General features: G+C 38.8%; 5 protein-coding genes across 8 annotated transcripts; 1 reads left to right on the forward strand and 4 right to left on the reverse strand.

Moving 5' to 3' along the window:
• Positions 1-1,483: 1,483 nt before the first annotated feature.
• Positions 1,484-3,116, reverse strand: LOC122650283 (dephospho-CoA kinase-like). Its single transcript, XM_043843659.1, has 3 exons — positions 2,836-3,116; positions 2,564-2,709; positions 1,484-2,156 (listed from the first exon to the last, which is right to left on the reverse strand). Exons 1-3 carry the CDS (start codon positions 2,941-2,943, stop codon positions 1,697-1,699), a joined length of 714 nt encoding a protein of 237 aa, XP_043699594.1. The 5' UTR covers positions 2,944-3,116; the 3' UTR covers positions 1,484-1,696.
• Positions 3,117-4,016: 900 nt separating this feature from the next.
• On the forward strand, positions 4,017-14,718 carry LOC122650280. 4 transcript variants are annotated; one of them, XM_043843653.1, is made up of 8 exons: positions 4,017-4,032; positions 5,188-5,279; positions 5,427-5,495; positions 5,619-5,789; positions 6,063-6,233; positions 6,357-6,566; positions 13,508-13,596; positions 14,047-14,718. In XM_043843653.1, exons 2-8 carry the CDS (start codon positions 5,195-5,197, stop codon positions 14,710-14,712), a joined length of 1,461 nt encoding a protein of 486 aa, XP_043699588.1. In that variant the 5' UTR covers positions 4,017-4,032; positions 5,188-5,194; the 3' UTR covers positions 14,713-14,718. The 4 variants fall into 4 exon arrangements, with proteins under 4 accessions (XP_043699588.1, XP_043699587.1, XP_043699586.1 ...); XM_043843652.1 differs by lacking the exon at positions 4,017-4,032 and adding an exon at positions 4,858-4,876 and having other exon boundaries at positions 5,179-5,279; XM_043843651.1 differs by lacking the exon at positions 4,017-4,032 and having other exon boundaries at positions 5,072-5,279.
• A 1,343-nt stretch (positions 14,719-16,061) lies between these two features.
• On the reverse strand, positions 16,062-22,181 carry LOC122650285 (ER lumen protein-retaining receptor A). Its single transcript, XM_043843660.1, has 6 exons — positions 21,992-22,181; positions 21,581-21,846; positions 18,845-18,960; positions 16,926-16,999; positions 16,776-16,839; positions 16,062-16,414 (listed from the first exon to the last, which is right to left on the reverse strand). The coding sequence occupies exons 1-6, from the start codon at positions 22,080-22,082 to the stop codon at positions 16,378-16,380; spliced, it is 648 nt and encodes a 215-aa protein (XP_043699595.1). The 5' UTR covers positions 22,083-22,181; the 3' UTR covers positions 16,062-16,377.
• Positions 22,182-23,931: 1,750 nt separating this feature from the next.
• Positions 23,932-28,225, reverse strand: LOC122650279 (ATP-dependent zinc metalloprotease FTSH 2, chloroplastic). Its single transcript, XM_043843650.1, has 4 exons — positions 26,979-28,225; positions 26,569-26,882; positions 24,544-24,784; positions 23,932-24,361 (listed from the first exon to the last, which is right to left on the reverse strand). The coding sequence occupies exons 1-4, from the start codon at positions 28,164-28,166 to the stop codon at positions 24,020-24,022; spliced, it is 2,085 nt and encodes a 694-aa protein (XP_043699585.1). The 5' UTR covers positions 28,167-28,225; the 3' UTR covers positions 23,932-24,019.
• A 1,545-nt stretch (positions 28,226-29,770) lies between these two features.
• LOC122650278 (ribosome biogenesis protein BMS1 homolog) lies at positions 29,771-50,967 on the reverse strand. Its single transcript, XM_043843649.1, has 18 exons — positions 50,634-50,967; positions 50,367-50,513; positions 50,114-50,204; positions 49,853-49,971; positions 49,010-49,200; positions 43,306-43,516; positions 42,790-43,030; positions 42,057-42,529; positions 40,866-40,959; positions 40,344-40,543; positions 39,850-40,193; positions 38,708-38,804; positions 38,406-38,624; positions 36,607-36,846; positions 31,517-31,726; positions 30,995-31,264; positions 30,693-30,896; positions 29,771-30,074 (listed from the first exon to the last, which is right to left on the reverse strand). The coding sequence occupies exons 1-18, from the start codon at positions 50,766-50,768 to the stop codon at positions 29,907-29,909; spliced, it is 3,654 nt and encodes a 1,217-aa protein (XP_043699584.1). The 5' UTR covers positions 50,769-50,967; the 3' UTR covers positions 29,771-29,906.
• Positions 50,968-58,298: the final 7,331 nt, after the last annotated feature.

Here is a 58,298-nt window from a genome sequence, read left to right on the forward strand (position 1 = left end):
GGAAAGTTGCTGTTCAAAGTTTTATTAAAATTACCAAATTGTCATCAAATGGAGATGAATATATAATACAAAATAGCATCATTTGTAGTTTTAGCTACTTCCTCTACTCATTTTAAGCTGAAATTGTACCAATGAGATCCTTATCTAGTCCTCTATCACATGGACTAACCCATGTGCTCTCAAGTGATAAATAGTGAAGCGTTATACTTCATTAGGCATACTGATGCCTAGAAAGACCCTTCTTTAAATATTGAAACCTACAGGCATTTTCTTCATAGATTTTGAGACTTTGGGTACCTTTTGAGGGACTTTCCGGCATCTTAAAGGCTGAAACTTGACCAACGAGGTCTGTATGAGGTCCTCTCTGACCACCACCCTTGTTTGCTAATTTTAGAGTCTAGATGCAAAATTTTGTATTGGCTCACAAAATTCTGACATAGGCATGAGTGCATGACCACTTCAAATCTCCAAATCAAGAATCAAGGAGGGCAATGTACCTCAGTGAAACTTAAGTGGAGGAAAAATGAAGCTACTCTTTTATGCTAGAGTTTTAGTCCCAAACCAGATAATGCCTCATCATCTGACTCGTATCCAATTGTGATTTCATTATCAGATAAATCTGAGACATGCAATTCACCTCACTGCAAATCCTCTTAAAATTCAATTTATCAAGTCTACCATGACTGATGCAAAACAAAAGAAGCATTTATTGAATTACTAATACTGAACTACGAATCTGCTCAAAGGTCATAAGATGATAACAGGTGCACTGTGTAATTGAAGGAGTAAACTGAAGGTGTAGTAATCTCAGTTGAAAGTGAATTTGCTGATCGAGAGGTGCCTCTGATTTTATGCCGAGGAAAGTACAGGTGCATTGTGTGATTGAATGAATGCCTAGTAATTTTATTTCCTTGGTTTCCACATAGCATTAAATGAATGCCTTGTTATCTTAGTTCCTTGGTTCAGTCAGACATCACTGAGAGAGATGATCAAAGAGTTCGTCAATCTGTCATGTCAACATCTTTGGCTAATAACAGAATTCTTATGTCACCATGCTTGTTTATTTTTCTGGACACAAAAAACTTCCTACTTTTACATTGAATGACCACATTTTATTAAGTTATGAATGGTGAGATCAACTACAGAAAGGGCATCCAAGTTGGCACATGAAATTATTGTTAACACAAGTTTAGGTCCCTTTTCATTTTAGATATTCTTCTTGTTGAAGCTGCTATAGATCTTTTTTCATAGAGAAGCTTATGGATAAACCGATTACAAACAAATATAATGAGTCAAACATCATGGCTTGCTGTTTGGTCAGGAAATGATGCCCATGCATAGACAGATACTTGGTTTTTAGCATATTTGTGCTGGTGAACATTTAACCGCTTATGGATATTAGGATTTCCCCCAAGCCCCTTAACTGAAAACCTACAATTTCCCATAAGATTTAGAGATACAGTGTCAATGGAAGAAATTTCTGTGTTTCTCAAATACAAAACATATTTGATGGCATAAACCTGAAATGTGTTTTCAACATCCCTACTGACCACCTTTTCCAACTTGAGAATAATAGTCAGTGAACACATTACAGGAGACATTAACAGGTTTCAAACAAATATATAAGTCAAATAATGATGTTTTTCATACTTCCATTTTATTCCACCTAAGCACTAATTATACAAGAGGATTGTCACTATTGCTTTGTCCCATCATTGTTAAATAGGTTCCTGCAAGCAACAACAGCCACAACTACAGAAACAAGAGTCAACAATGCACCATGTCCGGAAAGCGCAAATTCAGTCCATGTTAAGGGCCCAGTGACCTGAGCAAAAACCTGCGAAAACTGTTGCTTCATTTCTTCATGCGACCCTGAATTATCTATCACTATGTTCGCTTGTGTCTTTTTCCAATCCAGAGACATCTGGGCATTGATCCTGTTTCTAGCCTGCTGCTCAGATATTCCATCTCTAGTCATGAGTCGTTGGAGCTGTGTCTCAGGATCAACCCATACCACGATAATGGGCTTTGACCACCGATCCATCCTCTTAGCCTCAAACAGCAGAGGGATGTCAAGAACTATGACCTTACATCCCTTGATCCATAACTTAAAGACCTCCCAGAAGATGCCATAGGAAATGAATGGAGCCAACAACCTGAGAGCAGGTAACAGGAACTGAATTAAGGATGACTGCTTATTCTCAAAGCTGCTCTTTCTTATTATTTCTTTCCTCCCCCTTACTGGTGGGGGGGGGGGGGTTGGTTTACACTGAAGGCATAAACATGTTCTCTTCATTGTTCATTACAGTTGTATTGCTCCTTCAGTGGAACACCATGACTATTAAAGCAAGACCAACACTGACTCTTTACCAAGTTAAGTCATAGGCATGCTTCTCCCTATAAACACATATGGATAATGAATTGGAAGAGATATTTTAAAATGTTCTTAAAGAGAAGGTACTGATATTAAGTTACAGTAATTGGAATCAAATTGTACAAGGAAAGAAGCCAATTGGAGCACCATGGCTCGGTAAAGTGCAGTGAAAAGTTTATTATTGCATACCGATTAAGAAGTTGACGCTTGTCAGGATCAGAGAATACAATTTGCCCTAAATGTGCCCTGTCAACTTCTCCATTCTCTTGTAAAATGTCTGGCCCAAATGCTGCCACAACCCTTTTCCAACCACCGGTACCTTTCTTCAGCACATCCTGTGAACAACCCAGATTTATGATGTACCCTTCAGTCCAGATTTGGGTGAATTGTGTATCTATATATTACTGAGTGTGTGTGTGTAGAGAGAGAGAGAGAGAGAAAGAGAGTAAAGGAATACATACACGAGCTACAAGGTCTGCATCTACAATAGGAATTCCTTTCGCCTTAAAAAGATTAGAGACAGTACTCTTCCCTGAAGCAATCCCCCCAGTTAGACCCACAATCCTCATTTCCTATTTCTATTTCCTGGAGGAAGAAGTAAACGGCACCAGTCGTCCAGACGTTGAGTCCCAGGACAGTGATGGGGCTGGTGTCTTCTCTTCTGACAGGATTTGCTCACCACAAGCAGTAACTCATCTATCTTCTTTGATCTTCTTCAACTTTCTATTGACTAAACTAAAAGAAAAATAAAATTTAAATAATTCAATAAACGAAGAATGACATTGATCTACATGAGAAAGATTTGAATGCCAGGGTGGGAATCTGACACAAGAAATTGACTCCCTCTAAGTGGTTAAACCCCAAACTTCTGCGACAAGGGGTTGAATCCAATCCTTATTTTGCGTCCCATTCAAAAAATTAGCCTTCTCTTTACCTTGAATTTTTGTTGCAAAACCATCAATGACAAAAAGAAACCCTAAGAATAAATAAATCAAGGGTCAACTCCCCCCCCAAAAAAATAGTAAACGAGTAAGGACTTACCAAGAAGATAGTTCAGAGACTCGTTGGCTACCGTTGCAATCAACTGAGATTCTGGGAACGAAGACTTGCCACTGCTATCAACTTGGAACAGAGACGGATAAAAGGAAGGAGGAAGGGGGCTCAAAACACTTACATGGAGACTCGCCGGCCTCCGCCGATATCACTTGGGAATGAAGACGGGAAGAAGAAGGGAGCTATAAATACCCAATATTCAGGAGATCCTCCAAAACCAGAAAAACCTAGAAGAAGTTGTTCTTCACTCCCGATTTGGGGATTTTGGGTCTGCGGTGTAGTTTTAGTTTTGGTTTTGGTTTTGGTTTTGATTTTTGATTTAAAGTTTTTTAACCATTTTATACGTCTTAATTCGGAAGTCTTCGTTAAAAACAAATTTCGGAAGTCTTTAAAATACACGAATTTATACGTACATGCACATGTATAATACACATATTTATAACTATTTATGTTTAAAATCAGGCTCGTCCATCTTCAATGGTTATTTGCCAATAAATTGTTCTTTCTGTCTGGTTCCATGATGGAGAGAATAGCAGGGTTTCATAATTGCTAGGCCTTGGTTATTACATGTCCTATGATCCGTTTTAAGTTTGTTGAATTGAAGATACAATCAGTTGTGATCATCTTGTCTAAGGATCCCCCCACCATCAAAAGAATAAAAAAGAATAAATATCATCCACCTCCCCTCTGAGTATCTATAATATCAAACCCCTCTTCTAGGTTGTGAATAATGACAATGCCTTCCACTACTTTTGAAAGATCCTATCATGATGATGTGGCATTTACACATATTAAGCTCAACTCCAATAGGATTTGCCTAGTGATGAAGTACAATATTTTTAAAATTCAAAATTTCACTCCTATCGAATGCCCCACATGTGCATTCTCATTGAGCTCTGCGTTGATTCAGGAGCCACACAACCTGACAACGATGAGGGTGTATAAACAAATATATACATATAAAGATCACTACTTGGTGGTGTTTCTTACGCCCTCTCACAAGGCACCGTGAGATTATGTCTCTGCCCCTGGATAGATACCAGGGGTGCTCACCCATTGACCCAAACGCACAAATAGAGATCTCTTACCCATATATATATTTTTTTAATATAGTTAGGTCACAAGGAGAGTAGAATCACAACATTGCATGTGCTTGTTGGAGTGAAGATTTTTGTTTTCTGACCAATGGACCACTGTTCAACAAAAAACCAGTCTTAAATCTTAATCGGATGTTTGAATCATGATATGAATGTCTTAAGACAGCCCGTGTGATTTTCTTATATTTTCTTGGGTTTTCCGGTCGAAGCCCGTGGACCGTACAACATCGTCGAAAGTGAAAACTAAAAGGGGTTACAGCCTTTACAGCCTTTACACATCATACTGTAACTGTAAGAGGGGAAGTGGAGATTTATTGTTTTCTCACTCGCCATCGCTTTTTATCGGGAGAAGGTCGTAATGGTCTAACGGAATCACATTATTTCAAAAGCGCCCTTTTCTTTGGTTCCTGCCCATCAGATTCCATGGGAAAGCCATTTCTTTTAGTTTGAGAAAAAGATCATTTCTTCAAAGTAAACAATTAACAAAGACCAATCTATCATTCTGATTCTCAGTCTACCAAGCTATCACTTCTTCAGCTACTGGACAAAGCAAAGAAGCCAAATGAACCCATATGCTGTGCTTGAATTTTATCTCATTTAGCGTTCATTTTAGTCTACTGAGGTCCTTGGAAATAAACCCTTTCGAAATCTGCTTATTGGAGTGAGAGTCATGAGAAATTCTTGGTTTTTCATGATTTTCTTAGTACTCTTCAGTTTCTATATCGTTCAGTTTCGAGCTGAAGCTGCTCCGGCAGGTTATTCTCAAGCCACTCCCCCTCCCCCTTCCTTTTCTCACATCTTTCTTGATCTATTTTGCTAATCGACAAGCTACTTTTCTGCCATTGTATATTCTTCTGTTTTGTTTTGTTTTGTTTAGTTCTCTGTTTTATTTTTTTCTTCAGGACCCTTGATAAAACACTTGTCTTCCTTTCTCAAATGGACGAGGTCTTCCCCAAAAACGCCCCAAACAGGTAATTGGGAAGAGAGATTGGTGATATCCGCTGAACCCAGATGACTGGTTTGCTTATATTTTAATGGGTACTTGCCAAACTGAGTATGTGTGTGTTTGTTTGTCTCTTTTGTGGTTGTTTCAACAGATGGAAATGTTGTTCAGTTTGAGAATGGGTATTTGGTTGAGACTGTCGTGGAGGGAAACGAACTGGGGGTCGTGCCGTATTCCATCCGGGTTTCCCATGATGGCGAACTCTTTGCTGTGGACGCCGAAAATAGTAACATTGTTCGGATAACTCCGCCTCTATCACAGTGTAGACCTGCTATTCTTTCTGCCTTCACAGTTTTACTTAAAATTTTCTTACTCTTTCCATGGTGATTGCTTATAATTCTGAGCACTTAGAACTTCATTATGTGTTATAGGCGTCAGATTGTGTCTTCTTATTATTCTTTTCATCAACCCTTTTCAGTCTACTGCCCAACAGTTTTCACTTAATGGATCAGTTGGATATTCATTTTATAGATGCATGACTGCCTGACATACATTCGTTTTATAGCATTTTAGATTTGGGGGGTTTGTTTTGCAGATAGCAGGGCAAGATTGGTTGCTGGATCATTTAAAGGTTACTCGGGGCATGTGGACGGGAAACCAAGTGATGCTCGTTTTAATCATCCAAAAGGTGTTACCATGGATGACAAAGGGAATGTATATGTTGCAGATACCTCAAATCTAGCTATCAGGAAGATAGGAGAAGCAGGTTTTTGTGGCTCTTTAATGATAACTAGTTTAAATATGTTCATGAAGGAAAGCAGTGGATTTTCTAGTCTTGGGGGTGTTGTCCTCTATAGAACGGTTATGGAAGTTTGGTAACTGTTTGCAGGTGTTAAAACAATTGCTGGGGGAAAATCAAATGTCGCAGGGTATAGGGATGGCCCCAGTGAAGATGCAAAATTCTCCAGTGATTTTGATGTGGTGTATGATGGGCGTACCTGTTCCTTGTTGGTTGTTGATAGAGGAAATGCTGCTATTCGACAAATCTCTCTCCAACAAGAGGATTGTGATTACCAGTACAACTCCATTTCTGCTACAGGTTTGGACCTTGGAATTTTTGTCATTAGTTAGTTCCCTAATTATGTGCTGAAAGGAACATGAACTCCCTCTTATTCAGATTAACAAAAGATACAAGAAACATATCCACGGTTGTACAAAATATATTGCTTTTCACAAGGGTAATACTTATATGTGTTTCTTCATCAGCTATAAATCTATAATGTCATCTAAAAGATATGCATAATTGCAGTGCTTATATTCAAAGTTAAATGAGCAGACTAGCAAGGTGTGACTTGATATTTTGAGTGCCTTGCAAGCTTCACATGCTAATTAGACTCTTGCAAAATTTTACAGGACAATCGTGAGATCCAATCGTTATTGAAAACAAGATGTTGGACAATCAATAGATATATCCGTATAGTGAGTTTTTTTTTTTTTTGATATTGAGATGTCTTGAGTAACAAAGTGGGAAAAATAGAATAAAAAAAGTGCTTCTAGTTAAATCTAGGTGTACCTCCAAAAGGTGATGAAATAAGGAAGAGCAGGTTGAGATGGATAAAGAAAGTTGTCGTCAGTCATCCGTATTGTTGAGAAGTGTTGTCTTGTAAAGTGGGAGGGACCAAAAAGTGTACGGTTAATGGGAGATGGTTCAAGGCAGACAGATCAAGGGAAGATATGACCTTGGGTGGAATGGATTTATGGAATTCGATTTGTGTAGCCAGAACTGCTTGGAACATCAAAGACATTAATGTTAATTAAAAGATATTTATAGGCTGATGATCTGATGTTGATGTTCCTATATAGTGTCTTAGTGTATTTATAGCAAGTAATAGAACGGTCCTTGTAGGCAGCATTTGACCATATTTACCAATTGGTGAGGCTAAGATATTCCTCTATATCATTCACCTGTGCATGTGAATGTGAGTACTGCTTGTTTCAAGATTCATTGGGGGGGGGGGGGGTTCTTGATTGGTCTAATTCTATTCAAATTATGCCCTCGACAATGATGAGTTGAATGCAAGGTAACTCTGAAAGGGCGAATTGAAAACCACATTTTCTGATTGTCATGAATAAGCTAGTGTTGGGATTATGAAGAGTAGCTTCTTACAGTGTTGGACTGTTGGTCATGAACCCAAGGTTTCTCCAAATATTGAAGCTAGGCATCTACTGTGCTCTTTTTAGCTTTTTCTTGACTCTTCAAATTAGTTATACTCATAAAACTGCAATCCAAATCTCTGTTTTGAGGGGCACATTTCATCACAATTGAAAGACGACAGTGTTCTAAGAAAAATGAATATTGAGCTTATCATGTTTGAGTTCACTCTCACCTTACTGATTCACACCTCTGCCTCAAGGCCTAAACAGAGCCAGTTATTGCTAGTGCTATGACTATATGTAATATAGCAATGATAATTGCTATATTAATACAATATAATATAATTATGATATAACTTCACGAGCTAGTTATATGCAACATTGAAGCTATATCAATGCAATATGATATAATTATGCTAGTAATGACCAAGTATGGGAAAACCAACATATGATAAACAAATCAGAGGATATAATACAAACATATTCATATAAAAAAAAATAGACATAAATCAACATAAACTCGTGAAGTCTCAACAAGGCGTGCAGTCGCCTTGGACCCAAGAAAGAGCCTGGATGCCTGGACGATGCCTTGACAACTATGCTGATTACATTTTGTTGATGATTTACAAATATTCGGCATATGTTATTTTGTTTTTATATTTAAGATGCCTTTGTTATGATACTGTAACATTGTAATTCTAACCAAGAGCCACCAATTCTTGATTGATAATCGTTTTACCTTTTTAACATATACTGTACTTCCTAATATTTTTCCAGAATGAACTTGGTGTTGAATGGATTGGTTGACATTCAGGTGAGATAAGACTTGAGAAAAAAAATTTCTTGTTTGAGTTTTCATAAATTTGAGAACACTTCAGAGATCCCTCCACCAACTCACTGTTTGCATGCTTCTCTCCATCAGTTGAGTCGGTGGAAGGCTACTTGACCTAGCCTTCAGAGAAGAATCAAGTCAAAGAAGGGTGCTGTACGATCAGCTCACAAGCCTATTACTAAGACCTGTTATTATGCTTTGACGTGGTAGTGCATTTTCTTGCTGGGCATGCTGATCCTAGGATTTTCAAGTCCTATCCCACTTTGGAATTTTTTAACAGTTTACCTGGGTGGATTGGATTACATTCAGGTGAGGTAAGACCTGAGATCCTTTTCATAAATCTGTTATCAGCTTGGTTGCCACACCCCCCGACCTTTTCCGTTGTTCCCTTTATTTAATAACTTTAGAGATCCTTCCATACTCAAGTAGAGACTGAGTAATGCAATCTGCTTAACCTAAAAAGTAGGTTCAGATGCAAACCACAGGTAAGGAATGTAGGACACAATCTTAGGACCAGAATAGTGAGATTTTTAATAACTAGAGATGGACCGATCTGATGGCCTTGAAAACCTGGTTGAGTAGCACTATAGAGGAGAGGAATAATCCTTCAAAGTTTGGCTTCAACAGATGAATCTGGAGATATGGCAGTGATCAGCAAGGTTCCAAGTTTCGGTTTTGAACATGTTTCAACCAGGCTCGAAACCAAAAATATTTCGTGAAAACGCAAAATTTTGGTTGAAACATGGAAGGTTTCGGTGGATGGTTTCAAGGCCCAAATGGCCAAATTAGGTCTAAAAACTTCGAGGGAACACTATTTTAGGCCCTTTAAACATTGTGGAACCCTTATATTGTAAAAAAACACAGCTAAAATGGTAGTTTGACTTCGGACCCTTGGTTGGTAGTATACGCTATATGCAAGAAAATCATTTTTTTTTCATAAAATTTAAAAAATATTTTAAAAACAGTAAATTAAATCCGACTCCGTGAAGACTGAAGATATAGATTTGCCTATGATGTCTAGCATATAAAAATTTGAATGCCTACCACCAAGTATTTATCCAATTTTTTTGCAAAATTTCATTTTTGGAAAAAATGATGAACCTTCAAAAAGTTCCACAAATGCAGCAAATCGTTACTTTGAATCTTGCACATAAGTTGTTTCACGCTTGTATGGGAGTGATTTGGCAAAAAATAATAAAAAACCAAGTTTCCACAAACCATAGAATCGAAACCAGCGAAACCAACGAAATTTTAACCCATTTTGTTCAAAACTATACATTTTATATGAAAGGTTTGTATTGTTTCCGAAACCACTTATCTCATCGAAATTTCGAGTGAAACATTGCACTTTTTATTTATTGCATGGAATTTCTTTTTGACATCTTACAAATTGAATGGCGAAACCTTGAACATTGGTGATCAGAAAATAGTAACTTCCATTAGTAATTGACAAGAAATAGTAAGTATGCTCAGAATTTAGAAAACAGTCAACGGAGAAACATTCAAGAAATGGAAACTGAGTTTAGAAGCCTGCAGAACAGTGTTAACAAATTAGAAACTCTACTATATATAACATGGAAACTGAAATTTAGTAACTGGACTGAGAATCTATTGGCACTGACGTAGGTGACTTCAGTTAAAAGAACTAATCCCCATCTGTTGAATCACCACAACGGGGCTGAAGCTGCATCACCACAGTCCAAGGACAACTTCACACTAACCCAAAGAGCCAAAACCCAAATTTCTCAATAACTCAAATCATTGGAAGTAGCGTAATCCCTACTCTTTTTATTTATAACTTCAATGAAATAAGCAAAACAGAAAACCCCTATGTATGGTAGGGAGAATCCCTTACAACTTAAGTCTTCTTCAAAATAGAAATTATTCTAGAACTTTAACAAAATAGAAAGTACGGCTGGAATGTAGGACATCAGTAGTAAAATAGTAAAATAAAGAATACAATTTACTAAAAATAGAAACTAACATGAATCCCGTGTAGGCCTTAATCCCAAATATTTGGGCTTATAGAAGTGACCCATTACAATAGTAAACAAAAAAAACTAGGCATATGGACCCATATAACCCATGGACAACAACAATAACATAGCCTTATCCCAACTAAATGGGGTTGACCACATGGATCCTTGCTCTCCAATCTGCTCTATTCGAAGTCATACATGAAACGAGGCCTAAGCTAACCCATTGGACACTCAAAATTAAACATATTGATCCATTCTTGGTCTAGTCCAGTGACCTGGTTTGCTGCTGGTCTTCTATTTTTTTTTGAACTGCATCACTGGGAGTAAGATTTTCAAGTACCATCTAACCTTTGGAGTTTTTAACAGTTTACCGGGGGTGTGGATCAAGTCTGCTGTTATCCAGGAGCTTTTGTCTTTCCTTCTTTCTCTCATTAACATTAAGTGAGCCCACTTTTTGCTGGCATTTACCACATCTTGTAGGATAAGAGATTTTGGAGCATTCATTGATGGGGAAGGTGATGAGGAAGGGGGTTGTTGAGATGAGTTTTCCTTAATCGTAGAAAAGGGGAACCTTATTTTTTGGGTAACACACTCTGTAGAATTACTTAGTGGTTGGATTAGTTCTTAATCTCTTATGCATGAATACAGCCGAGGTACTGTGTCAAACATACCCTAAGCATCTGATGATTTATGCAAGACTTACTACTGGATCTATAAGAAATGGAGGAAAACAAATAAGGGATATTAGTAGCTCCAACCAGTTAAATTATCAGAGAGAAAAGGTTAGGGTACAGGAAAAGAAATGGCGACCGTATAGCTATTTCCTTTGTTTTTTCTTTTCTTGCTGCTTGCTAGGTGTCTTAGAAAAGGATCCATGTAGCCATCCCCATTTAGTTGGGATAAGGCTGAGTCGAGTTGAGTTGAGGTGTCTCAGCACTCCTAAGTACTGGCCAAATGTCTAAAACTAGTCAAAATAGGTGGTGTTAGTTTTTGGTACTTCAGCTGTGAGGAAGTTTGGAGATGAAATCTCATCCTGAGAATCAGGGCATATAGATTAAGGGAAGCAGAGGTAAGAGGGAGAACGTACTAGTAGTCGTGACAATCACACAAATGAGGGCTTTCCTTTTGTGACTATGCTAGCCTATCTTCAGGTAATCTAGAAAGCCGACATGTATCTTCAGGTAATCTAGAAAGCCGACATGGTTATTCATTCTACCTAGAATCTAGATCTTCATTTCACATATGACTATATGAGCTCTATAGCATTGCAGTCTTTGGATGTTGGTGGCTCTGTTACCTGGACGCTTCAAATTATGAGCTGTATCCGTGTCCGGCACTTCATGTAAGCCAATAAGAATGCAAGAAATGGGCTGTTAGCAGTACCCAAGTTATGCCTTTTGCCTTGTACCGTTAACATAGGTCGGTGGTTTTATTAAGTTTGTCACTTTAGTCATTTATGATCTGAATATTAGTTTTATTAAGTTTGGCTACTTGTAATGCCTCTATATTTTATACTGAAAAGCAAAAGAGGGAGTTTTGGGGGATCGATCGGGCTCTTTCTTGCAATCTTTGCAAACTGATTTTTCCTCCTTTTTTGTGTGTGTGTATGGAGGGGGGGGGGGTTGGTGGTGTTGGTAAGGGAGATTTTTATTGAATTTCCTTGCAGCTGTTCTTTCATTAAAGCATTGTTGATTGTCACTTTTGCGCTTTGTGAAATTAAAAAGTACCTTCTTTATGAGGCAGCTTTGCAGATAAGATTGTTCTGATCCTTTGGCCTGTTGTTCTCAAGGAATTCAAAGATTCTAGATACTTTGATTTGTGACAGGTGGATATGCAAAAAATTCATGGATCTTTGAAATGCAGAACCTTAAATTCAATAAAAGTCTACGGTGTAGTTTATACCTCATATTCTAACCTGAAATTTGGATTACTGCAAAGTTTAGTTGGTACACCTCCTCTCAATTACCAGAAAGACATTCTTTCCCTCCAATCAAGTAATGGTTTAAAAACAGTGTGCCAGTGTGGTGCAGTTAGCATCTGAACCATGCTAATTGAACAGAACTATTTTTACTGGTAGTCTTTTGAGACCCTCTGTTGAATTTTTTTTCTTCCTTTAAGTGGAACTTTTTGCTTGTAGTTGGACTTCTAAGCTCATAATTATGTCTTGGCGTCAAGAGGAATTGTGATTATATTCAAACCTAGTTGGTTGCCTACAGGAAAAACACGATCAAGGTGTACATATACTGACATGGCTATGCATCAGGTTTTTAAGGTCGCTTGCTTACAGCTTGTGTCCATTTCTGTCACTGCCACTTGTTTGTCCTTTATATAGCCTAAAAATGTTCTCTCTATTTGTAAATGGTGTTCCTGAATACGTAAGCACTTCCATCTTTTCTACCATGGTCCTATTTCCTCCTTGGTAGCAAGTAAATAAAGACGAACTGTCTAAAGAATTAGATAAGAGTGAGAATGATGTTGAATGCATGACTCGTGTTACTCTTCTTTAGTTCCATGGTCAGGTCATGATGAATAACAACAACTGAAGAAGTCGAAGAAAGAATAAGACTTGTGGAAACAAAAAATAGCTGGATCAGAAATTGCAATTGTTGGACATGGCATGTGCTTACATGTAGGAGCCCACTTATTCGTACTTGCTCTCTATGATTTCACATTTGTCATGAGGATCAGAATACCAGAAACAAATCTTTAATTCTCCTGTGGAGTGTGATTGCAAGTTAAGTGCTCATTATTTCATTTTCTCCTTGATTGATCATGACATGAGTTATGTTTGATTAGTAAATTGATCTTTCTTACCATCTCTGGCCCAAGCATTGTAGCAGAGTTAGTTCATGTGCTATAGTATTATGCAAATACAATGTACACAATATGAAGATCGGCTGCTTGAGCTTTTGTCCCTAACTTCTATATCCTCGGTGCTCTTTATCATGGAAAGCTTATCACTAAAAACAATCATTTAAAACCAAATCAATTATCAACTGAAACTCTGATTGTCTAGTCCTGCTGCCGGTCTAAATTAAATGCTAATTGATATTTCACTTTGATCCTTACTAGCAGATGTTATGCTTGTTATTGGTGCTGTATTGGTTGGATATCTATCATGCATGCTTCATCAGGGATTTGGACTTTCCGTCTTGTCAAGATCGGTAAGTTTCACATTTTGCTATTTCTTTAGTACTGTCTTTATCAATTTCTTCTAAAATTGAGATTTCTAATATTTGCAAATTTATTTCTAATAAATATCACTACAGCCAAAATCTTGGTAAAGTATTGTCGTCATATGGTTTGGGACTGTTTGGACCACAAGTCTGTTTGTCAACCATCTTTACTGATCTTTTTTTGTTGGGGGTGGTGGGTAATGGGTTAAATGATCTTTATTGTTTTTACTACTGGCAACTAGCAACTCTGAATTTCACTAAATTTGGCTTGCCTTTATACTGGATGTGTATGAAATATGCTTTTAAGAAACCATTGAAACTATGAACATTTTCATGGTAGCTCAAGATGCAAGCTGTTTAAACAGAAATATACATTTTAATTGGTTACTCTCCCTGTATCTTCACTCAAACGTTTAGATCTTGCATCTATTAATGCAGCAACAAACCTCAGAGAGTGATCTAAAAGATGAAGTCACCTCCGAGAAACCCAGTCTTATTGTGGAGAGCCTGAAAGAAGAGCCAGATGCCGGATGGCCATCTTTTGGAGGTCTTATAATTGATTTGTTTAAACTTGCAGTGGTAGCACTGGGTAGCATCTTTCTTTATTTCATACCTGTCAGTCTCAGGTTCAGGAAGTCCAAGAATAATCTTACTCCACTTAAAGATACTCTTGTAATGCCTGAGGATAGAGCTGAACCTCCATTAGTACAAAAGCAGAGAAGTGCTACGCCTCTTTCTGAAACACGGCATTCCCCTTCTCCAAATGCAAGCGGTGATGGTTATACACAACATAAGCTCCAAAAGAGTAAATCAGCAGCTCCAAGGGATCCTTCTTTATCAAGCAAGCATCGGTCTTCAAAGCGACAAGAATATGCAGAATTCTATGGATCGGCTGAGGTTCCTCCATATAGCCAGATTGGTTCTAAGAGCCTGAAAGAAAGAAGCAGGCACCGTCATCGTGATAGAAGCGGGGAGGTGGTTTTTGGAGCTACAGGAACAGAACCGAAACCTGTGGAGATTAAGTCAGTTGACTATGCTGATCCAAAGTTTGACCATTTCAATATCAGGAGCAAGTATGGGTCTGATGATGCATTCCATTTCTGAGTGAGCTGAAATTCATAGGTTTTGATTGAAGCTTAGTTTTGTACCTGTTTTTCTTTCTTTAGGCAGTATGTAGTATGTACCATGCAATTGTATCTTCTTTTTGGATTTTAAACTTTTGATGGGGAAAGTACTGAGACTTCTGATACACCATACACCTACATCTTTAATACTCGTGAAGGTACATTGAAATGTCCCGATAGGATCTATTGAAACTTAGGAGTTTGAGGCTGAGTTGAGCAATGCTATGTTTGCAGATTTTGATCTTTTACCTCATTTTCATTCTCTGATTTTTTTTTTATCTTTTCTTTTGTCAAATCATGGATTCGCAGTGTGAGTTTTGGATAAAAGCAAATCAAATCGTTTAAATGGGAACCGATGAACTTGGTATTAAAATTTGAAATCAAACGTGGTATAATCTTTCTTTTCACTTTGATTTTTTGCACCTATAACAATTGGCAGTTGATATTGGTTTTCTGCCTTCACTTTGTTTTCTATTTCTGAAATATTGGTTGAAAGTAGAAAGTAGACATTTGTCGGATCAAATGTACTACTATAATCAATTGAAAGCTTTTGCTTAAGAATTAAGATACCCCATTTGATATGGACTGGAAATCTTCTATTTCAAAAGTTGGAGATTAGGCTTTGGCCACGTAAAGGGAAGAAAACCGATTAGGAACCGATTATAATCAGTTTCGGTTTGGCCACTTGGTACTGATTAATATTCGGCTCATTCTCGGGTAGTTCATTATATCTTGAAGCAAACCGAATTGAACAACTTGAAACCGAACCGATTTAATGCCAAGACTTAGCCTAAATGGAATTAGGTGAGGTGACAATCTTGACTATGTGGATATCTAGATAGTGGTCAAGATTGGTCACATGTCAAATATCTGATAGATTCAACCATAAACTCTATTATGTATTGGCATATTCTTTTGTATTTTAAATGAGTTTGAGTTTACCTCAATGGGTATTTCTATGTAAATCGGTATATAAGAACTAATTTCTATCATGTGACAGGTGTGATGGTGCTGAAAATTTGTGGACAGTAAACCCCAAGGTCCATGCTCACATGCCAAGTTTCAGCTGAAACAAGCTTTTTTAAGTTCAAGGAAAAACCAACTCACAAGGGAGCAGCACAACAAGCCAAACTAACCACCACCAAACCCAAACCAACACAACACCCACCCCCCCCCCCCCCACCAAGAGAGAGAATGGACAAAAAAAAATAACTTTCATAATATGTTAATTTGAAATCCATGATGGAATTACTCAGTCCTCACAAACACTAATTAATGATGTTAACTAAATCCCATTTTCACGAAGTGTTGCAGATCCATCACAGTACCTATGCAATGTAATGAAGTTTAAGGGACAGCCATGTTACACACTTCAAAGCTATCCCCTCCATATGAAGAGGGGTGTTTTGGTACATCTACAAATTAGTGTGAGGTGCATCAACCAATCTACTACTATTTCCTTGGTACAAATGATGCTTTTATCCTCGTCTGAACTTAACCTGTATCCTTCCCTGCTATGTGCAGTCTCCAGAAAACGATACAACCACAACACCTCAGAAACCCAAAAGTTAGCCCACAAGCTTCCAAACCATCACATATCTGTCATCATCAGTAACGTGTAACACAGTTGGCATTCTCAATTGATTCAAGCAGGAAGCTGAAGCTTTGCGTTGTTCTTCCAGCTGCAAAACAATTGAATGGAAGTTAATTCTCACTTTTGATCCCAACTTCAAGAATTCTTATTCAAGTGGAATCGGCAACAGAATTGGTCATTGTCGATTCCGATTTGGCCAGGAATCAGCCTGAACCCTAGAAATCAAGTACAAATCGGCTTGGAATAATATTCTGATTCCTCAAGAATTGGCACTCTAATTTCGATTCCTAAAACCAGTCAGAAGTGAGAAGGGGCACAAGTTCAACAGCAGCCCACTATTTTATGCCCAATGTGGCAGAATCTGTAAAATATTTCCCCTTCTGCGCCTTTTACATAAAGACAAATGGAGCCTAAAGCACAATGAAATATTTTGCGTATTGATTATTTACCTCAAAAAGTAATAATAGAAAAAATCAGCATAAAGAGCTGTCTGGACAAGACCAGATATGACGGCTGCAATCCAATTCATAAGAGAAGAGTAAGAATGTGCATCATTAGTTGTATCAAACATATTAAACTATATGTATTATATAGCTTACATAGCCATCGAGTGAAATGTGGCTCTGTGAAGTAACGGTAGATCCAATTAAGGATGTAGAATGCACGATAAGCCCTGCAACAAAAAAAAAAAAATAAAACACACTTGGATTAAACTCAAGAAAAAAAGACTTCTATTCAAATATATTACCAGGACACAACTGGGGATCAGATCTAGGTGAAATAGAAATGATCCACAGAGCAGGCTTTATTTTCAGTCCAATGGCACCATTTGTAGTCCTTTCACTCCTCTAAGATAGATAGGCCGAAGTCATTCTACACAATGCTGCACTAGGGGAGATAACCTGTTCGAAAGGTCTAGGCTTGACAGGGATTTTAGCACAGGACATATCTTTGTGATGAACTTCCTTTTATTATTAAATGTAGTCTTTTATTGATAAAGGAAAAGAAATGCATAGAATAAAAAGAAATGCATAGAATAAACACCCAAATAAGCCTGAAGGACCCTATGACTGAAGCAGAAAAAAGGAGGGAAAGAAGAACAAATAGGTACATTGAATCAAAATCTCACTGAACAACAAAGGCCAGGAGACTCACTGTTAGCAAGCAAACAAGAAGATTATCCAATCTCGGCAGCCACTAGAATGAGGTTTTTTTTGGCCTTGGCATGAGCCTTTGCTAAAAATATGCATAACTTTGCAATAGGTGTGATAACTGGCTTCCAAGTGTTTACCAAAAAAAAAAAAAGAGATAACAGGCTTCCAAGTTTCAACTTTGGTACTCCAGTCCAAGTAAAGATTAAACAACTTAAGCATGTCCATTCGTAACCAAGATACTAAACGAGTATGGGAGAGTATAACCAAAGTTTGAACGTCTACACAAATGATTCGGACATGAAAGTGCTCTTTGTAAAGCATAAACAATGAAATGGAACCATAGTAACTCTTTAGTCGTGCATATGTAAAACACAAGTAGAAATGTGTTTCATCAAAGCACGAGTGTTGAGACATACCCTCTGATGCACACAGGCACAACATGTACCATATACGAAAAAGTACAAATGTAAAATATATGAATAGAGTGCCAGACATGCAAATGGAGTAAATATACGTATAACCATTCAATATGTCAGAAACGTGTCCTACTAAATACTAATAGATGAGAGAATATCACATCATGTGGAACTTCTCAGCATCCTACCCTAAAAATTTAGAAAGCTTACAAAAAGTGGGTGGTATAAGAAACTACTGGAATCTCTGAACCGGCAGGGACCACAGAATCGATCTCCCAATGGAGTGGAAGGTTTCCTCATTACAGCCTTGCACTGTCTAAAGCCATAACGGATCAGTAACTCGTGCTAACAACGACATTAAGGTAGAAGGAGAAGCACTTGGAAATTTGAGTACAAATTAACGATCAGTTGAAGTCCTGGTTAAAATTTTGACTGAGCAAAGCACAATACCCCCCACCCACCCCAATCTCCCACTGACACCCATGGCTTGAAACAACGACATCCATGACTGCCCAATTAGCTCTAATTTCTGCATATGTACTGGAGACAAACTTCCACCTAATAATTTATCAACCCAAAAAATTAATCACTGACCAGCTTTTTCTATCTGAGGAAAAATCATAAAATTAACTTTTAAAATCAATTCCAAATATAAGTATTTAAGAACCAAACAACAAAACGAAATCCTACCTAATAGAATCTATATTCATCCTACAAATCTAGACCTGTGCACCCTAGAACTAACACCCCAAACAATAGAAATCAACGAAAATACAAACTCCAGGATGATAACTGAATCTCAAAATGATGATTATTTAATTATAACCACTAGATAACAACAGTAATACATTAATAGTTTCAGAAAAAGATATTATTCACTGAAAGCAATTATAATATTTTTATAAATTCAATTCTACCATACAAACAAGATAAAGGCAAATGCATTACCCAAGGAAGAAGACATATTGGCCCGTTAAATTGTCCACATTTCCACTTCTCTGCAGCAAAACCAGCTGCGGAAGAATTGCAACTGCTTCCAAATATATAGAGAATGCCCAGAAGATCTGCGACAGAATCATAACTTACATGATGGGTTAAACATTCTATATAAATTTAGTTTTTGTAAAAAGACATGAGGCAAGGACTAATGGGTACAAAATTAAAACCAGAGTGGTGAAATGATTAAGAAGCTGGTCCACACACACACACAGAATTCAAATTCGAAACATCTACAAGCATCTCCAGATCGCATGAACAAAAATCTGGTCTCTTAGGGTACAAATAAATGTCCGACATGAAATAACAGAATTTTGACATCAGTTTCTGCTTCTATGGAAGAAAATTCAAAAGACTTAAGGAATTGGCAGTCCTTCAATCTGTAGTTATGTACAAAAGAAATAGAATTCTATTAACCTCAATTATGGTTCAATTTTGGTATGAATCATCAACCAGTATTTTATGCATTTTCACCTCTTTTCTTTGCCCATAACTCATAAAGAATGGTTCTGACCTAATGAATGGCCAAACTTGTAAAATTACAGTTGAGCTCTAAAAGTGTCAAAATTAAATAATTTCTCTCCAAAGCATGCACTGGGGAGATATTTGTAAAATAACAATGGCCTTCACCCGCCCAAGTGGCCAAGTTGACAAACCTCCCTCCCATCCTGTCTTCAGTCCTTTTAGCGACTCCATCCATCCCAAATCTCCAAATGGTACAGACAGTCATGTAAGAAACCAAAAGGATACATTGGATTAGTTTCAGTCTATTCGGTTTTGGGTACTACTACACTTGATCCAAGTTTGATTACAATCACATGGCTGGTTTGGTTTGAGACCCTAACTTTCTAATTCTGTCCTTTGTTACTAATTTGGTTTGTGAGTTTTTGAGACTAGTAACCTAGTCTTACATTAGAAGACACCCTTTTAGGCACAAGTATAGCAATAAAAAGAGGGTAATTCTAACCATCTCCCAAAGAGGTGACCACTAGATTAGTGACACCCTCAGTGCCTCGGTTAAACATTACCTCCATATCCTACGGTGTATTTGAGTGATCCTGTAGTAACATTAGCTGTTGAAAGGTCAGCCAAATCCAATTGCTAATGCACTACTTGTCTAGCAAATCCCACATATATGATTCTCAAATTACCCAGTCTGAGCAGTTAGTATCCCTTCCCTCCAACCTCTTATTTTGAGAGTTGTCCCCAATTCTCCTTAAACCAATTTACTCTTCCCCTAGGTTATACAGGGTATTATTTTAGTCTGTTTTGCATTTCCATTTTCTTATTGATTTCTTTTCCCCTTCACCAGTGATTCACCTCTCTAATCATACTAGATGCAGAAAATGCCTCATAATAACTGACAACACCATTAAAGCAGCCACTTGTGTAGGGCCAATCAAATGTTTCATTGGTTGTTTCACCATTTGCAGGATATTGCAAGTTCTATGCACAAGTTTTCTCAGTTCTTTCTAATTCACATGAATAGAAGCCTTTCTTTTCTTGAGTTGCAGAAATATGCAATAGGATAAAGAAGACCGATTGAGAAACTTGCATGGAGCTGGCTATTCACTCACTTTTTTCTGCTAATGTGCAGCTGCGAGGAGCCAACTGGTTGTTGGACCAACCTACGGTGTGTTCCGGCGAAGCGCCGGGTTGTTGGTAAGGAGCGTGAGTGGGCGGCAATCAAATGTTTCATTGTCTGTTTCACCATTTGCGGAATATTCAGAGCCAAAAAAGAATCGGTAGCAGGTGACAGGGCATCACGCCCCAAGTACTAGATAACATGAAAATTTATAAAGTCTGGGGATTAATTATACTGGTTTTCATTTTCTAAAGGACAAGTGATCAGATGAAGAACATCACTTAGACAACATCTGAGACACCTGAGCAAAATTAAGTGAACGAAAAAATAATGGATAAGTAAAGTAAATTCAAATCTAAGAGACTGTAAGTGGCACTTCAAAATTCATTCAGAACTGTGGAGCCTGGAGACATCATAAGCTAGTTCCCTTCTATTACTTATACACAAATTGACTTGAATAATAAAATTAACAAAATTCTAGGTTACAGCAACTCCGTCCCCTCTCTCTCTCTCTCTCTCTCTCTCTCTCTCTCACCCCCCCCAGCACACACACACACACACACACACACATAAAAAAAATTCTTATACATTTTTCGTGAAAAATCTGAAGAGATCATATAAATCCAAATTCACAATCATGAGCTGTAAACCCTAAGAACACAATAACCTCAAAATCCAAACTTACCAATCCAAGGATAATAACATAACAAGTTCCCGAAACATGAACTCCGAAGCAACTATTAAGTGCAAACAACTTGTTTTTTCAGAAACTGACATAAGGAACAGATTCATTCATGCGTCCTTAAAAGGTTTACACATGGCGTTGACCTAGTAAAAAGAACTTGTAGGCTGAAAACTTGAAATGCAGCAAACTCATTACAAACGTTTCTGCATGTTTGTTAGAGAGCGGGAGAAAATAAAAATAAAAATAAAACGAAATTAATTAGAGATGAGCCAAACCCCACCCACCTACGATACAATTATACGACAATTAATTAGAGATGAGACAAGGAAAGGAAGAAGAAAGATTAATCTAAGTTTTAATCCACTCAGCCACTTAAATTTCAAATGAGGAAGTAATCAATAGGAACAGAGGAAAATACCTCTTGTAATGTGAACTTCTCGTGAACGAGAAGCCCTAATATAAAGCACCCCAAAACAAGAAAATAATGGCGGAAGGTGTCCAGCTCTTTGTCATAAGACCGCTTAACGACACGATGACTCCGCATACACCACACGATAGCAAGAGAACTCGCTATGAATACCAGCTTCATCACAGTATTATAAAGAGAAATAAAATCCGTGAAGAGATCTAAGTACCGAGCCAGAAATACTATCGCGTAAAGCTCCTGCGTTTTGAGCGAAATCCCTAATCTCCAGAAGAATGTTAAAAAAGCTCAGCTCCACCATTACAACCAAGACAATCTCAATACAATTAAATACTGGAAGAAGAACCCACTCAACAGGCCAAAGCGGAAGAAGAAGAAATGAAGAAGTCGTGTTACATTTGTTACCTGAACATGATTTAGTGGCATAGATTTTAAGCAGCAGTATCACAATACTGACCAAATGCATCACATCGCCTACAAATCGAAAGATATTCATGGCTGAAAGGAACGAACCGAGCCGTTTGGTTGCCCTAGATTCCTGGACTCAAAGAAGGAATGAATGCGAGGGAGGGACCAGAACGAGCGAGCGACAGAGAGAGACGGAGAAGGGTGAACACGTTACACATCTTTTTTTTTTATTTTTTATTAGGAGAAGGTTCTCTGAGCAAATGGGCATGGATTCATGGAGGAGTGCACGAAGGAAGTATAGTTTTTATATATGAGGGTAGTAAGGTAATTTCATATGAAAAGGAGATAAAGGTCCAAAAACAAAAAAGGTTTGGTTTTAGGTTCGGATCAGTCTCAGTGTGTAAGCAGGGATTTAGTATCGTATTCGGTATCGGATCGGATGGATTTCCCCCTGATTTTCATTAAAAATTAGATTTTATTATTTTTTTTAATTTTATAAATTCTATTTGCACTTAGGAAAATGTGGGGACGATGTAAACGGTCTAGTCGGGCTAAATATAATTGGTTTAACAGTTTGCGAACAATTTAAATTCAACGGTTAAATAGTTTAAAATCAAATCGAACCATTTATTAAACGGTTTGATAGTTTCAATTCAAACGGATTGATTTGGTTTCAATAAACAGTTTCGGGTTTACATTTAACACCTTCAGGTACCCTCCCTTAACCTTCTTCCTTTTAAGGGATAAGGTGCTCAACAGAGTTCGCTCTAAACTTGAGTTATGGAAAGCCCCAGTCCTATCCCATGTTGGATGACCTATTTTAATTCAATTAGTTCTTAATTCTGTGCCAAATTACTGAATGTCTGTCTTCCATTTTCCTCAATGGGTTTGTTCTCAGCGGATTGGGCTCCTCTCCTTGTAGGGGTGCGTCCAATGAGGCATTCAACGGTCGCACACATCCCAATGCTGAATGGGCAAATTTCGGGAGGTGTGCAGCCCAGCCCAGCCATTGAATATCTCATTGGGTGATGCCCTTCAAGTATAAGAACCAAATACGTTCTCAGCTTGATGCTATTTAGTGTTCATTGGTTATTGCAAGAGTTGATTGCCTATCTTTGGGAAAATTTGAAGTCAACCAAAATTTTTAGGGAGGTTAGGATTCAGGAGGGAGTTCTAGTCATAATCAGGCCCTTTTAGCTAAGCTTGTTCGGCAAATTTTGTGTAATCCTATTGCGCTATGGGTTAGAGTACTTAAGGCCAATTATTTTCTAAACCCCTCTTATTTGATGATGTTGTTGTTAGGAAAAAAAATCTCGTGTGGAATGGGTTGCACCATTTTCGATTATACTATATCAATTTAGATTTCAGTTTGTTTTATTAAGTTTTGATGTTCCAGAGAATGAGGTTTGCTCCTCCTAGTTGAAGGGTACAAGCAATTAAAGGTGTGGCTTGAATCTAAAGATCTTAACGACTGATTGGTGCATGGAACTTCTAAAGAATGGTTGCTGTTCTATTGGAAATATCTGTTTTAAAGTCTAAGTTAACTATTTCTTTTGTTTGTAAGGATTGGTATTAATTTGATGTCCGTAGCTACTATTTGGTGTACAATTGAGGAGCGATTTTGATTATTCTGCAGACTCAACTGCTGTTCAATCTCAGAAAGACAAAAACATAGCTCCTCACTGACTGGGCAAACTTCAGTTCAATTAGATCAACCACCATGTTTCATGAAGCATCTGGCTAAAAATTGACCAACTAGGCAGTTCAATAGAAAGAAAAGGCAGGCATAAATCAGTATATGAGGTAACGGTTCACAAAATAAAAGCAAAACAAAGACTAATTCATAATACTTCCAAAAATCATTGAATTTTTTGCACTTCAAATGTGATCAAACCTTAACCAGCCAAATATTGTACAGATTATAATACATTATATAGACAGTAACCTTGATGAGCTTCGTCATTCAAATGCATGTCACTGTGAACTAATGGAAATGTGTAATGGCAATTACAAAACTAATTATATTTATACGGTAACAGGAGTCGGAACTCCAGGAGAGACCCTATTTTCAGCAGGAATTTCCACAAACTCTGAAAGAATTGCTCGGAATTCGTCCCCACTCATTGTTTCCTTCTCAAGGAGAACCTCCACAATCTTGTCCATAGCCTCACGGTTGTTCCGTATGTGACCCAAAGCAATTTCATATGCACTGTCCGAGAGTCGCTTGATAGCAGCATCAATGTCTTCAGCAAGTTTCTCTGACATTGAATTCCTTGCCATCATTCTCATTATAACATCTGCATTTTGTCCTGATGAGTCCATCAGTGACCAGGGCCCAATTTCAGACATCCCAAATGTGGTTACCATCTGCAAATAAAACCACCATCCATGTCAAGTGAACACGATCAAACCAACTAGAAATAGCCAGATCAAATACCTGCATAGCTTGGAGAGCTCAATGGCAAGTAGTAATTGACTGTGTGTTTGCAACTTCAGATAAGAGGACATTATCAACACACACACACACACATCACAAGTTGTTCACTAACCTGCTTGGCCAAACCAGTAATCTGCTGCAAGTCTCCAGCTGCACCTGTGGTCACCTCAGGCTCACCAAAGATCACTTCCTCAGCTGCTCTCCCGCCAAGTCCACCAACAATTCTTGCAAATAATTGCTGCTTAGAGATCAGGGTTGGATCATCTGTAGGGATGAACCATGTAAGTCCCCGTGCTTGGCCACGTGGGATTAGTGTGACCTTTTGAACAGGATCATGTCCCGGCGTCAAAGTTCTACAGAAACCCCCCAAAAAAAGGACTCATAAGTTAATATTAGTTATGTAAAAGTACAAGTTCTTATCTGAACAGAGACCCAGCTACAAGCACAAATAATTTGAATTTCCCTAAGAACCTGAAGAAGCACCTTCAAGTTCAATTAAGCTTGATAAGCAGTTTTTCATCCTCGTGAAGAGACCTCAACCTTCATACCTAATTTAATGACAGCAATTCAATGGTAATTATGGATACAAATTACTTGTACAATTTGCATCATATAATCTTTGTATAGGTTATTTTTCTGCCTGCCCAAGGGAGCAGCACCAATGACACAAGTGGTCTCAAGAATGAAACACAAGCAAAGGGGGGGAATGTAGGAGACCTAATGCCAGTAGGAGTACAATTTGCACTTGGTCCTTGAGAATGACGCGACTGCCCAGCCAAAGCGTGGGAATGTAGGATACCTAATCCACACTTTTGTTTTAATGACCACCAGACGAGGTGACAACATGCAGTTAACTTCAAAGGGTATGATAACGTAACTTCCCACCAGTCTCTTGACATATAACTTATCATACCTAAGGTCTGTGCCTTCGTGTGTGCGAGTTATTTGTCATGCAAAATTTTCAATGCAATAGGGATGAAATTGCTTCAAATAATATGCCGACGTAATGTTGGGTAGGAACCACCGCAAACACCAGTGGAGATCAAATATGCCTTCAGTCATTAATACTAAATTTAACGAAAAAACGAGACGAATGATAGAACCCATAACTTGCCCACTCCTGACTTCACACCACAATTGTTGAAGTAATGGCGATGATTCCATATATGCAACATGTAATTCTTTCACTCCTCTTCTGACTCTTCTCCTTTCAACTTTTATTTCATTTCACTCTTCTTTCGTTAATAGTATTCTATTAATATAACTTTTTTACTCCTTATTCACTAGACTTAGCTGCCACACCTGCTGCATCTTCATAACACTCTGTGGAGACTCGACAAGATTTCTCTCCTAAAGCCCTTAAAGCCAGAACATGTTTACTTTCCTACCATCCCCCTTTGAAACCCTGAAAGTGAGTAGAGAGAGATAGAATGGAATTTGTTTTTCCTCTTTTGGGGGCATTGTACGAACCAAGTCATGTACATCAACTGATTGATGCAGGATCTTTTCCAACACAAAGACAATTTATAATCCAAGAACTCACAAAGACAATTTATAATCTAAGAACTCGAAGTCACCCTAAATACTAATAAATCAGATATTTATATTATTTGCATGTCATAATCATGATCCAAGCAATTTATCAAGTACTAACAAATGTCATGGATCGAACTTGTTGATAGAACATGGAATTCATGAATTCTAGAACCACCATAAGACTAGAGTGCTAAAGATACTTATTCAACAACAAAGAGGACTGGGTTGTCGCATTGTCTACAGAAAACACCCACCTGAAGTAATAGCAAAGTAGATGTCAAAGACATTTATTTGTTTCACTGTTATACAATAATGGTGATTCTATGGTTGAATTACTAGTCGTGAATCGTGATGCATAAATTTCAAACTTAAACACAGAAAGCAAAAAATAACCACCAAGTCATATTAAGTGCTAAAATTGTAATCTATAAAGTAAAGGAAATAGCATGCAACCAGAGTCAACCCTAGTGATTCACAAGTTGACAGTACTACCGGAGCTCCCAATTAGAGCAGTCACTAGTCAGTGAACTATGATACAGAAGAATTTCAGAAAATAGTAATAAGTAATAATCATGACAGAAGAAGGTTGACCACTTCTTACCCACAAATGGCATGGCCAACTTCATGGTATGCCACCAAGCTTTTGCTCTTCCCATCTGTCATAACTGTTCCCTCCATTCCAGCCACAATTCTATCAATAGAGTCATCAATCTCTTTAGATGATATCACACTCTTTCCCCGACGACCAGCTAATATAGCAGCCTCATTTAAGAGGTTTGCAAGATCTGCTCCACTAAAACCAGGTGTTCTCATGGCTATAACATCAAGAGAAATATCTCCATCAAACTTCTTATTGCTGGCATGTACATTTAAGATTTCTGTCCGTCCACGAACATCTGGAACATCAACAGACACCTAATACAGAGATAAACAGAAGTTTGAGTGCTTCCAAATGTAACAATTAGTATCAATAGAAGTAAAGGGCCAGAGCAAAAATATATGCATGCTTACCTGTCTGTCAAAGCGTCCAGGCCTCAGTAAGGCAGAGTCAAGAATGTCAGCACGGTTAGTTGCCGCAATCACAATGATACCAGTGTTGCCCTCAAAACCATCCATTTCAGTCAAAAGCTGATTAAGGGTCTGCTCCCTTTCATCATTACCACCCCCAATTCCAGTTCCTCTTTGCCGACCAACTGCATCAATTTCATCCACAAAGACAATGCAAGGAGCATTTTCCTTGGCCTTTTTGAAGAGATCACGAACTCGAGAAGCACCAACACCAACAAACATCTCAACAAATTCAGACCCTGAAATGGAGAAAAAAGGGACACCCGCTTCACCAGCAATAGCTTTGGCAAGCAAAGTCTTTCCAGTTCCTGGAGGACCAATAAGAAGAACACCTTTAGGAATGCGTGCACCAACAGCAGTGAACCTCTCTGGCTTCTTCAGAAACTCCACTACTTCCATAAAATCCTGCTTTGCTTCATCTACTCCAGCAACATCATCGAATGTCACGCCAGTGTTTGGTTCCATTTGGAACTTGGCTTTGGATTGGCCAAAGGCAAGAGGGAAGCCAGGGCCTCCAGGCCCACCCATTCCTCCAGATGAACGCCTTGACAGAAGGAACAAACCTCCGATAAGGATAAGTGGGAAGGCCAAATTCCCAATCAAGTTGAATAAAAGGGAACCAGAATCTTCCTGAGCGTTATGTGCAGCAAAATCAATATTCTTCTCTCTGAATTTCTGAAGGAGCTCCTGGCTGAGTCCAGGAAGCTGCACTCGCACTCGCTGCACACGGTTACCCAACTCGGGCGAAACAGCCTCAACAATGGCAATGGTACCATTCTCAAAAAGATCTACTTTCTTCACCCTATCCTTATCTAAATACTCCAAGAACCTCGAGTAAGACATCCGTGAGGATGATACACCTTGGTCGTCTGCATAAGCATTCCTAGCACCCAGCAAAGTGGTTAAACTTAATCCAGCATTTCCAAGCAAGACTTTAAGAAAGCCTCTCCTTCCTTCAATCTGCCTCTTATCCAAAGATGCTCTTACCAGGATTGATCTGGATGCCTTGACCAACGAGGGAAAACCAGGCAAAAGAGACAAACGCCTTCCATAGATCTTTTTGGTCAGACTAAATTTAGTGCTTCCATTAGATAAACTGTTCGCAACAATGCATGTTGACAGCGCAGCCATCTAAGTCGTATTTCCCGGAAGCTTGTAACCCACGAATCTGCAATACTAAGGAATAAATAAACAAAACAAAGGTTGTTGTTAACAAGTATAACAACTGCAGAGAACTGAGTTGCAAAGGGAAGAAACTGAACCATATAGAGACGCAAAATTATTAATAGACAGGTAATTGAGTGGGTATTCCAATTGGGTCAAAAGCTAAAACAAAAAACAAGCAAGGAGCTAGTAAACAAAAGATTAATCCGTGCTGCTGTGCTTCAAGCCACTATTGACCGATACAGTCTAGGGTTTCTTAAATTTGAGTTTCTTCGTATGAAATCATACACAGTGATTAAGGTGACCCAATAATTAGATTTCCAGAACAACAAACAGATAAACGGATAAACAAAGAAAGCTAAAACTTAGGGACAACCAAGTAGCTAACATTTCAGTCCGGCTTCACTTATATGAGTAGAAATCTGGAGAGACAAACTGAACAAAGAGTTGAACATCTATAACAGCAAGAACTAACGAAAAGCGTACCTTTTGGGAGAGAGCAAAACGAGGGATTCCCTTCGCGGGAGTAAAAATGGAATTAGGCATTTAGGGATTGGAGGAGGATATACTTTTGAGAGGGAGTGGTTGTGCTTGTGGTTCCGAATTGCATACGTGTCCAACTCTCAATGGCTATTTGACTCATGTGTTCCAGGCCCGGTTCATATTATCGGCTCTTGCGATGCAACGTTGCAAACTCTGGCCCGAACAGTAGAAGGCCACAGGTCCACCAGATATTAGAAAGGGAAGGGAAAAAGAGAGGGCTGCCCAGTGAGGAACTCTCAAGTCTCAATTCTCAATTGGACAAACGGCCCTTAAAAATCTTTACGCCTAAATTCCTAATAACATCTTGGCTGGCCACGCCGTGCGTATGTGTGTGTGTGTGTTGGGGGGGGGGGGGGGAATTCACCCCACAGTGCACACGGTCGGTGCTGCACCGCACGATGCGCACAGCACCCCCAGTAGTACTGGGGGCAATGTCCGTGGGTGGGTCTCTGCGCCAAAGAACCGGCATCGAAACGAATCCTACCACACAGTGGTTTGTGAACAGTTTGGATTTTCCAAAGCAAAGGAATTCAAAGAATCCCTCGTTACTCGTCAGATCAATAACTTATAATCTCATCTAGAGCCAAGATCATACAATAAAAAATCCCCGACTGAGAAAGTATTTACAGATGGATTTGAAATAATGTTTCGAAATATTGGTCTGCAGTTAATTGATTTAAATTTCATCCTTCACAAGGTTCATGTTACCAAATCAATGGACCATCATTAAATTGCCCATTGTAACAACCCTCAGTGATAATACAGGAAAAGCCTCTCTACTATTATTAATACACAGTTGCCTCATTGCGAATCAGGCAGACTTGGCGTTCCCCCGGTGAACGAGTCTTCAGAATAAATATTTTCTCTGGATATCAACATGAATGCCCCTGATTGATGTCCCAGGGCAACACTGGCTGGCTAAATAACAAATCACCCCAAGGGAATATAGGCAGCTTCGCTGCATCCACCAACATCAACTAATTTAACTCAACACTTGCTAGTTACTGACGATGAACTTCAGTATTGTAGCTCTTCCACAGGGAGAATGTGAGGTAACCTGACAGAAAATGAAACCTTGATTTGCCCCTGGAAGGGGAAACTGGCAAATGTAGGGCTTCTATGCAGCTACAAAATGTTTCTTTGACTGTCAGGGTTTGAATCACATCAGATTTCAGCATTTCTCCCAGCTCTCCTCTTCTTTTGTTTTTCTTCCTCCCGATACCTTCCTCGCCGTTCTTCTCTTTGCCGCTTCCTAGACAGCTCTTCATTTTTCGCCTTCTCTGCTTCATGTGATTTCCTCTTTTCCTCTTCCTTCAGCTTTCGCTTTTTCATCTACATAAAGGCATAAATCGACAAACTCAGACAGGAACTTTGAACTCCAAATATAAACAGCCATCTGTGACTGTAAAATATTTACAGCATTGGTCAATAAATGGTTGACCAATGTAGCCAACCCCATTCAGTTGGGATAGGGCTGAGTTGTTATTTGGTCAATAAATGATATATTCCAGAAAGGTACAACGATGGGGCCAACCAACCAGCTGTGAAAAAAGAAGGCTAGCAGGCATATTAACCAAAAAAAGAAGCAAATAAGATAGTTGAAACTGAATGGCAGGGCATACTACACAGTACACACCAAATAATCAATCTAAACAATTCAATTGGTGGGCAACCACTCATATAGATCATTAGCCCAGCCCAGATCATCACAAAACTACAAAGACATCTTATTCACTGAGGATCAAACTTAGAAAGCTCGCCCACACAGAATGAAAGCCCCATCCCATGCCCCCACCTAGAAGCTGGCTTTTATGTTGGTTTATACCATGATAGAAGGCCATGTTGAGGAGGTTGGACTGGGCCCATCCCATGCACCTATCTAAGACACTTTGTAAAACTGCAGCTCACAGCCATGCAGAGTGAGGTTGGACTGAGTCCAGAAGCACGTACCTTTTCATTTCTTATCAGCTGAAGGTGTTGGACAAGAGCATGTACTTTGCGCTCATGTGGTTCCATAACCACAGCCCGTCGGCTTTCAAGAAGCGGTGTCTTCCTACTAGACCTGTCCTTAGGCTTTGAAGCAAATGGGAGAGCCGCTTGAAGAGATTTTGGGATCACCAATGGATTGAATTTCCTTTGCTTGCGTTCAATCGGCTGTTTATCAAGGGAAAACTGGAATATCAGAAACAGTGTAGGGAAAGAATAAATTGGAAGGGCAACCTAATCTGCTGTGCCTAACATTGAATGTTCACCTTGTACAATGAGTCCTTGTTGACAGGAACAGGAAGATTTTGTTCTTTCCTTAGTTCAGCAACTGTTTTCATGCCTCTCCAGACCTGATCACAAGACTGCAGAGCATTTGTCAAAGGGTTGAAGAAGTGGGGAACCTCAACTTGAGTCCATGCACGCAAGAAAACAATATCACTCATCAGAATTCTGTCTTCAAAAGTGCATCTTGCAATCCCTTCCCTAGGTTGCCCTCCCTTCTTTTTTGGTTTGTTGCCAATCTCTTCTTTTGCAGCCTGCCAATGAAAATTCAGTTAACAATCAAACAGAACTAACCCATTATGAGGAGACTGTAAATTGACATGCTCTTTATCAGCCAGTGTCTGTCTTTCAGAAAATTTATTTTGAAAGGAAATTTTGATCAACTTAAAGATGCCAGAACAACCAATTATCATAACAAAGATACCAAAACATAAATGCCTAGATTATATACATCAATCACGAAACACAAGCATAAAATAACAGATTTATCATACTGCATACATTACCTTCTTAACCTGTCCTCGTATCCCACTCACAGTTCTGATAGCTGCACCTTCAAACCTTGCCACTTCAAGATCTGATGTGAACATGTCCCTGATAAGTGCCGTCTTTTTGAAGATCTTGCAGGGGTAGCCAACAAGCTTAATTTTCTTCGCTATCCGTGCTGCATGGTTGAACTCTAGAACGACTGCAGTTGCTGTAATCCTAAATGAAGCCTGCCAAACCAAATGAAAGCCATTTACTTCTAAAAACTCACACAAAGTAGAAATGGAAACAAAGTTTATCAGGCCACTCAGATTTACTCCAAATAAATAGTATTCCTAAACTATCCTAATTCAAACAGCCACAGTATCAAGAGACGTATATAATCTCCTACGGGAAGGTATGGCCAATTTAACTTGATCTCTAAAGTGATACATAAAATTGAATAAAAATCACTATTCCTAATCTGGACAAACCTTGACAATGAGATCTTGGAGATAATATGAATCAATTCATGGGCTCCAATTCATAACACGCATTTCAAATTTATTGATGAAATCTCATATGCATAATGATGTTCACGGTTCGGACATTGTGTGCATTGAATAGTCCTCAGATATTGCAGGTTGTATGCTTGTAAAAAGAGTTGCTGAGGGTGTAACTGCCTAATGAGAAAGATACAGACGTATTTGTGACTCCTCACCCAGTTGGTGTGGTAAAATTCCACTTTGATGGGTAGGAACCTGGGGCCTTCAAGGGTGGGAGGAGTGATAGGTGCAGTTCAGGTGATATTGCAAGGGTGCTTTCGGGTGGAGAGGTGACTCGATGCTTACTCAGTTGCTTTCCGTACAAATGGGGTTGAAATATGCCATAAGGGAGGGATTTTCTGATTTATTGGTTTAGAGGAACTCTACAATGGATATTGCTCAAATCAATTCCCAGAGGACCAATCTTGATTGCCAATATCAAAAGGAAAATAGAGTATTGGGCTTCACATGTGAACCACTGCTTCCAACGGAAGGCAAGGTCAACGAATGAGTTGGCAGATCTTCTAGCTAAGCAAGGAGTGGTTAGTCCAAGACGGTATGAGGTAAGGGATTATCTGTTGTACTTTTTTTTGTTGTTTCTGTTTGGGACCTTTGTAGGGTTGCTTGCTTTGTCTCTTTGTTTTAGTTATGGCTGTCTTTGATGAATAATGCAGAATCAATCTCGAACGAATAAAACTAGCAAAATATCATTCGTGACAGGATCGAATGAGAATATTTGTCGGGTCAGAATTCCTTGAACTGGATTTAGCCACAGGCCATAGCTCTGATACCAAATAATGGAGACTCAATCTCGAACCAGTAAAACTAGTGAGATATCATTCGCAACAGAATCGCATATAGGGACAAACCAAAATAAGAACATAATTCTCTAACACTTTTTTTTTTTAAATATGAGCGAAGAAAAAGAAGGATATGAACTAGGCCTCCCACCTAGAATCCAACTAGCATCTCCCCAGTCCAAAACAAGGCATCTCACAGCTATTGGCATAAAACCAGAAGTTTCATTTAACTTTTTTAACTTCTTCAAAAATGCTTACACTCAGCTCTTATTATAGAGAGGTTGGGAGGTTTTTAGACCCTCATTGGAACTTCCACCTAAATTTAATGGCCTGTACATTTCCCAGAACTTACATTGGGGCTCTTTTCAAGATAATTAATGAGCCATTCATTTTCAAGTTCACTCACAACTAACAATGAAACTAACCTATAACCCATTAGGCTAGTTATTTAACCCATTAGACTAGGATTTGAGCTTGTTCCAGCGAGAATACTTGTGCTGGAACCTCTCTTAACTTACATCAATGAAGGCAATTGTTCTCTCTTCTCTAATCTGTACCAATAAGTTTTGTTGATAAATAAGAGAGGAATAGATGATAATGAAATAAATAAGAGTATTTTCTGTTCTCAAAAAGAAATAAGGGATATCATGAAGTATTTCTTAAAGGGTGCTCTCAAGACTTTCTTAATAACCTTTTGCAGGTGGAACTTATGCCATCCTTGAAGTATATGTGAGCTCAAACAGGAAACTAACAACTAACAAGCACTAGGGAAATGCTTCCACTGCTTTTGAAATTCAAAATGCACAGATTGAAGCATGGTTCAAAATCTCGCGATATTTCGCCGAAATATCGCTTAATTTCGTATATCTCGAGCTTACCGAGATGCGAAATCAGGTCGAAATGAAAAAATACCATATTTCGTGATATCTCGTGAGATATTGACGATATCTCGTGAGATATCGACAATATCTCGATATCTCGTGAGATATCGACGAAATATGGTATTTTGGCTTAAAGTGTCACGTGAAGGGGGCTTTAATACAATATTTCGCAAATTTCGGTCCATATTTCGACCGAGAGCTGCATTTGCTAAGGAATTTCAGTCTTTTGCCTATTCTTCCACTCTTCCAAGCTCTCATCCAACACTCTAGCCATTGTTCAAGCACATTGTTGTCGGATTTTTGGTAAACTCATCGGAGGGTCATCTAAGCTCATCATCCAAGCTTTTTTCCACTATTTAAGGTAAATTCTATTCCTCTAAAACTATTTTTTGAAAAGACTATGTACAAATTTTGTTGGATGGTGATGATATTAATATATGTTAGACAGGAGGCCGATCTATAGCCTCACGGTTGTGAAATTTTTTTCCATATGTATTTTTTTTTTTTTTTTCTGGTTTTAAAAATTCATTTTCCTACAATTAAAACAGGAAATAATTAGGGTAATATGACTTAGATGGTAATGAATTAAATATATGTTAGACACCAATGGCCGATCTACGGCTTCACGGTGTCGGATTTATTTTTCTGCTCTTAAATAATTATTTTAATTTTCGCACATACCACTCCATTGGCATCGGATTATGGTGCATCACAACCTTACGATGGATATAGATATGGATCATCATCATATGGGCGTTTAGTGGGGTAGGGGACTATGACTACGTCCAGTCCAGGGACATCTTGGATCATCTTTTGTAAATAACATCTTTGCATACCCTAGCGGACCTAACTACCAACCTCACCGACCATACATCGCCAATGCCATCGCCTCTTGCGCGCGGCGCCAACATCATATCACGGTGGATCATCTTCTTCTTCACGGATGGATCGATTGGTAACCCTAGTTTATATCCTAGGATAGGTTACCTACGTATGTTGATGATTCCATTTACGTGACACTTGTGGATGACTACACTCGTTTCTTCTCCGATTCTATACCGTGGTCCACATATGTCCTTCAAACAGAGAGCAATGGACGTCGACTCGGTGAGGCATGAGTGGGATTGATCCGGGAGGCACAAGAACTACTATTAGCGTTTAGCACTTGTAATTTGTAACTTAAGTTGTGATTTCATTGATCTATGAACTTGTGAGTTGTGACTTGCGAGTTGCGAGTCTTGTGACTTACTAACTTTGACACTTAGTGTATTGCCTTTAAGGCTTTAAGCGAGTTATTGAATATTATGGAGTTTATGAGAATCATGGCACTCATCAATGTGTATTGGCTTTAACTTGATATGTGATGAAGTTAAATACTATTATTAAATATTAACTGCCTAATCTATGTGTATTTAACTATTTATACATTAGGGTCGGTGACCGTATGTCAATCAAGGGTGCAAGCCCAAAACACCAATTTGAATTCACATTTTTACAATTTTATGGTTTAAATGTGTTTATTAAGCTTAAATAAGGCTCTCCATGAAGTTTCAGGCCTAGATATGGCCAAAAACCCCGAGATGGACCCCGAAATATTGCAGAAAAATGCAATATTTCGGTCATATTTCGCGATATCTCGGATATTTCGGATATCTCGGTAAGCCCGAGATACCGATATATCGCGAGATATAGTACTATGGATTGAAGTAACCTCCATGTTAAAAGGTGAACCATAGGTTGACCTCAAACACTTACTGAGGTGATCTACCAACAGAATCAGTGCAGCACATCTTGGTTGCACAAATATTCCTTAGGCATCATTCTCTTCAACAACACAGGCTGCAGCCCAAATTTGCAGTGTAAATGCGCCAAATTCACAGGCACCTCATTAAGCCTCGTACATGCGCTGCAATAACTACAGAAGGAATTGTATCTCTCAACAAGCCTCAAAAAAGTAATGAAAATTATCATGTCTCCTTTCTTCGTCAGTAGTTCAATGATCAAGCATTTCAAATAACCAGAAGCAGAGGAGTCAAGACAAACTTAATTCCCAAACAAGTATAAATCTATATCAAAGACAGCATTTCCTATGTCAAGGCTAATAAAAATGTGGAAGCCCTGACTAAACATTCGAGGCTACTAAAAATGAGGAAACAAGGCCTCAGAAAACAGAACATTAGACTAAAATAATTTGGGATCCCTAGGATTTTCATGATGGAAAGAAAAAAATAGTACTTATTGGCCAGAGAAATTATTGGAAAATCTCCTCCACCCCCCCCCCCCTTCTCTACTGTGAAGACCTTGAGGAAGTCTTCAAAAAAAAAAAAAAGTAAACCGAAAAACTTATCTGTGAAGGAAATAGAAAAGTATGCTTATTCATAAGAGTGTACCCAATATATGTTGCAAACTCAAAATCATAATAAACATATTAATGCCAATACCAATGACAATACTTTCAAGGATTTCAGTTCGTCCAGCCATCTTCTCGCTTCGACCAAAACCTTCTCAGGGTCTGCCTGAGGCGGCCTGGCCTCTTTTGCTAATTGGTCTGCTTCTTTATTGAGCTTTCGCGGAAGGAACCCTTCAGATAGCCTGACTGACCTTTTTAAGGATTGTTAGTGCGGAACCCCGTTACGGCGAAGAAGGGTTTCGCCGAGGCTGGCACACAACACTAAGTTCTTCAATCTAAGCTTAAGCTAAGCTAAGTTAGTACACTCACTTGCCTATTCTTATTATATGATTGATAAAAGAAAAGGGGTGTTTTCTTTTCTTTGCTGACAGTAATCAATCCTATTCTTGCGCTAGAAAAAATTATATACAAAAACTCGAATCTCGGGGGTATTAGAATGCCGATGAAAAGTAGATAAGTCGAACAACCACAAAACCAAGGAGGAAAACATAATACCTGATTGTTTGACACATTCTGGACTGCAACCACTCCAGTGTTGGGAGGTGCAAGAGGACCCCAAAACATTGCAAGGCAGTGCATGTGTTCAGGAGTATACTTGAGCATACGATGTCGCCCATTCTGGTCCTCAATGGCATAAACATGTACAGTCTGGAAACGCCTCCAACCAATTGAGACAATGATTGGGTCTCTAGTCTTCAATACCTTCCTGTGCCATCTATGCCGCTTTAGCCTAACCTGGAAGCAGAGAACGCAAAAACCACTGTAATAAAATAACCAATGCAACAGCATGAGGTAGTATTAGAAAGTCCACTGAAGCAAAACAAACTAACAAAGGCTAAATCTTTCATCATAGAGTTTCTGAAAAATATGGGAAAAGTGAAAGAACTGAAATGTCTACCAACATGTGCAAAAATCAGAAGGATGGGGTGGTAATATACTATTCCAAAATCAAGAAAACTGGACTAGGAATAAAAGCCATTGTCAATTTGCTCTGATCGACTGATCTCAAACCCAAACATGAATAAAACCGTGAAGCCAAATTTCTGTTAAACAACAACCACTCTAAATTGACCCCCTCCCCTCTCACACTATATAACTGTGCACAGTTCAAAATAGCAGTATCCCCATGCGTAATATACCTGTTTCATTTCACATTAAACCTCTTTCCCCCCCTACCACCCCAATAGCAGTACCCCCACGCATAATATACATGTTTCATTTCTCATTAAACCTCTCTCTCTCCCCAACTAAACATCCCAACCCCCCCCCCCAAAAAAAAAAAAAAGAGAGAGAGAGAGAGACCTACATTACCGTACACTTCTAAATGGGACCAGCATCTAATCCTTCACTTTAAGCATGGATGCAGGGAAGCATGGTACAAGGTGGAAGCTACCACTTTTGCTTCCCGCACCTCATAGTCTCTTACATTCTAAATCATTATTTTGTTCAATGTAGACGCTTCTCACATTTTGCTTCCATTCCATTTCACTCTGATATTATCTCCCTTATTCCCTAAAACTTGTATTACCTCAACACGCACATCTGACATTTCAATTTCACAAATAATGGCAGGAAGCTCAGTACAAGGTGGGGAAGCTACCAATTCCTGCTTATTGTGTTCAAGTATTTCATTTAAGCATCATCCCCATAACTTGTGTCCACTGGCATGCATGTCCAGTACTTCACTCATAAGAATAGTTGCAAGAAGCTTGGTTCAAGGTGGCAGCTACTGCTCATAGATTCGACTAAAACCCTGTACTAACTTCACCCTCGTTTTATGGACACACCCGTTATAATGAAATCAAAGAAAATAAAAGGCCTAACTTATAACATAACCACCCAAAGCTTGTTTTCGGTCCATGGAACTGCCACCAGCACCTTGTAGACTTTCTAGGCTTACATCTAAGCCTACATACGGGATCATATTGATCCAACCAGTCTAATGCAATTGCATCAGAATTCGAGGTTGCTACAGTCTAAGACCTACAATGTTGGGGATATCAATGGCTGACTGGCCTGTGAGACCTAAAACCCTGAACCCACCTGTTATTTCTTTAGAAATACAGAAAACAGTGTCAGTTGCAGCAAGATTATAATTCTTTTACATATTTTTTTTATAAATAAATAATCAAGAAGTTTTAGAATTCATTTTTCATCTTTATAATTTCTCCAGTAAGTTGGCATTTTACCACCAACTTTCACCCATGCATGTGCAAATAGCACATTTAATTTTATCATTTCTGATCAATGAACTTTTTTCCATACAATAAGCACAGCTAATAGCACAAACAAACCTGCATGTATCCGACATTTTCCTCCCCAAGACCAATGCCTCCAACCAGAATAGGATGACTGGGGTCAAAATGCTCAACCATCTCAAAAGGGACATTGTGGACCTCCAACCTCAGGTAAGTTCCTGTTCTGAAGCCCTCTATCTCTAATCGAGCAGCATCATCAAGATCATTGAGTTCGGCTATATTGATCTGTTTTCGGAGTTCAGCCTCTTCCTTCAACTGCAAAATCCATCACTGAGCTCATAAGCATCTCGAACTCAAGAAAAAAAAAATGCAAGGTTGAAACAAAGAAACTAGTATACTTTGTCAAAGTATCCACCATCATTTGCTTCACTTCGGTGCAGCTTAGAACCACTCTTTTCATCAGCTTCCTCATCTGGTGGCTCTGATACATCATATGTAGACTCATGTCAAGGTTGCACAAGCTGTGAGAGAAGATTTAAAACTACAATCACAAAATAATCTACACCCTGAGACCATGGTGGCATTTTTGAGATCAAAGTGCAGGAAAATGTTTAAGCACCAAATGTTTACAATTTCAGCCACCAACAAATAATGCAGGCCCAGTCCAAAAATTGGACCTATTTTAATATCTATGGAGTATGGACTTCTAATTCTTTGTGTTGTACTAGTAATGGGCTCAATTATAAGGCCCAAAAGCGGAGGCCTAAAGGGATGTACGAAAATAGATATTTAATTAGTGGTGGGATCCATTAGGCAATATAGTTGGCCTTAGTTTAGTCATTAAAGGGTAATATTTTAGTTAGTTGTGTGGGGCCCAAGTTATCTAGAAGACTTAGGCTTCAACAATTCTAATGAGTTGAGTATTTTAGAGTCCCTATTATTTAAGTTAGTCTAGCTACCAAAGAGTTTAAGATTTAGGAAACTTTCTTTTGTTTTCTTAGAAAATTGTACCCACCCAACCCCACCCCCACCCCCCCAAAAAAAAAATTTAATAATAATAATGATGGTTAAAGGAATAAGATTCAGAATTTGAATTTCAACTGTGTAGCCAAAAAGGCTCTCTTTTCTGTCTTTCTCCCCTATCCCTCTATTCTCTCTCTCTTCCTTTTCTTCAGTTACTATTCACGGGTATTATTCAGTCCCAGAACAGCCCCTATCTCCTCTTCTTTCTCTCTTTCTTTCCAAATGCAGGCTACTGAAACCAGCAAATCAGAAAGCCTTTTTCAACTCTATTTTATCTGGAAAATAGTTCAGATCTGGGACTGTAGAGCAGCTGATATAAATATCTAATCTTTAAATCCTAATCTGGAATCTAGGGTGGTTGGCTGCATCAGTAAAATTTCGAAAACAGACAGCAGTGCAGCTGATCTAATCTTTGAATCTTAATCTGAAATCTAGGTTGGTCGGCTGCATCTATAAAACTTCAAAAACATTATTAGAATACAGAATAAAAGAAAAAACTACTAAAGGAAAAGGATATTGAGCATCAAATTTTGCACGAAGCGCAAGTTTTTTAAGTCTCCTCTCCTCATTTGCTTGATCATCATTATTTTGGCTTCTAGAACCGTTGTCTGTCTGATGGCCTTCATTCTTCTCTCCTGTTTCTAAATCTTCAAAGTCACCATAGACATCATCATCATCATCTTCACTGTCATCACCTGAGGCTTGACCTCTGCGAGCAGCCTTTGACCAATCACCAGTAACAAACCGATCACGAATACTTTCAATAATTACTTCATTTTTCCAGTTTTTGAGTTTTCCATGATTTGAGAATTTGGAGCAGTCCTCTCCATTCACATCGTAACTGTCCAACCCTTCACTTTTCTGTAGTTCATAACAGAGCAAAAAAAAATTGCAGAAGACATAAGTTTTGCTCCATCAAAGTCCGACATATGAACTAGCTCTAGGAAGGCCAAAAGATTCATCCATAAGACTGAAGAAAATTGAAAAATATGAGTAGCTTTTAGAAAGTACCTTGTTAGCCTCTCCTTTTGGCCTGAAGAAGTCATCATCCTCGCTGTCTTCATCCTCACTACTAGCCTGCTCTTCATGAATAGATGTTGCTGACTTCAATGTAGACTTCCCATAAACAAGTTGCATGAGATTGGTACTCTGTCTCATGGCAGTTCTTTCTTTCAAAGATTCTCTCCACTTTGAAGCATTTCCTGTCTCTTCTACAAGGATAATGAGAAAATAAAAAGGAAGAAATAAGGACATTTTCAGAACAAACAGATATTCATGGAGTATAATGCACATTAGAAGTGTAACAGTTTCCCAAAAAGCAAAAACAAAAAGGATAACTTTCTTCATTAGAATTTGCAATAACCAGTCCTAACTCTTTCCTGGTTCAATTGATTCTATTGACGAAACTACAAAAGCATATGATCCATTAGCAGCTAGTAAGTTGTAACTAATGGTTAGAGATAAAAGAGAGTGACTATTTCCCCAACATCCATATAAGAGTACGGACATGTAATTAATGAAGTGAAATTCTACCGTCAGTTTGGGGGTCCTCCTCATCTTCCACAGCAAAATCTGAACTAGCAGATGACTTGCTATCCATATCATCTTCCTCATCCTCATCAGAATCCTATCATTAAGAGAACATTGTGACCATTGATTATATGCCACAACAAAAAACTGCTTTATAATTTAGTCTTTTATTGCAAAAATATACATCGTAGCGAGTATTAACCTTTTAGAACATAAATAATAGGAATAAAAAATATTAACTGAACATATACATAAAAGTTTAACAAATTTCTTTTTCAGGTGTGGACAGATGTAGTTTCATTAAGAATGTAGTCACATGCCTAAGTTTGGAAATCCCACGTTGGCAAATGGCAAGTAGAGTTCTTAACAGGAGTGCATACACAGCAAAATTCCAGAATTTAAAGACAAAGTAACTAGATGTTATGAAACTTATTTTAAAAGGTAACATTAGCAAGGTGTTACCTTTACAAAGAAATAATGGCATTTCATTTAATCGTATGGATACGTTACACAACAAATTCAGTAACTTGCTTCTATAGGAATGAGAAGATCCAATATGCCAAACCATGAACCGGATAGCAGAGAGAGTTAGACTGAACACTCATTAGCATCTTCGACAGAAATCTCTACCATTCTGCTATTAAGCCAATACAGATCAGATGAAGGGCTCAAAAGACAGCTTTTTATGACTGCAGTCAAGATAATGAAATAGTTCTATAACCAATCATTAACTAGCAGAAATCATGCATGATGCATGAAAAAAAGAAAGGTGTACCCATTGCACGAGGCTCCTGCCACTGCAGGGTCTGGGGAGGGTCATAATGTACGCAGCCTTACCCCTGCTTTCACAGAGAGGTTTGTTTCCAGACTCGAACCCGTGACCACTTGGTCACAATGGAGCAACCATTACCGTTGCACCAAAGCCCGCCCTATGATGCATGCACAACATATTCATAAATATTACAAAATATTAAGAGAGTGAGTAACAGAAAGAGACGGTTCTTAGAATACTCTCCAAGGGTATTGTTCACCTCAGACCCCACAAATTACACAAAAGAAACATTATAATCCACAACTAGTAACACACAAAAATCACAGGCAAACGGCTATTTTTTCTTTTTCATTGTGGGGGTGGGAGGAATGGGACGGGAATTGGGAATTGTAACCAACACATAAGGCATATCCAACGATTACCTTCAGATCGCCATCATGAACATCGCGTGCTGAGACAGCTTTTCTCCTCAGCCTTCCATTGTGAAACTCAATTTTTTCTTCAAAATCACAATTTGGAGTAGGTTGCCGCTCTTTATCTCCATCTTCTTCCCACTCATCGTCACCTTCTTCATCAGAATCATCATCCTCATTTTCTGCAACTACATGTTTTTCCCCTGACTTATCTTGCTCTGAAGATTCAGATTTACTGTCAGTATCAATTGTTTCATCTTCCCCTGATTCAGTTTTCTCAGAAGCAAATGAGCCATCCATATGCACCATATCCTCAACACAATCTTCAGAATAAGATGCTCTTGCATCACCCTTATCTTCCGCTGAAACAGGAGGTTTCCTACCAAAAAGTGTAATGAAGCTCTTTTCTAATTTTTCATCAACTGAATATTTCGTGTTCTGAAGTGACTTCACTAATACTTCACCTACATCACGGTCTTTTCCTGAAAAGATCAGAAAACAAGCATTTTAGCAAGGAGGAGATACCAGTATACCACAAGATGAGATTCTGGCTTTGTCTCACTTTACAATCCCAATGGCTTATCTTCACTAGACATTATTACCGAATTTGTCCAGATCAATCGACCGATCAAAAAATTTAAAGAAAGAAATGACAACAATGAGGAAAGTAAACAAATGGAAAACGGTCCAATAGAGTTACTGAATTATCTGGGGAATGCAGTTATATGAAAACTAGGGAAACCTTTTCGTGTTGTCCCTGCATTCTCATCATCTACTTTAGAAAACTGGACCAGGTGGTCATTTATGTTTATGTAGACAGCATCCTTATCATATAGAAGATCACCAAGACCAGACATAGGTGCATAGAAAAGTTTCTCCTTATCACGTAGTCCCTTCTTTTTGGCAGCAGATGGCAAAGGGCAAGGATCAGGTAGGACTGTCACACCAGCTAAATTGTAATCTCCAACGCCAGCAATATGCACCTAGTTTACACAATGCAAGTCAGTTCCTTTTTCCACCCTCAAATATATTCATATGAACAGTTTTGGGATGAAGTAGAAAGCATACAGAAACTCAAACAGGCGGAGCAAGATTAGAAACCAACCCATAACCAACCATGACCAATGAACGGCCTAGTGACAAACACACAGAACGGTGGGGATTTAAGAGGGGAGAGAGAGAGAGAGGCTCAAATGCAGCAACTTAGCCCACTCACCCACACGGCCATGCACACACACACAGGGCCAAAATGCTGTACCTTTGTGCCCTGCTTCATATTACAACCTCGCAAGTAACCATATAATGTGACATTTCTGTCACATTTTCTGTTCATCTGCACTCTTTCTGGAGGAGTAACATCTTCAAAACGATCTACTAATACATAAGGATGTGAAGTTCTCCAAGACAACGGGCGAAATTTCATAACAGATATAAATCTTCCAAGATTGTGAATTTCACGTTTTGCGTATCTGTTCATTCAGTATAAGGATCATAAATCATTAGGATCATCAAATGTTGTCACTAGTTGCATGAAATGATCAAGAAATCATCATGTTCATTAATAATCATGTGCATATAACACAAAAACACAATAGTCTATGTTACCGTGGTTTGGAGCTCTTGGTATTACCGCCAAGGGCTAATACCGAGAGGGCAGGGAGGTCTTTTTATTTGATTTATTTTTAATTGTGTGTTTACTGTTTTAGCCCTAAGATAATTTATATATTGAAGTTTAGAGGGAGATTACATATATCGTGTAATCCCCAAGTTCTCTATTTCCTCTCTTCTTCTCCCTCTCGATCTCTCTTCTTCTTCTTCTCTTTATTTTATCATTAACATGGTATCAGAGCTAGGTTAGACATTGCTACAGCATTCGTGAATCTCCTTGTCTCCTTCCTACAGCCTACAATTGGAGATTGACAAATTCTTGAAGATTTGAAGGACTCTTGGCTTCTCTTATTTTTCTGTTTGAAGGGGTGCAGCACCCTATGCTGTATTTTGGGACTGTTTGAAGACTAGTTCCTGGCATAAATTAAGAACTAGGTCTTTTTCTCTTGTTTGTGGATGTGTTTGAAGGAATTGGATGGAGTGAACACTGTTTTGAAGACTCAAGTATCAAATCAGCGGCACTTATAGGGTTTTTAGATCGATTTTTTTTTTTGGGAGGACAATCGATTTCTTTATTAGGGCTTTGAGTTTGTGTGTATTGCCTGGATTTTTTTGGGTTTGTGAAAAATTCTGGTTATCTTCTCTGTGGAATTGATCTTTGTCAAGGTTTTTTGAAGACTTGATTTCTGTCCTCTTTGGATTTCTCTCTTCACTTCATCAATCCAACAAAATATAATGGGTGATGTACCCAAATCTGGTGATGGTTCGAAGTCTATAACTACTACAGAAATTTTTTCTTCCTCCTCCAATCGTATTACTGAGAAGAAATTGGAGGGGATTACCAACTTTCTTCAATGGAAGAAAATTGTTAAGTTAGTGTTGACTGGACGTGATTAGCAGCATCACCTCTTCAAATCTAAGCCCGATGATGATCCCTCGTGGGACACAGTTGATGCTCAAATCTTGGGACAGATGCTGAATTCTATGGATCACCAAATCGTGGATTTGGTAACACACATTGATACAGTGAAAGAGTTGTGGGAGTATCTCAATATTTTATATTCTGGACAAAACAACATTTCCCGTATTTATAACTTGTCCCAGGAGTTCTACAGGGTAGATAGAAAGGGTCGTACTTTGACCCAATATTTTGCTGATTTTAAGAGGATGTATGAGGAGCTTAATTCCTTACTTCCTATCACTTCTAATGTGGAACAGATGCAACTTCAGTGGGAGCAACTTGCTGTAATGGGTTTTTTAGGAGGCCTTGGGAAGGAGTTTGACTCCGTTCGTTCCCAAATTCTTGGTGGTGACAAGATAGCCACTTTATCTGAAATCTTTTCAAGAGTTCTTCGGGTTTCTCATGAGAGCACTACTGAGGTTGACACTTCGGCTTTGGCTTCTTTTCCATCAAACCGTGGGCCCAACAGTGGAGTTGGTAGTGGTGGTAATGTTAACTCTGGTGGTGGCCGTGGTTCGTGGTAGTGGGGCTGGTTCTGGTAAAGCACCTACTTCGGGTACTCAGGGTAATTCTGATAGTTCTGGCGGTTCGGTGCGGACTTGTAATCATTGTGGTGGTCCAGGACATATCCAACGTTTCTGTTGGAAACTTCATGGCAAACCAAATCAGCAACAGTTTGCCAACTATGCTACTACTGAGTCTCCTGTACCTCCACAACCTGAGGGTAAGATGGTGAAGATGTCTGATGAGGAATATGCTCATTTTACACAGTTCCAGATTTCTCAGTCAGCCCAACCTCCAACTGCCACCTTTGTTCAGATAGGTAATGCCACTGCATGCCTTTCGACTGCCTTTTCTCGTCCCTGGATTATTGACTGGTGTTTCAGGTATACTTTCTTCTTTTCAGAAATCTGCTTCAAGTGTCACTTTAGCTAATGGTTCCTTGGCTAAAGTGACTGGTACTGGTTCTGTTCATGTTACACCTTCTCTGTCTTTGTCTTCCGTTCTTTATGTGCCTGATTTTCCCTTTAACCTTTTATCTGTTAGTTGGTTTATCAAAACTCATAATTGTTCTGTGACCTTTTCTTCGGATTCTTGTGTATTTCAGGATCTTTCATCGAAGAGGATGATTGGTAGAGGTCGTGAGTCGGGGGGACTTTATATACTTGAGGACACTTCATCTATGGCGTGTACCGGTGTGGCGTCACCCCACCAGATTCATTGTCGTTTGGGTCATCCTTCGTTGGAGAGTTTGAAGCTTCTTGATAGTCGTTTTCGGTTACTTTCTAGTTTAAATTGTGAGTTGTGTCAGTTTGGGAAACTCCACCGTGTGAGTTATCCTCCTAGAGTCAATAAACGGTCTGACCAACCTTTTACTTTAGTTCATTCAGATGTTTGGGGTCCGTGTCCTGTCGTTTCTACTTTGGGCTTTCGTTACTTTATAACCTTTGTTGATGATTATTCCAGGGTTACCTGGATCTACTTAATGAAAAATCGTTCTGAGTTATTTTCTGTCTTCTGTGCTTTTATGAATGAGGTAAATAATCAATTTTCACATCCTTTGCGTGTTCTTCGTAATGATAACGCTAAGGAATATTTTTCAGCCCCTTTTGCTGATTTTATGACTCAACGTGGTATTATTCATCAGTCCTCTTGTGCTTACACCCCTCAACAAAATGGTGTGGTTGAGAGGAAGAATAGACATTTGATGGAGGTTACTCGTTCTCTTCATAGTTATCAAGGCGGTAAGGCGACCATGGCGTTTTAGAGGGTAAAAAACCAAGGCGACACCGCCATGGCGGCAAGGCGCCCGCCATGGCGCCCAAGGCGTCCAAGGGGTCTGGACGCCATGGCGACGCCTTGATAACTATGGTTCTCTTTTATTTGAAATGAAAGTATCTAAATCCTTTTGGGCTGATGCTGTTTTAACTTCATGTTACCTTATTAATCGCATGCCTTCCTCTGTTTTACGTGGTGGTATTCCCTTTTCTTTATTATTTCCTTCTGTGCCTTTGTTTGTTTTGCCTCCACGTGTGTTTGGTAGCGTTTGCTTTATTCGTGATTGTCGTCCTGGAGTCTCCAAGTTGGATCAAGGCTCTAAAGTGTCTGTTTGTTGGCTACTCTCGTACCCAGAAGGGTTATCGTTGTTATTCTTTTGAGTTGCGGAAATACTTTGTTACTGCTGATGTCTCTTTCTTTGAGTCTACACCGTATGATAGTTCATCTTGTTCTCTGTCTGACTTGGATGATGATCTTCCCGTTTCTATTGTTCGGTCTACTGTTCACCATGCTCCGCAGGCTGCCTCATCACCGGCACCTCAACCTAGTGTGTTTAAACGTCACCAATGGAAAGTATGTGCTTGGACCCCCGCTACATCGACTTCTGCACAGTCTCCTTCTTTGCCGGCAGGTCCTGCAATTGGTAATGATCCTTCTCCTTTGGCACCTCCTTTTGATCTTGATATTCCTATTGCTCATCGTAAGGGAGTTCGGGCATGTACCCAACACCCCATTTCTAACTTTGTTTCCTATGATGGTTTATCTTCCACCTTCCATTCTTGTTTACACACGGTTGAAACTCATCCTGTTCCTAAGTCTGTTGCAGAGGCATTGTCTAATCTTGGTTGGCAGGCTGCTATGACTGAGGAAATGTTGGCATTAGAAGCAAATCAGACTTGGTATCTTGTTCCCTTACCTTCAGGTAAATCAGCTATTGGTTGTCGCTAGGTGTTTGTGGTGAAAGTGAACCCTGATGGGTCCTTGGCTCGTTTGAAGGCCCGCCTTGTTGCCAAGGGATATGCCCAAGTATATGGTGTGGATTACTTGGATACATTTTCTCCTGTGGCGAAGCTTACTTCTGTTCGGATTTTGATATCTCTTGCTGCCACTTACCATTGGCCCTTATATCAGCTCGATGTCAAGAATGCATTCTTGCATGGTGATTTACATGAGGATGTTTATATGGAGCAACCTCCTGGGTTTGTTGCTCAGGGGGAGTCTGGTTTGGTATGCAAATTGAAGTCTCTATATGGGTTGAAACAGTCCCCTAGAGCTTGGTTCGGCAAGTTCACTGAAGTGGTGTTAGAGTTTGGGCTGACACGGTGTGATAGTGATCATTCTGTATTTTTCTGCTATTCTGCAGTTGGAAAATTATTCCTGGTGATTTATGTTGATGATATAGTCATCACAGGAGATGATGCTTCTGGTATTGATGATTTGAAGACACTCTTGCAGCAGAAATTTCAGACCAAGGACCTGGGAAGGTTGAAATATTTTTTGGGTGTGGAAGTTGCTCAGTTGAAGAAATGAATTTCGCCCTCATAGTGAAAATATGTTCTTGATCTTCTATCAGAGACAGGAATGTTGGGTTCTAAACCTCTAGATACTCCTATGGATCCCAATTTAAAACTTATTGCAGATGGTGGAGATCTCTTGCCTGATCCAAGGAAGTATCGGAGGCTTGTTGGAAAGTTGAATTACCTAACAGTTACTAGGCCTGATATAGCCTTTTCTGTTAGTGTGGTGAGTCAGTTTTTGTCTGCTCCTCGGACATCTCATTCTGTGGTGCATATTTTACTCTATCTTAAAAAGGCTCCTGGACGTGGTCTTCTCTATAGTGATCATGGCCATGGGTGGATAGAGGGTTTTTCGGATGCTGATTGGGCAGGTTCTCCTGTTGATAGGAGGTCTACTACAAGTTATTGTGTGTTTGTTGATGGGAACTTGGTGTCCTGGAAGAGCAAGAAACAAACAGTTGTTGCTCGCTCCAGTGCAGAGTCAGAGTACAGGGCTATGGCACATGTTACCTGTGAGCTGATGTGGGTGAAACAGTTGATGGCTGAACTTGGCTTTGTTGATAGTTCTCCAATAAAACTGTGGTGTGACAATCAAGTTGCTGTCCATATTGCTTCAAACCCGGTGTTTCATGAAATGACGAAACACATTGAAGTTGACTGTCATTTAATTCGAGAGAAACTACAACAATGATTCATTTCTCCTAATCATGTTCGTACAGGAGAACAACTTGCAGATGTGTTCACAAAATCTTTGGGGAGTACAAGAGTGGATTATATTTGTAACAAGCTGGGCATGATTAACATCTATGCCCCAGCTTGAGGGGGAGTGTTATCGTGGTTTGGAGCTCTTGGTATTACCGCCAAGGGCTAATACCGAGAGGGCAGGGAGGTCTTTTTATTTGATTTATTTTTAGTTGTGTGTTTACTGTTTTACCCTTAAGATAATTTATATATTGAAGTTTAAAGGGAGATTACATATATCGTGTAATCCCCAAGTTCTCTATTTCCTCTCTTCTTCTCCCTCTCGATCTCTCTTCTTCTTCTTCTCTTTATTTTATCATTAACAGTCTATAACTGATGGGCATCAAAGAACTTACTTTCCATGTATGAGACCAGATAGATAAAACAGCTTTGCACCATCGTATATTTCAGTCCAGAACCGATGCTTGAGACGTTGCTTAGTCTTTTTCAGTTTCTTTACATCCTTAAACTTATCAAGATGTGTAAGAACTCCCATAATCTTTGGGAAGCCATTGACTTGCAAAATATTTAGAAACTCAAAAGTTTCCTGCAAAAGACAAAGGCCATTTATCAACAGTGAGATCTTAGTGAACAAATAATGGTAGTAAATAAACCTTTTCCTCTTGGACAAAACGAGGTTTATGGTAAATACTGTTCAAGAACATCAATGAAGAATAAGAGCTCCACTGTTGTACAACTACCACAAAACAGCAGTATTAATCTAATTAAATTATCCAACCAATGCAGAAAAAGACACCTATCAATCCAAAAAAATCCACACCCACACCCACAAATGAAAGAAATTTGAAAATGCAACACCAAACGAACACAAACTCACATAAAATTCAGAAGAGATTTCATAAATAACCACCCAAGGATTGGAAAATCCCTAACCACAATGCCAAAGAGAATGAAGTTGACGTCAATAGAAGAATATAATGCAGGTTGGCACTTAAAAAAACTCGTTAAACGAGAAAGCTTGCCGGAGAATTAGATTCAGAACTTGATTACTTTCGGAGGAATGAGAGAAAGGGAGGACAGAGGCAGGTAGGAAGAGATCACAGAACAGTCATTGAGAACTTTGCCAATGTTATTGAAATTCCATGGCCTCAAAAAGGTTTAAGCACAACTCAGCAATGAAATTTTTACCAAGAATTAAATACAATAATTTGAGTGAATCTCTCTGCAGTTAGACTTACCATTTCAAACCCATAACTGCCATCAACCAGTAGAAGAGCAAGATCAGCAATTTTTGCTGCATCAATCATGCCATTAATATCATCTGGGCACTCGACAAATTGTAGCCGTCTTTGCTTGCCTAATTCAAATATTCATGCGCATTATAAGTAGGAGCAGAATGAGTGCATCATTCAACAAGATAGTCACATTCACTTTACATCTACAGGTCAGTTCGACAATCAAGCACATGAAAAAAGAAACTTCTTAGTTAAGTATAGAACCTGAAACAATGGTAATTGGGCCTCGAACCTCTGGTAAGTTCTGCTTAGTGTAATGCTTAACAAGGGATTTTATGACAAGAGACTTCCCAACCTGAAACAAACACATGTAGCAGGCTATTCAGGAAACAATTCATACACAACCAAATTAAAGGTGTGGACTTTCTGTCAGCTACTAGTTGCTATAACTGAGAAAGACTTAATTGGCTGCTCAAAAGCTACTGATCAAATGCCAGTCTCTCTGAATAGTGCCTACCTTAGGAGGTCCATGCACCACCACAACAAATGGAGCTGGTTCTCCAGTTGAACGATCAACTATAGGAATATGAAGCTTGCGCTGCTCTTTCTCTGTAGCTCGTGCTTGTAAACGCTTGGCCTTCACCGTTGAATTAAAAGCAAATGCCTATAATAAAAAGAAGTAATAACATTCAAAACCGTCATAAAAGCCAATGCTGAACCAAGAATTAATTCTCTCAACACTGAAAACAAGAAGAGGAAAATAAATATCGGATAAGAGATGAACCTTGGGATTGTGTTTCTTCTCTTCCAAAATGTCGTCCTTCTTATCAGATTTCTTCTTTCTCTTTGTAGATGGACCGGCTTGACGAGATCGATGGGCCTTGTGAAGCTGATCTTGATTACCAGAAACAACCGCCATTGTTGCTTGAACCCTAAAACCAACCAGAAGCTAGAAAATATTTGTAGATGAGCACAGACAACTGATTCACCAATCCCTTAAGAAAGCAAAAGAATTCAAAAATGAACTTTTGAAATTTTTGTGCCCTGTTGGTTGAATATCTGCCGAGTTCTGGCGGTGTTCCCAAGCAAGAAGAAAGGGAAAAAGTGTGGCAATTGGAAGCTCTCGCGCCCCACCCCACTGATTTCCCTGTGAGGGATAATTGGGTTTTGGGCCTTTTGGCTCGAAACATGAATAGGGCGCACGGTCCACCACAGCCCATCCTTGCCATAGGATGGGTGTCACAAACTAGGAGTCTCGGACCTTCAACTAGTAGGGGAGTAATAATGACCCTAGGATAGTGCACCCACGGTGTAGAAAAAACTTTCTCCATTCATTTTTTTACCTAAGTGAACCTACAAGTATATGACTAAACAATTTGAGTTTAACAGTTCAACCTTCATATTTTAGCATTTGAAATCTTTGAGTTTGATCATCATTGTTCATTCAGCATTTTAAATCAAGGCAACCACTAAGGTTCACTAAATTAATGGTTACGATCATTGAACTCATTTGTTTGAACTTTCATCACAGAATTTAAACATTTATATTTACTGCATGATCGAATGCTTTTGCATAGTAAATAACCAATTATGCTTAAAATCATAAGGCTTATAAATTCTAAAAGTTTGAATCGTATTCTTTTGATCAAAGCTTTTTAGAAGCTTTCAATGGGGCTTATCTTAGATCATACAGTATCACTGTGTTTGCCATGATTTAAAATATAAACAGCCATGATCCCAAGGAAAAGGTTAATAAAGCCTAAAACATGATAGTTGAACTATATCATTCCAATTAAAATCTTTAGAATCTTGTACTGGGCTGATCTTATATCAAACTGTATCATCATATTTACCATGATTTAAAATGCTAAATGAATGACTATGATCCAAATCAAATTTTCAAATATGCTCAAAGATGATGGTTGAAGCATATCCTTCCAATTAGAATCTTCTAGAAAATTTGATTGGTCTAATCCTAAACTATATTTGTCATGATTTAAAATGCTAAACGAACACCATGATCCAAATCAAAAGTTTAAAAATGTTAAAACATGATGGTTAAATTGTATTCTTAGAATTAATTAATATCACTCAAAAAATGTAGAAGGACGGGTAGTTTGGGCACCTCAAACCTCAAGTCTTAAAAATTAGGTAACCCTTGTCGTAGTTACCTTGACGTTAGAAACCTCATGTGCATTTTTCCAAAACAGAAAAAATGAAAAGAAAAGCTCCAATGAATTGCAAGCCCAGATGCTCCAAATAAACTCCTGATGCACTTGTGACCATAGTTATCTAATTCGGATTCGGGAACTATTCGTACAGAGAATTATTTGGAACAATTCGTTTTGTTAATTTAAGAATTCGGTCAAAAAAACGGACATAATAAAATTCGGAAATTATTCATTTACCCACAAAAAAAAAAATGGGGCAAAAAATTCGGATGTTATTTTTAACATTTGTAATGCATATTTAACATCGTCAATTAAATATCATATGTAGTAGGTGCTCTTAAAAGAATGAGGACCATAAAATTCCGTAAAAACAAAATGACAGACACAAGAGCTTCAGGATGGCAACAAAGGAGGAGACTGAACAAGAATCAAAGAAAAAGGATGCATATGCTTGGAGGAAAGACAAACTCTTCACAATACTGCTGTTCTTTTTTCTACCCTAAGGCTCCCAAAATAGAAGAGCTGCATCAAGTGGCTAAACAACAATTTTATTTTGCAGTTATTTGTTTTGTCTAAACTGTAAACAAAATGAAGCATTCTCAGAGTTTTGGGCTTAAGATTTTTGCTTAGTATTATTATCACAGTCTATAATTTTTCTCCTAACTATCCTTCAAAATCTTATTCTTTCATTTTTCTTCACCATAGTTTTTTCATGAGGTCAGACAAACATTCTATGCTAACGAAAGTATCAGTGGGGCACCATATTATTCGCAATTTCAAGTGCATACTCACCTGGTGGGATTTCAGCAGGAGACACAAAAGATGCAGAAAGACGTTTGTCTTCCACTCTTCCTTAAATTAATGATTCTATAGGTGAAACTTGTCTTCACAAGAACAACCTCCATATAATAAAGAAAGAAACGGAACAGATACATTAAGTAAACAAATGCAATAACAACCTAAGCTTATCAAATTCTAAAACAACAAAAGCTTGAAAAGGAGCAGAATCAGATATTCAAGTTCTTAGTTTCATCATTTGATCATTTCCAACTAGATTGACAAATATATCGAGCTGGTTAATCAGAACTAGACATCCAGAATATGAGAGAGATAGTACGATAGAATGTAATTGATTGATACCCATAAACGTAAACTCCAGTCTCGAGATGAAATATCAGAACCAGAGAAGCCCTGAAAATATCTAGAATCTTGTCAGGAGACTTAGGACTTGTGCATGTGCAACCAGAACCCATATATTGCACCCTGTTTCACAAACTCAGGCAGCAAGTTCCTAACCTTTGGAACACTCGCAGAGGACTGGGCAGACGGAAACGAAAGCTAAGTTGAATAGGGAAAGAACCCGGGGGGGGCGAAGAGAGAGGATGGAATAGCAGGGAATTATTTGAGTTGCCGGATTGCACACTGCAGCAATGGCTGGTCGTCGACTCCTTGTCTCTCTAAGTCTCAAAGCTCAATCGCTCTTTGAGTCCTCGACCCTGCAACTAGTGAAGAATGGTTGATGGCCAAAGAGGAAAAACCCTACCCTAGAAAAGGTTTTTTTTTTTTTTGTTTTTTTTTGTTTTTTGGGTGTGTGTGTGTGTGTAAATGGATCAATTCGCATCCGTATGACCATATCGATGTAGGTGGATCCGTATTTGGTATCTGGATCCGGATTCGTATAATTCGGAACAAAATCTATTTGATCCAAATAAATATCAATTAATAATAAAAAATTAAATATCTAATGCTATTGAGGGTTTTTAAAAGTTCCATAGGTTCTAGAGAATGGGGAAAATAGCTAAGACAACTAAGAGACATGGATTGAGAGCAAATCATATCCGTTGGGGGAGGAAGGTCTGGGCTACACAAGTCAGGGATGTAAACAGATAATCGAAAATTGGATTCACATCCGTATCCAGTTAGGGGTATCCGTATCTGGTCAGGTGATGTCCAAATCCGATCACATCCACTCCTTATTTGATCCGTTTACATCCCTATTTTTTTCCCCTGGTTTTTATTATGCCTAAATTATTCGATTCGGGCAAATTCAGGATATTTATTAAAGGGAGAGGGTTGGGCATGCTGCTAGCTTTCGGTAAGCGAGTGGCATACAACAATCACAGGGCTAGACATAGGAGGGCAAGAGTGTCTTTTTCAAAAGGGGGAGAACAAAAGATGATACATGTTGGGCACCATGGCAGTGTGCCCAGCCTTTTCCCTTTATTAAGAAAGTGGGCTGGACACCTAACACCTTTCCAACCCGTAACCTTAAACCTACCCATAGATTTGGCATACTAAAACCTCATCCATTGGAGTTCATTCTAGCCTCCGAAGGAGGAGACATTTATGAGTCCTAGACCCTTATGTAGGTGACGATTCCCAAAACCCCTTTTGCCTCTCCTCTGACCACCACGTGTAATCAAGGGAGGTATAGGAAAAACCTCCCCGCAGGTCCGTGTACTTACAATAAGTAGTCTCAACAGTGGTCAAAGTATTGCAAGCATATATGAAAATACATATGGATGAATGAACAATCATTTGTTTTTTTTTATTTAAACTTGGAGTATGAAATTTTACATGTGGCTAATCTAGATCAAGTCATCCCTATCCAATATTTAGAATTGGCACATCATCCATCCACGTAGCACAAAGATATTTGGGTCACATGGGAAGCCCTTCCTGGGAGCCACACAAAATCTTTTTTACCTTTTTATATACATATATATGAAGAAATATATTGATTCAAAGCCTAGTGCATATACATCCCACCTTATAGTCTAATTCACCCATGGTCCATGTATCATATCCATGTTGTATTTCCCCAAATCAAGTGCCACTAGGCTTGTTTGGATAGCAGGGAGAGTGGGGTAGGATAGTTGTGGGAATGAGACTCCAACCCTAACGCTGTTTGGTTGGCTCGTGGGGGAATGTCCAGAAGCAGAGTGAGCAGAGTGAGCAAAGGGGTGAAGTGAGATAGGACGAACAGAGAAAAAGAGAGAGGTGGATGAGGAAGAGGAGAGAGAAGGGCAGAGATCGGCCTCTCTTTTACTTTTATTTTCTAGGTTGGAAAAACATGGTTTCATTGTCCTCCTTCAATTCTTTTTCCTCTAAGATGCTAGTCATGTGGCTGAGTGGCTCTGTTGTTGTTTATGTCCTTCATTGTGAGTTAATTGTTGGACATATCAATTATCGGTACAGTGAGAAGCATGGGGTGAAGTCTGTGTCCAGCTTGAGGAGCCACAACGAGGTGATGGCTCTTTGTGAATTGTGGCTGGTGAAACACAATGTGCTTGAATAGGTTCATCGATCGACCAACAAGGAGTATTGTGCCATGTATTTGGGCTCAAAGATCAACACCAAGCATTAGAATCTATGCCTTCCACATCTTCAATAGATTTTCGGATGACTCCATCGATTAAAGAAAAAAAGGATGTCGTCATTTCCATCAGGACCATCACAGATTAAGACAATTGCGGTGAAAATCTATTTTATAGAGAAAAAAGTTTGAGTTACAGAGTTTTGCTTATTTGGTTAGTGTTTCCCTTTGGGGTTTCTTGGTTGGAGACTTCTTGCTCTCATTCAAGTTTTAGAGAGAAAGGAGAATTTTGCTTCTAAGCCGGGGAAAATAAGGACATGTTTGGTAACGCTTCCGTTCTGGAAGAATGTTCTTTTCACAGAAGTGCTATTTTTCGAATCCGTGCTGTGAAAACAGTCTCGTGGAAGAGAAACAGAGTTTGGTAAAACTGTTACATTTCTGTTCCATGAACAGGAAAAAAAAAAAACAGAAACAGTGTTTGGCAAACATTTTACAAAATCAATTCTTATCTACAAAATAATTACTTAAATGTCAGTGTGTTCATTATTAATCCATAACAATTATGATTATACTACCCATTATCATGAATATGTTACACAACCAAACATATAATTACCAAGAAAGGAGATACCCTGTTTAAGAGAGACATCAGTACGGGAGAGCAGGTGTGGAGAAGGGATGGAACCCCTGTTAGGGGTGCAAGTTTGGCCCTGTCGGCCCGAACCCGCCCTGGCCCGCCCTGATCCCGAACAGGGTCTGGGGCTGAGATATTTGGCCCTGAGGGCGGGTCAGGACTGAAAATTTCTGGCCCTGAATTAGGGTCGGGTCGGGTTAGGGTTGAGGCTTTGGGCTAAGGTTGGCCTGGCCCGGCCCGACCCTGATTTAAGTTATACTATAAAATATATGTTAATATAATATATATACATAATAAACTTTAAATATCACCCACATTTTTTTATATAATATATTATATATGAAGACAATAAGTGATATAATACATTTTATTATAGTGTTATTTTATGTAAAATTGATAATGTTCTCCTCGACCCATTCCAGCCCATGCATTTCTTTCCCCCTCCCCATGATCAGGGCCAATCAGGGTCAGCCCGGCCCGACCCTGAGGGCGGGTCAGGGTTGGATTTTTCTGGCCCTGAGTCAGGGTCGGGCCTGGGCCTAGCTAAGGAAACTTAGGGTTGGGCTAGGGTTCTATAAAGCCCGGCCCAACCCAACCCTGTTGCAGCCCTAACCCCTGTTATCAAGAGGAGCAAGGCATCTATCCTGGAAGGCAGTTTCAGTGTACACCGGGTTCAACATGCACACAAACACAGAGAGAGTAGTTGGGATCACAGCAACAGGGTTTAAGAAGGAGCCAAGTAGTTAAGAAATACAATTCTAAAAACCATACGAACCAAATGCAGTCCTATGGTAAACCCAATCCAACCCAAAAATCAACCCTAGCCTAAAACTTAAGCCACAATAGTACAGAAATATATTTAAGATAATAATGAGTAGTCTAAATCTTGAACTAATATCCTTTTATATCATTATTGCATATAGATTTTCTAATTTCTACAACACCACCAAACCTGTCTGAACATACTTTATCCACCTCGAAGACAGGTTGGGTTGAGTTTGGATAAGTCTAGTCCGCGCTGCACTATTTCTTATGAGGATTAATATATCCTAAGAGAATAGAAGAAGGTCAAAGCAGAATTGGGATGACAACAATATTTTTCTTTTGTCACAATGAAAAAAAAGATAGAGGTTCAGAAATATTTTATCCAGCAATGGATGTGCCATAATTAATACATACCCGTCTTAGGAACAATACCTTCAGTGATTCACTTCTATTCTCTTCTTCCCTTTCTTTTGCTCCATTATTCCAATTGAGTATTACACACAACTGATTAATATTGCATCACATCAAAAACACAAACAGAAAAAACAAAGCCATACTTGATTAATATACAAACAATTTGAATTTGACCATATCATCCAACACCGAAATATGAAGAGAATGATGCCAAGGAGAAAATAATTTATAAATAGGAGAAAGCGTCAAAGGATGACAATCATAAACACCTATACAAGTGGAGTATGTTCTTGAGTAATCAGTAAGGAGGCTAGGCTGGGTTGGAGTCAACCCCAGTGATGGGGCTGAAATCTAGTCAAAGTGACCTGGTAATAAAAAATTTCCACCTACAACAGCTCCATGTACCTACGTTTCAGGAAATTTATCAAATTTTATCATCTACAACAGCTGATTGGGCCAACCAAAGCACATTGAGGACCATTCAGAATCAAATTTTATCATCAACAACAGTTGACAGTACATGGACCTAGACGTGAAAAGAACTATATCATCAACAACAGTTAACAAAAAAATAATTTGTCAAAAAATGCACTGTGAAAAGAACTATACCAACTCACTTTTGGGGATTATAGGATTCTCCTCAGAAGATTGGTATCCTCTTGAGCTCTAAACAACCACTAAGAATACAGCGGAGTCTTTGAATGTCCCTACAAAATGAAGTTATTTTGCATCAAATTTCAAACCCAAAAAACAGAGCATCCGATGGGTAATATTTGGGGTTTCCCCTTCCAAAGAGCAAAAAGTAAGTGATAATGAAGGAAAAGACACAACGAAGAATAGCGGAAGACACAAGGGAACCAGTAACGGAAACCATTGAACCAAATACCTGGGGTTCCATATTGTGGAAATGGAAAAAATAGGAGTGAAAGAGAGTTGCACAATGCATTACTTGCTCATCTCAGAAGATGGATTAAAGAAGATGATGCAACCAGATGACCAATCGCGAGACTCAACAAGCACGGCACTCGGTTTAGTTGCTTCGTCCACCTCCAAAACCATTGAATACGGAGGCACATCCCCAATAAATTTTAGCGAGTTGCAGAATGGAGGAGGATCGTGTGCGGGAGAGAATGAGCTGCTAGATAATTG

Source organism: Telopea speciosissima, chromosome 2 (assembly GCF_018873765.1).
Source record: "Telopea speciosissima isolate NSW1024214 ecotype Mountain lineage chromosome 2, Tspe_v1, whole genome shotgun sequence".
Lineage (NCBI taxonomy): Eukaryota > Viridiplantae > Streptophyta > Magnoliopsida > Proteales > Proteaceae > Telopea > Telopea speciosissima.

Excerpts from the sequence above, each read along its gene's own strand:
- LOC122650283 (XM_043843659.1), bottom strand. The coding sequence starts at position 2,943 with ATGAGGATTGTGGGTCTAACTGGGGGGATTGCTTCAGGGAAGAGTACT. Across the intron at positions 2,710-2,835 it reads ATGCAGACCTTGTAGCTCGT|GATGTGCTGAAGAAAGGTAC; the intron begins GTATGTATTCCT and ends GGTTGTTCACAG. Across the intron at positions 2,157-2,563 it reads AAGCGTCAACTTCTTAATCG|GTTGTTGGCTCCATTCATTT; the intron begins GTATGCAATAAT and ends ACCTGCTCTCAG.
- LOC122650280 (XM_043843653.1), top strand. The coding sequence starts at position 5,195 with ATGAGAAATTCTTGGTTTTTCATGATTTTCTTAGTACTCTTCAGTTTC. Across the intron at positions 5,496-5,618 it reads CCCAAAAACGCCCCAAACAG|CAGATGGAAATGTTGTTCAG; the intron begins GTAATTGGGAAG and ends TGGTTGTTTCAA. Across the intron at positions 5,790-6,062 it reads AACTCCGCCTCTATCACAGT|ATAGCAGGGCAAGATTGGTT; the intron begins GTAGACCTGCTA and ends TTTGTTTTGCAG.
- LOC122650279 (XM_043843650.1), bottom strand. The coding sequence starts at position 28,166 with ATGGCTGCGCTGTCAACATGCATTGTTGCGAACAGTTTATCTAATGGA. Across the intron at positions 26,883-26,978 it reads CTGGACGCTTTGACAGACAG|GTGTCTGTTGATGTTCCAGA; the intron begins GTAAGCATGCAT and ends TCTCTGTATTAG. Across the intron at positions 24,362-24,543 it reads TTACTGGTTTGGCCAAGCAG|ATGGTAACCACATTTGGGAT; the intron begins GTTAGTGAACAA and ends TTTTATTTGCAG.
- LOC122650285 (XM_043843660.1), bottom strand. The coding sequence starts at position 22,082 with ATGAATATCTTTCGATTTGTAGGCGATGTGATGCATTTGGTCAGTATT. Across the intron at positions 18,961-21,580 it reads AGAAGTTCACATTACAAGAG|ATCTTCTGGGCATTCTCTAT; the intron begins GTATTTTCCTCT and ends ATTCTGTCGCAG. Across the intron at positions 16,415-16,775 it reads TTCTATTATTACTTTTTGAG|CTGGAAGAACAACGCAAAGC; the intron begins GTAAATAATCAA and ends ATTGTTTTGCAG.
- LOC122650278 (XM_043843649.1), bottom strand. The coding sequence starts at position 50,768 with ATGGCGGTTGTTTCTGGTAATCAAGATCAGCTTCACAAGGCCCATCGA. Across the intron at positions 40,194-40,343 it reads CAAAAGGAGAGGCTAACAAG|AAAAGTGAAGGGTTGGACAG; the intron begins GTACTTTCTAAA and ends TATGAACTACAG. Across the intron at positions 30,075-30,692 it reads AGCTGATAAGAAATGAAAAG|ATGAAAAAGCGAAAGCTGAA; the intron begins GTACGTGCTTCT and ends GCCTTTATGTAG.